Source organism: Malurus melanocephalus, unplaced genomic scaffold, assembly GCF_030028575.1.
Source record: "Malurus melanocephalus ecotype Western Australia unplaced genomic scaffold, MMel_1.1 scaffold_90, whole genome shotgun sequence".
Taxonomy (NCBI): Eukaryota; Metazoa; Chordata; class Aves; order Passeriformes; family Maluridae; genus Malurus; species Malurus melanocephalus.
The window spans coordinates 759,122-831,210 of record NW_026623322.1 but is presented as its reverse complement, the minus strand read 5'-3'; the positions used below and the strand labels follow the sequence as shown (position 1 = coordinate 831,210).

The window sequence follows — 72,089 nt, the reverse complement described above, 5'->3', positions numbered from 1 at the left end:
ACCTTGTTTGCAAAGATGACTGAGAGTGGTCAGCAGAAAAGTAGGTGGATAAGGTAAGTAGGTGGACACAACCGTTTAAAAGAAAACTTCTTGATGAGCTAAGCTCTTTGAATTAACTGTTTGTAGTGAGGAGTTCATAAAATGATAATGTTTAAGAAATTAGTTCTTTCTCTGGCCAGGAAATCTTCACCASTTCCAGATAACAAAACCTTGAGGGGGCTTGTATGGTCATAATATTGAAGAGTGAGCAACTTGTACTATGTTACTGTCTTGGTTTGAAAGACAGGTGTTTTGCCAATAAAGGCAGGGACCCACCTCCCCCCCCCCCTTGAAGTGGTGGATATGACCCCCCTTCCCTCCGACTTATTATAGCTTTGAAAAAAATCACGGGCTTCCAGGCAAGAATATGGGGAAAAGGGAATAACAGTTTATTTAATATGTATAACAAAGTGAAAATAAGTAATAACAACAATAGCAACAACCAGCCCAACCACAAACCCAGTGACAGCCTCACACAGAGATACTCACCTGATTCCCCGGTGACTGCAGGAGCGCTGTGGCGCAGGTCCCGGCTGGTTCAGATCTCCCACGTGGCCAAGGAGGGGCACGAAACGGGCAGAGATGGATGGAAAACAAAAAGTTCCTCTGCAAACTCACAGCGGATATGCCGATCTCAGTGCTCCTTTGACCAACGCAGCACGAATCTCAGGGGTCCCAGGCAAGGCACCGGGGCAGAAGATCACAGTGCAGCAGAACAGGAACCAAAGAGCAGTCGAGCTCTGCTCCACGGGTAGCAGGCCAACTCCCCTCTGAGCCAAGCAGGGCAGTATTTATAGTTACTCGCCACCACCACACCCACACACACCCCCTCCCAGTACTTAGCAAGGTCGTTTGGGTGGGGTGTAGGTCCTATTGTCTTTACTAATCGCCCTGCCATCAGAAGGATGACCTGGCAATCAGTGTATCCCAGCAACAAAATGGGAAAGAAAAATTCCCAAAAAAGGAAACAAAAGAAGATCCCATAAGCCACAACAGTTACTACACTGGAGACCTCTAGAAAAGTTTTAGATGGGAGGCTGCTGTAGTTTTTCTTATTCACAGCATTGGAAGGGAAGGAAAATTAAGGAGTGAGTTGAATTGTGAAAACAGGAAATTCAGWCACAGGTTACTGGATTGCAGTGAATCACTGAGATATGCAGCATCTCTGAATGCTGATTCCATGCACCTTTATATTAAAAAAAAAAAAGTTTGTAGATGTACATATATACTTACGTATAAAACTCCTAAATATACAATAAACTGTTTATTATTAATATGTTATGTACACACATTTCTTATTATGTACACATATTTCTTATATCAAGWTTATCTCATGCTCTGTGTGTCTGTGTATACATCTGTTTTTCTACCTAAATACATGAAAATGTAATTGAAGAATAACCTCCCCAGTTTGTGCAGCCTGAATAAATTTGGGAGGTAAAGCAGGAAAGCTATTGATATTTTTTCTGATGAAGAAACATGATACTCAATAAAAGCAAGGACGGGAGCTAATAATAGTCATACTTCTGTTTATTGCTCACTAACCTCCTGAGTTTATTGCATCCAGAGATATTCTAGGAATAATAGATTCCCTACAGCAGCAAATTCCAGCTGCACCTGGTCTGTGCTGTAGTGTTAGAACAGAAAGTTTTCCTTCCCTGTCCTCTGTCTTGTCTTCTTCCCCTTCCCACTCCCCCAAACCATGACAACAATATTAAAAAACATTAAACAGAGCTATAGCAATAGTCTCTTTAGAATAGTCTCTTTAGCAACAGTCACTTAAAATATAAGTTTTATTTATAGGAAATGTGTACCTTCATCCAGAAAGGTTCCTCTGGAAACCACTAACCCCATCTGGGCCAAAGTATTGATTCACTATATTTGATCCTATTAGAGATAAGGTCTGTTTTGGGAAAATGACTGTCCCTGTTCATGAAACCGTGCTATACAATTCCTTCTTTTATTGCTTTCAATTTCTCTCCCAGAAGTTTCCAGTTCTTACTGAGATGACCATGAGAATGGCACTGATTCTTTACACATTTTTTTTTCTCCCCTGTTGGATCTAATAATGGAATATCTTATTGTTTTTGGTTATTAGCCTGAAGTCAGAAAGMTGCATGTACAGCTGGCCAGTCTGGGAATTAATCCATAGAGAGCAACAATCTCTTTCAGTGCCACTCTCCATTTTTATGTGACCTTATATGTGTAGTCTTGTTCAAGATGGGAAGGAACAGATTTATGATAAARTATGGAAGAAAATGCAAATATTGAGCTCCTTCCAGAAGACGATTGCTATTTAAGAAGCTGGAGAAGACTGCTCAGCCTTCCCTTGAAATCGAGGACCTGCCAGATACAAGAGCAGCTGGTGAGCTGTAAGGAATCAATACAACTCAGAAGGGAACTGTTGACCTTAAATGCCCTTTTTCCAAACTAATGCTAGGTGGGTATGAGGTCTGCTGGAGACTGATGATGACTGGATTAAAAAAAAAAAAAAATCACAAGATAGTTGAGGGAATATTCAACCAGTGATTATCCAGAAAAGCCCAAGTCCTAGTGAGTGGGTCAAGGCTGGGAAGGTTCCTTCWGTCACTCTCCAGCCTGAGCAGGACTCCCCACGTGCTGCCCCRTGGCGCTGGTGATGGCAGGAGAGGTGGTGGCTGTGTACCAACAGGCAGGTTGGCAGGCACACCTGGTGTTTGTGTGGCTGCACGTGCCATTTTTGCTACAGGTCACAGAATTGTTTGTGTGGGAAAACACCTCCCCTTCACCTGCTCCAAACCCTCCTGCTCAKTCTGCCCCTTCATAATCAGGACTCTGAAAAATACACATGTGGGATGAATAATGCATTTATGAAAGGCACTTCCGTTAGGAGACAAGATCACAAATATCAGCACACCCAGGGCAGCTTTAGTGGTGTTTCTTCAGTGTTGGCCCAGTGCTCCTTAGAGAAAAGCTCTGCAGTGCAGAATGGCTTGGAGCTGGGAAAGGACAGGARGACACTTCCACTCTAAGTGGAGGATGAGCAAGAAGTCCATTGCATGGGGGGAAGACTGCAGTAAACTCTGGATTATCTGATATTCAGAATTTGATACTTTGCTTAGTGCAGAACTCAAAGTGCTTTCAAACAGCACTTTGAAACCCATTTGTGCTGAAGCAAATGCTTTTTATTTTTTGGACAGGTTCTATACAAGCTGTCAKTTTTATGGTAACATTGATTTTTCCAGATTGCACCTTAGATTCTCAGATGGAATAAAACACTGTCACTTCTAAGGAGCTACCTCGGCTAAAGATTCACTTGCCTTCAAATGAGCAACTTCAATTTACACTGGCTCTCAAATTGTCCTAAGRAGTTACAATTCTCAGTGATATTAATGTAAATTCAGCTGAATGTTATGCATGCACTTATGAGTGAGGGGGATGGTCTTAATTACCTTATTTCCTTCTTTTCAGCACTCTTCTGACTAGAAGCAAGCAGAAATAGCTCTGCAGAAGTGATAGACCTATGTCTCAAATTGAACGTGGTGTACAGTGATAATAAAGTAAAAATAATAAAGAAAAATGGATTGTAATTAATTCTGCTCTGTGTGAGTGGGTGTGGAATTTTAGAAAGAAACCCTGAGAAACAGATAAAACTCGTATTYGCAAGAGGAATCTGCCTCTTGGGAATTTACAGACCAATGTATTTAATGTTGKGAAGGTTATCCATTATCACATCTGCTTAATTCACTCAAGTGCTGGGTTAAAAAAGAAAAGGGCTTCAGTTGAAACCACTGTGAGATAAGGGAAACTTAAACTTGGTATTGATGTTTGTAGCTCTATTCCAGTTTTGGGGTATCAAGATCTCTCAAGGACTTTAAAATCAGAATACAGTTTTTAGCTTTTCTGACAAAATCCTTTTTTGCTGAGCCTTTCTCCTGCACTTCTGGCTGGGAGGCTCTTCACCTATTAGTTAAAGGCACCTCTGAACTTCTGCAGAAATTCAGCCTTTACAAAAAAGTGGGGGAAAGATTTTGGAACATTTTGTTATTAAGAACCACTTCCATGTGTTCTCTTTATCAGCCAAAGAAATTTGCTGTTACTTAAATTTGGCTCTGTGGCCTAAGAACTTGGACTGAACTCAAGCATGTATTTATATATTTATGTGTRTATTGTGTTTATGTAACTTCTTGAAGCTGTTTCTGTGGGTGAGAAATAAACAATCAACTTGCCACAAATAAACAACACCTTATCAAATATTTGCAATGAATTCTAAGTGACACACTGTGCCTATCAGAATGGGAACGTTTAATTTACATTGACCGAGCTACGGTAATGGAGATACTTATCCAACAGGGAATTAACCCAACTTTCTTCATTTTCCTGAAAGCTATCTGAATAGGCACAGCCCAAAAAGGTACCCCAATAGCCCTGCAGCCTGCCTGACCTGCTGTGAGCCTCTGTGCAGGATGCTGGACCCTGCTGTAAGCCCCTGTGCAGGACATGGAGAATATCAGTTTTCTGTGGTCAACTAAAAGCATTAACTTTATCTGGTTTCTGCAGAGAMGGCAGAAAATGCAGCAAAATTCACMCAAAACATATTCACACTGACACAAGGYCTCAGCACCTGCTTTAAGTAACTGTGAGCTGAGGTGACACAGCTRCAGTGATACCTGTGGTTTATATGACTGTTCCATAGGTTCCAAATAAATTTGGTTCATTTAAAACCCCTTTGTTATATGAACTGAGGCATTAGATATGTTATGGGAATGCTTTACATTCAAGACTTGTGGAAAATGACAGAATGATAGTCCCAGACCTTGGAATCTGCGAGCTTAAAAAAGGTGCAGGAAAAAGCCGGCCAAGTTTCCTTTTTAAAATTTTTATCTATGATGTCTATACGTCTATATCTATATAAACTTATATAGAGCTTAAACACACAGATCTTTGGGAAATATTCTGCTAGCAAAATAGCATCCAAAGGAGTGACARGAGGCAAAAGACATTTCAATCAAAAGAATAACTCAGTGCTACCTAGACAGATTAGAGTTGGAGACAAAATACTTTAAAATTTAAATTGAAAAATGCAAATAGAGGTGGAAGGGAGGTTGGAAAGTTCCATATGAAGCACAAACCTTGAAAAAATATAATGTCAGAAAAATCTGTGTGACAGCGGGCAGCAGTTAAACTATAGATGGTGATATTCTTAACCCTTGATTACTGCAAATCATACAAATGYAGAGGAAAATCAGACAGGTTTCTGCTGGCCTACAGGTACAGAAAATACTATTAGGGGACACAGATGTTTTTTCTGCTTAACAGATCTGCAAATGCAGTACACCTGACAGTTTGAAAATAATATTTTTAGGACAAAGGAATAAAGAAAGGACTAATTTGCAAGTGCAAACCATCTTCATTATTACATATTCAGGTAGGCCAGGAGTTGGACTCAATGATCCTGAGGAGTCCCTTCCAACTCTGTAAATTCTGTGATTCTAGGATTCTAAAACTTTAAGTATCAGCTTTATTTCAGTTAAAATTGGATTGGTTCTTCTGAAGGTAAAAATGCAAATGCCATCTGTAGTTTGACTGCTTATGCACTGCATTATCTGTAATAGCATTTGATGATTATTTTAATTTAGGCTACAGCATATTTTCAGCTTTCCCYGAGTCTCAGATGCTTGTAATGGCAGCACAGATGTACAATTGGAGATATGAAATGCCTGCTTCAGAAAGAATGTCTCCTCTCTTTATAGACATTTTCTCCCGAGTCTTAGCAACCTGTGGTGCCTGGGCAAAGAGCAGTTAATTGATATTTTGGCTCCGGGGAAGCAACATTTTCAGCAAACAGGAATTAGGCCAGAGATGCTGTGCTCATTAATTTGGCTYTTGGGATGGCTTGAGTCTGTGGGAGGAAACTTTTCCAGTCACCAAGGAAAGCCATAGAGCAGTTCCAGACCCCAACCCATTGGTTTCACTATTATATGTGGGTGTAAGTAGGAGTGGTAGGCTGTTTACCACTAAAAGAAAAAAAAAGGTGTGTTTAATATCAAAAGGGCTGCATATGGTGGAAATTGCATTGTTCAGGCTTCTAAAATCAGAGCAATGAAATATTACAGAGAATTATCCTGCCTGAAGAATTTTGCTGTGTGGATGGATTACTGCTTGGTCAATTTTGCAACTAAAAGGACAGTYGTTCAGATTAAATCCAGGTTCAACACTAAAAAGGAAAAGCTTGAGTGGTACTGAAATAAGCCAATCCAAATCAGGAACTACAGAGTTTGATTGYAAGAACAACAGAGCAGGTAATTTGAGATGCTTGGATGTATAAGTTATGTAACAAGTGATGCTGAGTGATGAAAGATGCCACTCTGTTCCAAGGCAGTCATCATACTTATAGCACCTTGATACCAGCTTGCTCTTTCAGCTGAGACAAAAAACCTTGGGATTGGGAATTTAGAATGAGAACTCTGCCTGACATGAAGTTTTGACATACACAGCCAGAGCTACTGATTTATAAAGCCCCAAATTTGGCATACTTGTTGGAAGAGGAATTGAAGCTATGTGTGGWCGTGGGTGTTCATTTCTCTGCTTTACTCCAGGTATCAGTTTTGGCAGGTTCCTTCTGCCCAGGCTGACGGGCACCTTTAAAGGGGGGTTTTGGTGTGGTGCACTATCTTCTGAAGCTTGGGGACTGATAAGGTCATGGAGATAAATGCTTTTTGTGAAGGGAAGGTCTGTACATGAGCAGCAGTATTCTCTCTGGCTGTGGTAGGTTTTAGCTTRGAGGGCTGCAATACCTGATGATACCAAATCACCACTGACACTGAGAAAATCACATTACCAAGTTATGTTTAGAGAGTTTGCACAAATTTATAGAAYGCATAAAATCTTGGTAAGCAATATCGAGGCAGCAGGTCTGCCATCACCATGCAGTCCTTTCAAAATTTATTAGGAGCAGAAAGTAGCTCCTGCTCTGCTGTGAAATCGGGAGGTATTCATGYGTTTYAACAGTAATTGACTGAAACAGTCAYTGACCTCTTTAAAGAGTGGTCTGATGTTTTCTGTGATGAATTCCTTTTGGACAAACATAACTGTTATTGTTGTGGTGCTGTTGTTGATGCTGCTGTCATACTTCACAGGCAGCTGCAACCAAAGCTGTTTTCTTTYTCCTTTAATCTGCTGTGGAAAAATGGTGATGTAAATACTAAAACACCAGCAGTAGTAACAGCCCAACTACTCCATAGGGTTCAAACTGGTATTTCTTTCTATTCTGTCTCTCAGTGGTCTTTTATGATTGCTGATTTACAATACCGGTCTCCCATGGATTATTGGTCACTTGTCTCTCCTTTTTCTCTGAATGTGTATTTTATTGCTTTAGAGATGTGAACACTTACATGGCCTGGCACAATGTAAATAGTCTCATGTGAAAAAAACAAGTCTGTTTAGTTTGATTTTTCTCTTTCTGTGACATCTGGAAGGTGCAGTTACTCAGGCAAGGAAACTCAGTTAGGAAAAATCTTTCCACCAGAAAAGTCSCAGCATGGACAGCAGCAGTGTGCTAATTTGCTGTTTATCAGACAGTTTCCCTGGCACTGCCRAAACCTAGAGATGGGTGGGATGGCTGGGCTCAGGGGTTGGTGGTTAATGGGTTAATTCTACCCAGAGGCTGGTGAGAAGCAGAGCCCCACAGGGTTCTGTCCTGGGGCCTTTGTATCTTTATCAATCCTGGAGGATGCAACACTGCACACTCATCATGAGCACAGGRCACCAAACCCAGGGTGCCAAAGGYTGGGCTGCTTCCTGGGCAACAGRAAAATTAGGAAATTCAGTGAGGACAAGTTACTGACTGTCAAAGTCCAGCCCCTGGGAAGGAGGAATGTGTGTCAGCAGGGCATGATGGAGGTTTGCTGGTTGGGGCTGTGTTGAGGAAGCTCTGGGGGCTGTGGCAGACAGGGAGTGAGTAGCACAGGAATCCAGCATGCCTTGTTGGAAGGAAGGGCCATGGCATCCTGGGTGGTATCAACAGAAACACATCCATGTAACCAGGGAAATGCTGAACCCCTTCCACTCAGCAGTCTTGAGGTCACATCAAAATTCTTCTTTCAATTTCAGGTCAGTCAACCTAAAAAAAAAGAAAAAAAGACATCAGTCAATTTGAGCAAGCTCAACAAAAGGCAGCTGAGGTGGTCAGGGACTGGAGCACTCACCCCAYGAGGAAAGGCTGGGGGATTGGTTCTTTTATGGCCTGGATTGGAGGAAGTTTTGGGGGCACCTAAGAGCAGACCCSAGGTATCTGTGATCACAACAGTGCGTGGTGGGAGGGCAAAGTGCAACAGGCACACACTGAAATAAGGGAGGTTTAGAGTGCATTCAAGGAAAAACATTTTCTCCAAGTGGACAGTCAGTGTCCACAGGCACAGTTGTACTGTTCACATCCTTAGGGCTTTTCAGGACCTGGATTAAGCCCTGAGCAGTCTGGGCTGACCTCATAGCTCAGGCTAGTTGAAACAGATGGCTGCATCCCTGCAGATCCTTCCAATCTGAATCTTCCTGTGGTTTTCTGCTGTCTGTCACACAGCAACCTGCAAACTAAATKGAGACCAAAGATAACTGCAGGGAAACACAAGAAATGCCAAAAAACCATAAAACGCTCTTGATCGGTGGTATCCAGCAGCTTCAGCATCCAGTGGTTATACTGTTTCGGAAATTTAGACTAAATGTGTAGTGTGTCAAAAATTGTGGCCCATAAAGACTGTGAATGGCCTTTTCTTAATAAAATTCTCTCAAGCCAATCCTGTCTGAAGGAGTGTTGACTATAAATACTGGTACCTCCAATATATACGGGTGAGTTCTTATCTGAAAGAGGTCAGTGAGAAAAGTGAGTCACAGCCACTTTCTTGGGAGCTTGCTGCTTTCAGAGACCAGGAGAAAAACCCAGGACAGAATATTTGTATCTATTTCAGTTCATCTTTTCCTTGATTTATTTTATTKTATTTTTTTWAATGCAGACCAAACRGGACTGCTTAGCATAATGATTAGAAATTTGCATTACTTTGTGCATCTGGATTTTTTTTCCCTATGTCTGGGTTTTCTAGTCYAATGGACTCTGATTTAAGTGCTATRTTCAAAATTGTGCTTCCTAGATCAGCAATGACTGCATACAGCCTACAAAGCAAATCTGGCTGCTGTAAACTCTTTATGGGATGCTTTAAAAACAAAAAAAATTTTATTTTTATATATGATATTCATATACACAAGATTTTGATCATCTCTTTAGTCAGAAAGCCWTTTTTGATCGAGGAGGATTTACATTTATGCTCTTTCCATTTCAACTCTCAGTCAACATTTYCCTTTAAAATGATGGGGAAAATTTCTCATTCTTATTGTGTCATTGCTTGTCATCTGTCTCTCTCCAAACATATTTTGCACTTCCTCAAGCAGAAAGTGCAAAAGATGTGCCCAAATTTGTTAACAGCAAACTTACAAGTCTCTTGCTTGTGTGAAATGTATTCGATGTCATAAAGATCAACTGATATGTTTAATTCATGCTGCAAGGTTTTAATCTGCTCATTTGACCTTTCTGATGTACTGTCAATAGCACTGGTGCTTGAATAATGAATTTCATGTGTTCTAAGAACTAAACTGATTTACAGACTTCACAGTGGGTTTTAAAAAGTGTCAAGTCATTCAAGTGGTACTGAAGGAGAACGATAAAGTGTTATGGAGGAAAATKATAAATATTTTCTTTAGCAAATGTCAGAGATACTGAGGCAAATACTTTGCGAAAAGACTGATGAAATATTTCTCTCTTTTCTATAAAGCATGAAATGAATACTTCAGTTCCTTTCYATGACTCTTCAGTTTCTTTTCTCATATTTCTCATGTACGCACTGGAGTCTGAGGTGCCCCAAAGTCTGGCCTAACATGAACTGATATTCAAATAGAAGGACAGATGCAGGGAATTCTGTGGGAGTGTGTTTATGTAGCAGGATTTTGGTATGGGGGGAGGCAACAGGGATGGCCTCTCTGAGAAGAGCTTAGGAGCTGCTCCAACATCAGAAAAAGTTCAGTGAGATTCAGTTCCAGYGAGATCCAACATGGATCCATCCCTGCCTGGAGCTGCACCCATTAGCCGGTGTTGCCTCTGAAAAAGATATTGCAATAAGGATAAAATATGAAGTGAGGCAACTCTGAGAGAGAAGTGAGAATATGTGAGAGATACAGCTGTGCAGACACCGAGGTCGGTGTAGGAGGRGAATAGGAGGTGSTCCAGGTGCTGGAGAAGAGATTCCCCTACAGCCTGTGGGAAAGGCCACGGTGAGGCAGGATGAGCCYCTGCAGCCCATGGAGGAGCACAGAAGAGCAGATATCCTGCAGATATCCTCACTGCAGGCTCTGGAGGATCCTGTCCCCAGCAGGTGGATGTGTTCCCTGCAGACCATGGAGAGCCCATGCAGGAGCTGCTTGTAGGAACAGCAGCCTATRGAGAGGAGCCCACACAGGAGCAAGTTTTCTGCAGGAACTGCARTTTTTCATAAGTGATCTCCTTGTTCTTACCTCAACCCATTAGCTTTTCATCTTATTTTCTCCCCCTGTGCTGCTGAGGATGGGGAGTGAGAGAGCACTGGGTGAGCAGTTGGTGCTTTGCAAAGATCAACCCATCACAGAGATACATGGCATAAAGATGTGGTTTAAGAATCAGTTGGGGTGAAGAAYAGACAAAAATTTAGAAAATAAACCTAATTTCAACAGGGTTCTGAATTGAGGAATTCCTGATCTGAGCAAGGTTAGAAGTGAGTGGATGTTGAATAGATGATGAATGTTTATATGCTTTGTTCACCGTCCTTCCTAACCATGGAGATAGGTGGTAGTGTTGGTTGGTAAATTAAAGGGTCTGCAATGAGAAGCCACAGGCTTTGTAGATTTATAAGTATCCCAAGATCAGAGAGRAGAGAGGTGTTCCCACACAGCCCATGCAACTTCTTTTCACCCACACTGAATTAAGGCTTGAATTTATTTTACAATGTTCCAGTTGTGAGCAAATGTATATTTGTAGCAAGATGCTGTTTAATTCAACCTTAACCTGTGGCTGCAAGGCTGAGGTATATTGCTGCCTCTCTTTTAGCAAATGTGATGCCCAGCAGGACTCACTCAACATTACAAAGAAATTTGTGTCGGGGATTAAATTGGAACCTGAGCTCCTGCAGGATCTCACCGCTGTAATGATGGTGTTGAGGTGCTCTTGGCACCAGCTCACATCAATCATAATGAATAAAGCTATACTGATATTTTCACTACATCTCTCTCCTGAATGTGTTCCCTGCATGAAGTAAAAATCYTGAAGGTAATAACAAAACTGTTCATCTCCTTCAAAATCTCCATGGTAATGCATATTCACARGAGGGAGAGTGGCACAGATAAAGCCAAGTCAAAACCAAGCAATCTCCTTTCTGCTTTTTTGGCTCTTCTGTGCCCAGCCTGGGGAACTTCACACATTGAAATGTTGCATTTAAATAAGTAAATTTCAACCATGGCAATTAAAGATAAATAATATTTCCTCAGTAATCTGAAAAGTGCAGCTGGACCTAAACACAGCACAAAACAGCTTTTAAAAATGGCTTTTAAAAATTTAAACCGATCATTATAGTTTTACATTTGCATATTYATGTTTACATACACACAGACAGGCAAATGTATATACATAGACAATACTATGTGTTTTCAGAAGATATGTGAGACTGTCTCAGATCAAAAATAYCTTATCAAATGTTTGTCCTTCAATAAATGCATTCTACTAATAGTGTCTGTTCACCAATAACATTTAAAATAGCATTTTGATACCAGAATCAAGATTGAAAATGCTATAAAAAATTTCATAATACTATGATGAGAATTAAGGATCTTTGAGATTAAACATATTTTTGTGGTGTTCATTATAAATATGGATGGACATTACAAGGTTTATGATGTCCTTCATGTTCTATAATTTTCTTTTTCTGATATTTGGATTGAATGAGAACCTGGTAAGTTTCTGTGATGAATGTTAAATCAGGCATTTGTTCAAACTTAAATAAATTTATATAGTTTAAAAACTGRAATTTTTTATACATTTTAAAGGACCAGCTATTCTTGAATTTAGGCTTGATTTTTGAAATTTTAAGAATAAACAAAATGTCAGAAAATAGCTTGGCTAGCTTTGGAAACATTTATATAATGATAATAGCACTGCCATAAATGCATTTTTTCCTGAACTGGTACTGGACCAAGGTCTCACCTGTTCTATGTGAGGAAGTTGTGGTTGATGGAGTTCTGGCTTTTAATGTAAACCTGAAGATCATAGCTGGCATCATCGGTGGTAAGGGGTAGAAGCATTTAAAAAACATCCAAACCCCCTTAAAAGTCTTGTTCCCACTCTATGGATTTTCCTTTTTGATACCTGTGAAGCTTTGCAATGTTGGTGGTTTCTGTAGCTTGGTCTCTCATCTTTATGTAGATGTAAATGTGATACTTGTGCTCCCTGAAGTACAGGGAGTAGGACAGTCCTGGACTGTTCTGGCAGGGACCTTGCTGACCACAGTGAGGGAGAATATTCTCCAGAGCATGAAAATTTCAGCACACTAACTGCAGGGGAATGAAAGCTCTTACCCCCATTGCATAGTAAAATGGTCAAGATTTTACAGCCCTTGTTGTCCGAATACATAAATCAATTATTTTTCCAATGCAGGTGCAAAACATTTTTATTTCAAGTCCAGGTGTAAGACCAGCTCAATATTGAAGAACAGTGTGAGGCTTGGTGCTGCAGACATGCTGTTTACAAGGTTAAAAAGCATAGCTGGGGAATATCAAAGAGTAAACCTTTCTGCAGTCTCTCCAAAGAACCCTTCCCTGAAGCTCTTGCGGCTGCTTGAGAAACAGCCTGGCAGCCTGGTTTCCTCACAGCCTTTCATTCTTAATAGGCTGAGGGAGTGGCAGGAGTGACAGAATATGACTGGCAATTTTGGATACAATCAGACTGCATTTCAACTTGAGACCTTYTTACAAGGAAGAAAACATCAGTTAGATAAAACATTTTATTAAAGCTTATTAAAATGTKCCTTGCCTTTGCCCTAGATAATGGCAGTTGTGTGGAAACAAATTAACTGTTGATAATTATCCCTTTTATTTTCCTCAGAAATTCKCTGTGTGAAAACCCAGGAGTACATAGGGGAAACCTTGACTGATGAAATAACCTTTTGATGATGTTTGAAATCATGACTGTTCTCATTCAACACAGCCACAGTTAGAGTCGTGTCAAAGAAATACTGGCTAAACAGAAGAAATTTTATATACCCAGGGCTGATGAATCTCACTGTATAAGGYATGATAGTGTTACAGCTGTCTCCAAAAGCAGGTTGTAAAGACTTCAGAATAACTGAAATATAARCAGGGCTAAGAGTTGGTCTAGAAAGTGTTTATTTCTGATCAGGATGGAATAATAATAATAAAAAAGCATAAATTCTTCCTATTCTTCCATGTGGTGTTGAGTCTTCAAGGTGCAGGTGGTTAGAAARCTGCCTTTTTATTTCTAAATTGATGTCTACTGTATTGAGACACAGTAACCATRAAAATCAATAATGCCACTCTTGCAGTACCCTGTGAACTACAGGAGTATTCCAAATACATTCAAAATACAAAAATATGGAGTTGATTTATATTTTTGATCTCCTAGGAACAAAAATAAATTTAATTTAATTTTTTTTACAGTGATATGTAGCTATGTACTGATACAATGGAAAAATTAAATGTTACATCAATTTCAAAGTAAATTTTGGATATAGAGATGAATTTTCAGGGAAAAAAGAAACAAGAAAGAAAACTCCATGTTGTTGAATAAGAATAAGAGTRGAATTTAACCCAGTAATCCCAGTCATTTTTAGAAGGTCAGGAGACCTTTCTTCATTCTCTCCAGACAGAATATAATCCAACCAGAAGAGGATAAAAAATAGCTGTCTGTGAAACTCCAACAATTTTTTTATATCCCTGTAGGAYTATAATCTCCTTAGAGCAATGAAAATGTTCTGAACCTTTTGTATGTAATACTGGAGTCTAACATAAACTGAACCGATGCTGGRTTTCTCAGGGGGGAAGATTTCAGGTTTCAATAATTTTTCCCTTTGTATCTAAAAATAACTTTAATATGATTCTAAAGAATGGCATTAGGAGAGTCTGTAGCATGAAGTACTTGTCTAATTTAATGGCACAAGCCACTTGAACCACGTGGTTGTTAAAATTGGCTATTCACGTTTTATAGGAAACAAAGGGTAAAGCAAGAGTAAAGTCTGTTTATTTGGCTATAGGTTAATTTATTTATCAAGATCTAATAGCAGTCCCAGAAGTGTTTGATTGACCTCCTAGCTACAGAAGTGTGGTTGTCAAGCATTCTTCAGAGTACACTTTTCTGGGCATTTGGGTTTAGCAACAATACCTTCTTTTATACGAGTTAGCATCACTTACTCTGTTAATAGCCATGAGTGTGATTTGTGCTTTTCTCCAAAGAGATTTAAGGCTCGGACTGAATTAATCTATGAAGTGCATCCTCAAGGTGAACTGTGCATGATTACACATAGTCATAGTTTGCTGTTTYAGATTTAAGCAAAATAACCTCCTGATCTAGTGGCCATCCTCAGCACGAGACCAGCCCAGCCTCGTTGGTGGTGAATCTCTCTCACAGATTACAGGGAGAAGTTGGAGAGCTAACTTTGAGTGGACAGCAAGTACCCAGTGCCCTGGAGGAGCCCCAGCCCTGCAGATGGGCTGTCTGCTCTCTTTAAGGAGAAGAAATTTGCAGCAGACATGGCCTCCCACTGTGTTTAGGAAGGTTGTTATAAAKGATCCTCATTTTGGGTTATGCTGCCAGCAAGCACTGATGGATGCAATGGATATGGAATAGGAACCTGGCAATGTTCAAAATGCTCCTGTGAATGCAACGGGTCAAGCACTCAGTGCAGTGGCTCTCTTGGCTGTGGGTGCTGAAAACAGGAATGACCATGAGTTGCTACCTGCCCTTTGTCTCCTATGGCACTCCTGCCTTTTAGGAGACAGGCATCAGCATTTATAACTCATTTGGAGCTAAAATTTAGAAATTATTTATTTCCCCCATGTCAGGAAAGCATCATCTCCGTGACTTTGTGACTCTGTGCTGTACAGAAGTGGAGCAGAGYATGCTAAGAGAAGATAATGAGTTTCCTTGCTGTTTGTGCAAGGACAGCAGGGTGGACTCTTATGAATATTAAACTCTTCTCATTGCATTTCTCTTTCAATTGAAAATTTACAATATGGAAGACAGGTTAGCACAAAATGATTTTAGATGTTCCTGTCACATAAATGTCAGAGAAATCATCTAAAATATCCGAGAGACCTTGATTAAATAAATAAAAAAATCTGTGGGATGAATTCACTCTAGCTGGAAATGAAACAGGAGATAGGTGGGYTAGACAGAAGGAATGCTCCTCTCATTTATCTGGTTGGCTCTAATGTGTCCCTTACCACTAAGTGCAGCAAAAGGAGTTTGTGGGTAGAGATGGGTATTTTTCATTTTCCTGTTTCCGATCCAGTAATTAGGGCCGTGATGTATCAGATGTCTAAAGGTCACTTCTACCCATAAGATCCCTATAAGGTTCATTCTACCTGCTTTAATCAGCATTATTCCCCATCAGAGTTATCTTTAGGCTGCTGAACTGAACTGAACTGAACTGAACTGAACTGAACTGAACTGAACTGAACTGAACTGAACTTTCCTCCTGCCTGGCTCATGGGCATCTCATGGCGATTGCTGTTTTGAATCTCCTGAGATGTACTCTTGCCCAACTCGTGGGCAAGTGGGTGGGACCCAGTGCTGGCCACAGCAAAGGGGTCTCTCTGRGGTCTTCAGTTTTCTGGGAGCCCCGGGTGACCACATCTGGTAGAGCTGTGAGGAATTTCCAGGCTCTCCAATCCAGCTACTTGGAACCAAGAAGGTTTGTTGTCTCAGGATCAGACGTGTCTGTAATCTACTTTTCAGAATATTTTACGTGTTTTATTACCTCTGTTTTGTTTTAAATACATTACCGTTTGCAAAGAAAAAATTTAGTGCAAGTCAGTTGTCATTCTTGAGGATTTTTCCCTTTCGCCTGTGATTCAAGATTTCTGCTTGCTTTTGAAATATRTTTTTATAAAAACCTTCCAATCTATACTCATTTCCATAACTAGGAAAACTCTCTAGCTAATCTATTATGTTACTAATTACAGTTTTATCAGTGCTGGACAAATTAAAAACAGTAACCTACTTTAGCCAAAATTATTTCTCTGCTWCAAATCCTTGCTTCCTGTTTCCTACTGATCTTGAAACTTAATTTCACAAACAAAGRAAGTATTTATTACAAACAAAGTAAGTATTTATTAATTTTTTATTATTATTTTAGTATTCTTTGAAAGCCTTTCACAAATTTAGTAAATATAATGTATTATAAAGGTAGCTAAAGTTAAAAGTAGGATGTCAGCTTAATTAAGTACTCCCAGTCCTATCAATTGCAGAAAAATAAAGATGCAAAACTAAATAGGAAGGAAAAAAACCATCAACTTGTATTTTAAAAAAACAAACCCATGATGTTGATTCTATTTAGTTTAAAAGAGGAGGTAAATATGAAATAATTGTTGAATTGAAAACAATGAACATCATGCTGGTTTATGAAAATATGGCAAAGGCACAACCTTTCCTTAGGGTCAGTAGTATTTCTCATAGTTTGGTCCTCTTTTCTAAATTTTAGCTTCAACTCAAGGTAAARCAAATGGTCTGATAATTGCATAGTTTTTCACATTGTCAAAATTGGCATTTTAAATGGTCTGTGACTGACCTACTCATAAAATGGGTGCAAATGGAAATGGTCACAGCATGCTAAGCGGGTGCCAAGGACGTCTCATACTTCGATTATGATGTTTAGCTGCTTTCATGGCAGCAGAATGGCCACCAGCTTTAGCCCTTCCTTGTCAACCTTTATTCAGATGAAACAGGTTTGCTCTCTCTGGACTTCCAGTGCAACAGCACGGCCCTCCAACACTGGAGGGAAAAAACTTTATGAAATAATGAATKCGCACTTCTCTCAGTCATATCTGCTCATCCCCAAGGCAGTATCGCACCAGCTGATTCAGAGAGGAAGAAATAAGGTCATGAAGGTGCAGGAGCCTTTTGCTCCTTTTTTGGGCCCAGCACACGTGTGATAGAATTGCAGGAAATTCACACTTCCCAAAGTAGATCCAGGTGAAGAGCAGGAGATACTTCCTCACTCTCCCAGAACTGGGCCTTGTTGGCTAGTTAATGGAAAACCACATTCTCTGCTCCAACAATAAATGGAACAGCATCTCTTAAGGTTTAGCTCTCCATGAGCTGTTGGACATCACAAATGGTGAATGTACCCTTGTGTGTGCCCAGTGAAACATTTKACTCATTTCTCCAGGCTTTGTCCATGCGAGTCATTTTAATCTGTAGCCAAAATAAAAATTTTTAACCTATCTCCTTGGTTCCCACATGAAGGTTTTAAGCAAACCACCAACTTTGTAAGTGTTAATTCAGTAGGTAATTAGCATACAACACACTTCTCAAGGTAAGATAGGCTCTGCAAATTCAAGTTCTTTCAGTGGTTGCTTAAATGTTAGTCCAAATCAAAAAGTGACAGAGAAATGAGTTGGTATATCTAAGAAGATACACACCCCAGTAGCTTGCTTTTACTGAAATGAAAATTTTGTTTCCAGAAATATCTGTGAGGTAATCTTCTGTCTTTAAAATAGAGGAAAGGTTCCTCATTCTGCTTTCTCATCTATTTTGAATCTCTTGGCTATGTGTCATGGACCATCACTTATTTCCCAACCTCAGAGACCAAAAGTACTCTCATTATTGTACTTCCTGCTCCTCTTAACCAATCTTCTTCTGGAAGAAAACAATCCATTTACTTTTAAACCCCTAGTGTTTTCCATACTTAATGCTTGTTTTCTGCCTAATTTTGGTCTTTTGACCCTGAGCCAGCATCTCTGTTTCTTCACTGAATGTGCATTGGTTGTTCTTCAACGCCCCAGCCTTATTTCATTGAAGCTGCAATAGCTCAGGAGAGGATTTCTTTCTTTTGTAACCACAAATGGAGCTTGGGTACAGAAACTTCCTCTTTATCTTCCTGATAAATACTTCAATTTTAATGAAAAATATTTCTGGTTTTCTTCCTTTCTTCTGGAAACTGATTTTTCTAAACAAGTTGTTAAAATCTAAACACTGATATTTCCTGATTATAAGAACAAGTTTTGATCTTATAAACCTTGGGTAATATATTTGATTTATATTGAACAAGTAGGTTTCATTATTAAACTAGACTTAGACAAGATGAGAATTATAGGCTTCTAGTATTACATTACAGAATGGCTTGGGATGGAAGACGTCATTGAAGATCACCAACTCTTGCTGTGTGTGTAAGGGACATTTTTGCTAGTCTAGCAAAGCTAGACTTTGCTCAAAGCCCTGTCCAACATGGCCTTGAGCATTTCCAGCAATGGGTCATCCATAGCTTGTCTGGGCAACCTGTTCCAATGCCTCACTAAGCCCACAATAAGAAATTCCTTCCAGTTTAAACCCGCTGTCAGTTTTAAATTATTTCCCTTTGTACTGTTATTACAGGCCCTGGTGAAACCTTTTCTCTATCTCTCTTATAAATCCCCTCTAAGAATGGAAAGGCTGCAGTGAAGTCTGCTTGKAGCCTTCTCTTCTCCAGRCTGAACAACCCAAACCCTCTCAGACCTTCTTCACAAGACCAATGTTCCAGCCCTCTGATAATTTTCTTGACACTCCTTTGAACCTGTCCTAACAGGTTCATGTCTTGTAAAAAAAAATGCTTTATGGGCTTGTGATCACATATAGTTATTTTTTCTTGACATTTTTTCTTGCAAGGATCTCATCGTCAAAGTTTTTATTCTGGGTGTTTTTTTTTTTTTCCCTTCCTCCTTCCCCCCCAACCCCTTTATCTATAAAAAATAGATTAGACAGTAATTTGTGGAAGATAGTTCCTTCCTTCTGCCGTTGTTACATCCAGATCTACAATGCAATTCCTCTCATTTTTATGGATTACATTTATCCTGAAACAGGAGAAATTTCTTTGCATCTTTAACTTCTCTGAGGCAAGTCCCTACTTATAAAAACCTCAGCTTTATTGGACTGGAGGGTCAGATAACAATGTTTTCAACATCCTATCTTCTTTTAATCCCCAGCCTTAGGAAACTTTGGTCAGTTTTGAAAGTATGCCATATTTGACATGATGATCCTGTGTTACAAAGAGAATGCCTTCAGTTCAGTATCTAATTGCATCACTTATTTTCAGGTAAAACTAAGAAAACTAAATGTCTCCTGTACTTTTCTTTCTGTCTCTTTTAATGAATTTTAAAGTTATTGGGCAATTTTAATMCAGTTTGTCAAAGGAATAATCAAAATTACTGAATTCATGAGATGTGTGTAGTGAAGTGTTTGGATGGCAAAGGGAGCCCCATATGAGGCAGAGTCTAAAGAAGAAAGTTTTAAACAGGACAKGAATTGCTCCAGTACCTCTAGGAGAGCTGATTTGATTTTTTCAGCATTTATGAGTTCTTAAAGGTCTCCATGGTTATCACTGACCTGGCTTGCCTTAGATTAGTTGTCTGGGGCACAGTGCACTATTTTATTATTTATATCAGGAAAGCAGAACCCAACAGAAGCAATGTACACCTAATTCATTCCAAACCAAGTACACTTAAAAATGTACTGTATGATGATCTGTTTTATAAATTTGTGTTTTTCAAATGCCAGTTTGAGCACAATTTATCTGCTGGGAACAGCACATTTTTGACCATCTCTTACTGTCTGTAGGTCTGGAATTGAATGGTTCTCTGGGAATAGCATGTTAATTAACTTCAGGAACAACATGTTCTACATTTTTCTCTAGACAGGAAGCATGTAATCTCTGCAAAACATATATAAACTAGATAGAATGTGTATAAATTAGATGGACTATTGTGCTGGTTTATAGCTTTCCATTCTAGATTAGCCATGGAGATTATGTAACTCATTGCAAAAGCAGTGTTTGTTACTTGTACATTTTTTTCTAATATTAAAAATGCCACTTGATAGYCATCCTTGGGTCCCCTTTCAAATAAAAAATACTTTATTTAATTATGTTCATAATCAAAACAAGTTTGAAAAGAAATGCTTTCATATTAAATTACTTATTTTTCTTAGACACTTATGSAAGGTGAATTTATGTAGATTTAATTAGAAGTACTCAAATGACAGCATAACTGTCCTTTCAAGTAGATTTTTTCTTTTAAATTTAACAGCAAGGAGGTGATTCACCAAATTCTTATGATAACTTATATGCGAGGTTTTCCACATAAGAGCTAGAYAGGAGTCTGTTTAAGGATTTTTAAAGATGGCAGGATATGCATTTAGGAAGAATTCAGTGCAGAAATTTTCCATCTTTTATATACCCAAAATTTGCTTTACTGTGTTTTCTAAACCCCATAAAAACAGTAAATGCCAGATACACTCATAATAATGGTGAAGCAATCAAGGGTTGTTATTCTGTAATTATTCTGGAAAATGCTCAGGATTTCCCCTGTGTTTTCCCTTTAGTTTTTATTACCTCAGATTTATTAATCCTGTTAGCTAGTCCTATGGAAAGTCCCTGGGTGGTTTGTGAAATGGTGCCTGTTTTTGTTCTATAAATACATTCCTTGATCCAAGAACTACAGGGTTTTGAGGGGAGAAAACTAGAAAGGAAAGGCAGAAAAACAGGGAATAAACCTTCAACCCAGGGCAGATTTGCTGCTGTTTTGAGCACATCTTTATTTTTTCCAATTCCAAAAAAGAAGTTAATTTCACAGTGGTGGAGCTGAAGGCAATAGACTTTTATCAGCTGATGGTCCTGCCTGAATCTGCTCTTGTGGCTCTAGAAGGTTCTGCATCTCAGACTACAGAACAGCAGGTAACAAAGGAATCTAATAAAAGGAGCAAAAATATTACCTCACCAGCTGAAGTGCTAGGTACCTGCAGACATCAAGCAGTGAAATCACAAAACTTCAGAGGATCTGTTTCTTTTTTATTTTTTAAAGAAGTCTRGCTTCAATTTATTTGAGTGATTTACTTCAAAGCATTTTTWAAAAAATAAATTTAATAAATGTGATTGTAAAGGAGGTTAATTTTCACATCCACCTTGTTATGAAGTGGAAAATAAGTAATTTTATGGTATTTCCTATCGACTTCTGAGTAAAAAGGCAAAATGGAAGGAAACATGAACATAATGATTGAATGTTTTTTGGAAGTTGTCCTGCTGAACATGGCTTGTAGAAGGAAAGGATGAGCAGTAAAATAAATGGTAAAATAGTAGTAGTAGTAATTCCCTGTACTAGTTACAGTAGTTATTACTAGTACAGTAATTCCCTGTTTGACTTGGAGAGCCTTGAGACTTGTGTTTGCTGCAGGCCAGACAAATCAAAGCTTCTGAAGTTACTGTCCTGTGGCTGGGTTTTGGAAAAGTATGGGGAGATGTCACTCAAATCCTTGCATTTTCAGCTGCCTTTATTCTGTGTCATTCAATGATTTGTGTGCTGAAGGGATATGCTATGGAAGAGATGTGAAAATGGAACAGGTAGAAAATACTATTCAAGTGCTCAGAATTATRTTTACTGTCTCTGTTCTGAAGGTAAAAAATAATCACAGATTATTTTCTTAGTCTGGTCTCTCTCTACAGAGCTTATAATAAAAATATAATTTATTTCCATGTGGTTTCTACAGTTATTATGCCTTAGTCTAAAGGCAGCAGGCAAACAGCCATCTGCTTTTGTTCACCTCCGCCTCTTTCTTTGTCCAGTCTCCCCAGCCTAACAATTCCTCCCTGTCCTTTCCCTTTGTGTATCTTTTTCTTTTTGCTTTTACCAATTTGTCTCAAAATCATTAAACTAAAGGCTGAAAATTAGCATGAAGGAAAAAAATACAAGCACATCCAGTATTAAGAGTTTGTCTAAAAACTGAAAAATAGCGTCTCAGAAAGGACAACATCTGAGCAACTCCTCCTGCTGCAGCAGTAACTTAAAGGATGATTTTTAAACCTTCTGGGGGGGAAGGGGCAGGGGCAGGGGAGACTTTCTTTGCTTGTTGCAGGTGGAGGTCACTCATTTTTCTCCAGGGATTGCTGATGATGCCTTTCTGTTGGCCGCTGTGGGGCAGGGCACTGGGGGCCACAATCTTGTGCCTATTTTGCTGAACTTGGTGATTTGACAAAATGGCTTAATCCCAACAATTACTCATAGCCATGTAAGGCATCAGGAACATTTTTGAAAGGAAGAATATTTTCTTAATGTTTATTCTGTTTTTCCAGTTTTCAGTAGAAATATATTTAGGACAGGGTAGGTTAAGCAAGCTTTTCAAATATTGTTCATTCTGGAAGTGTTTTCCTTGTCAGTCAGGCATAACCTGTCTTTTTTGAGTTTGATGATTCTTAACTACTGACAATTTGACTTTACATGAAAAGGGGAATGATAGTGTTGGTAAAACTATAAAACTCTCAGAAGATGTTCAGTATCACCTACCATTTTCTTTCTTTTTCATATAACTGTCTTTATGCTGCTTAAACGAAATACTTGATAGATGTAGAAATTTTTTTTTTTTCTAATTTAGGAAGTGTCATTAAGCTCATCATGATAAAATAAATTTGGTAATTCASAAGGTAAGAAAATCTAAAGGAACCAGGGAAGTATCCTGTTTTATTTCACATTGCATCTTCTAAACATGGCTATGTCTGTATCTCTGTATGTAATAAAAATTAAGTGTGGATCTCATGGTGAAGACATCAGTATAAGTTCAGAATGTGGCTGCAGCAGATTTGATTGAAAAGGAAATATATCTTTGCTGTTGAGTGAAAAAAATTTGAAAGACAAAAGAGAAAAGTATTGTTAAAAATAATCTTAGGGAAGGTTTAATACCTTAATTTCTTTTCTGGGGGGATGCCCATCTATAGTATTTGAGAACCAAAAATACATGCATTTTCTATGGTGGAAGAATAGTTGTGGAGCCAAGTATTTAATGAAATAAGTTAMTTTGGAGCCATTTCTGAAACCAGTTTTAATACCAAATAGAATTTTAAAGTCACAAAAACAGAATCCTCCCCAAGAGGAGAAAATKATAACTTGGCAGATGTATCTCATATCTATGGTGTTTGCACCTATGGATAAATTTGTGTCAGAATTAAATGAATCATTGGAACAGGCTTCCCAGGAAGTGGTAGAATCATCCCAGGAAGTGTCTAAAAGAWGTGTAGGTGTGSTTCTTAGGGACAGGGTTTAATGATGGATCTGGYAGTGTTAGGTTAGTGGYTGGASCTAAAGATMKCAGAGGTCTTTTCCARCCTTAATGATRCCATGTTCTATKATTKTCTATCCTTTCTTATTTTTTCTTTTTCTTATTTCTTTGTTGTACTGGAAAGATCATAATGCAAAACAACTTTAAAGATCCATGTATCAATTCATACTTCCTAAGGCATCTTTCAAACCTCAAAGATGAACAAAGTTTCACCAAAATTATAAGATCATATGCAATTCATTTGGCTTCTGTATACATAATTATGATTCAAATTGTTTACGTGGAGTGTTCCCCAAACTCTATTTGTGCATTACTCTGGAGCAACATGGAGCAATCACAGAGAGAAAGCAATAGCTGTGAGTATATATGGTACATAAGTTCAAAAATGTTGAACCTGGATCCCTTCTCAGAAGTGCCTTCTCTCCAGGAGGAATTATTAATCTGGAAATGATAAAGTCTTTCTTACCCTTTCAAGTGACAGAATCTGTAAAAGAACAATATTCATTGATACAGTCTGGAAAATAATAAATAAAACTGGTGTTCAATTTGTTGAAATAAGGTGCTGCAGAAATTATGTGTATAGAAAGCTCATATGATATAGATAAGGTTACTATTTCACCTGATTATCACCATTTTATTACCTCAGGAATGCAGAAATAATTGAATTGCAACAGTTTATCATTAAATAGTTAAAAAAAATTAAATCCATTCATGCTGGTTTTCCTGGTCACCTGTTCTTCCCATCCATAGCTGCTTGTTTGCTCCATGGCTTATTACATTTTACCAAACAAATGTATGTTAGGAAAAAAGTAGATTAATTTTAAAAATTAAATTAATTAAAGAAATCACTTAAAGAAATTTAAAAATTAAATCTATTTCTAGGAACTACTGGGAGAATGGGTGACCAGGAAAACCAGCAGCATGAATGGAGGGCTAACAAGTCATGGCAAGCCATAGGCACCGGTGTCAGCTCAAATGCACCACGGGTCTCCAGATTAATCACGGTGCCGAGGGGTGGAGGCTCTCTGAGCAGAACCCCCAGCTGGTAATTGCACAGCAAAGGCTTATCAGAGCCCAGTTACTCAGGAGCTTCCATGGCAACATCCCTGAAAGAGAACCTTCACCTAAAACCTGGCGTGCGTGAAGCACTTCTGAGTGCAGCAGGACTGATCTCGTTGGTGGGGCTTGGCTCAACAGCACGGATGCCCATGAACTCCAAGAGACCTCGTTACTTGGTTGCCATGGACATTCAAAAGAAGAGAAAATCTAATTATAGGAAGAGCTTATCTGCTTTTTCCCTCCATGACACCTATAGAAACCCAGGAATGCAGCTTGTAGCAGCAGCCTTAGGATCATTCAATTTTCATTTTTTTCAGAGGAAGCAAAGGTAAAAGAGCAGGGGCCTCAAATGGTTCATTCTTCTATTGTCACTTCTCCTGTAGAATAGCTCTTGTCTCTTTCATTCCCTGCAGTTCCTCGAAGCTGGTCGTGTTTTTCAGTATTTCTGGTAATAGAGGGAAAGTTAATTGCCAGAGGTGTCCTTCATTGTTATGAAAAATACAAAGAACACCTCATCATGATCCTTTGCACTCAGTGGACCTGTCTATATAAGCCAGAGCCTCATTTTCATGGAATGAGGATTCATCCCTGAAAACGTCTAAGGTGATCTCTGAAACTCTCTTCTGAGCTGACAGGTATGCTGTGGTTTCTGAAACAATGCTGTGTGGGTCACTGATAGGCAGCATGAGAAGGATTCAGGGTTTYCAATTCTGAAATAAATATTTTAATCCTGTTACACTCACATGACTATTCTAGAATGGTAGAACATAATTTTCCTTGAACAAGATTTTCTTTCTGTCTTTTAATCTCCTGTGCAAAAATTTTAACATCATTGTTAGTAAACTTAACTTGCTAGAGGAACCATCATTCTGTCTGGATTTATTGCTGACTAGCTAAAACAATAAATCTTATCTGAATAGTTTTGAYACTTTCCTAACTCTTCCTTAATTGAAGAGGTGGATTAAGCATTTTACAGACTTCATGTGACTTTAAAGTACACAATATCCCATAAACACTTGGTAAAAATCAAGGTAAAAATAAATCAAAATCAGCAGTCAGAAGTTCAGATTTGAATGACCTGAGTGAGTGAGACACTTAGATTCACACCTAAAACCAGTGAGATGATTTTATCACTTACATTGAAGTATGTAAGTTTTATTACTAGAATTTACAGGTTAAATTGCTTTTGGAAATTTAAACATGAATATTCTGGGTGAAATGAAAAATATGACTGGTGAAACAGGCTCACTTGCTCAGCATGTGGGAGATCAGGASAGTTATAGTATCTGGATTGGAGCAAGGAGGTGAGCTTGGTTTTTCCACATGTTCAGAAAGGGTTTTGGTTAACAGATTGGTTAACAAACAAATCTGTCTTTCTCTGAATACTTGTTTATTTCAATGGGCTGGCTCCAAGAGAAAAGGATAAAGCCTAAAAGTGCCTTTTGCCAGCCTCAGCTGCTCGAGCTCCCTCTCTATCAATATCCGTTTAAGTGTTTATGCATCCATTTTCCCTCTTCAGTAGTAAAAAAGTRCCATTGAAATAATGGCCATTTTGTTCAGGAATGAGTTATTTGCAGATCTTAGAACCACAGAATACTTTAATTTTGAAGAGACTTTTAAAGGCAATCAAGTCCAATCCCCCRCAATGAGCAGGGACATTCTGAACTAGATCAGGGTGCTCAGAGCCCTGTCCAACCTGWCCTTGGTTGTTTTCAGGTATGGGGCACTTATCCCCTTTCTGGGCAGCATGTTTTTCTGGCTTGATGAAAACCTGCTATGCAAGACAGTGTCTCTGCCAGCTGATCACAGGACAGTCTCGGGGAATTTATCTGCTTCTTGTGTAAAATTGCATAGTGGTTTGCATAGTTTGCACTTCACGAAAAGATCTGATAAATTCTGATAAATTTTAGAAGTAACATTGGTTTTAATGATGAAGCAGCTTTTCTTAGAAACTGTGTATCTTCATAAGAAACTGACTGCTGGGCTCAGTCCTTCTAATGTGAATATTTTCTAGGAGAGTTTCTGCCTGTGGGATGAAAATGAAACCATGGGTTATGTATCAGGAGCAAGACTGACATGTCTTGTGTTTTCTAAAGATGATCAGTGATATTTCTTTTTTTTGCCGTAGAAATTAAGCATTTTTATACATGTTTAATGCATTGTCCTTCAATAGCCTTCATGGATAAACCCCAGATTATTCAATTTTTTTTTTTAACAGCCACCTGTGTAAGATGCCTGACTGGCTAACTTTCCCTTCTGATAGGAAGCTGCAATTTCTGTCACTTTGTGGGAGAGCAAATACAAAGTCTCAGGCACTCGTGTCTTCACTTAAACCATACTYTAGAAATAATGAAAACAAAGCCATTGGGCAATAAAAGAGTTTCTGTTCTTGAGATTTCAAAGGWTCTTTGCATTTACTAAAAAAGTCCTTTGGTATGTAGAGCAATTACCAACCTGAAGCAATTAGTAAWCATTTTTCACCACAATTGAAAAGTACTTTGGAAAATTAGCTGGTATGGGATTCTAGTTTATTAAATGAAAAGGGACTACCTTGGTGCCATTTACTTTATGAATATGCTGATAATTWATTTTAATAGGCAGTTATAATAACAGTGAAAGAGGTGAAATCAGAAAAAAAGGTCAAGACGACCCAATCATGGGGCATACTTCAGTATAATGACTAAGTCTTTGATGATTTTCTTTGTTCTCCAGCCAAATTGTTATTTCTCACCTGATATTTTTTTATGCCACTTGGTTGCACTGATGCCTAGTCAACACTTCTTCTGGAGGTTTTTTCAGCCTCAGTTGCTCTTGTAATTTTCTCTTAATGCTTCTATTGATTTTCTTTTYCTTCCCCACCTCCTTGTCTTTTAGAAATGAAATTTTTAGCCTGGTATTTTTATTCCATGAGCAGTACCACTGAATTTAGTGGTGCTACACAGAGTAAGCAATGACAATAAAATTGGACTTAGTATTTTATATGTCCCACTAAGCACCTTTCTAAGTGGAGCCTGACTTTTCCATCTTTATACTCAGCTCACCTTTAAGCAATTGACAAATTGATCCCAGGCTAATTTTCTTCTTGCATTACTTATTTAAACAAATGTCTCAAAAGGAKCACTTCCATATGCTGTAAAACATTGGCAAGAGTTTCCAGATTCATTTTCACACTTTGCAATCCATGGTTTAGTAACATCATCAAACAAGGCAGCATGAAATGGCCATTTGTTCTCCTTGTGACATTTAGAAATGAGTGTTCTTATTTTTCTTTCTTTTCCTTYATCAAACATGCTGAAGTAAATGAGGCAAAGGCTTAGGATAAGTACCTTGCTGTTACTTGACACTGCTAAGCTATTGTGAGCGTGGCTGCTCACAGATTGCATGAATTTACTYTTTGCTGAGTAAAATCTGTCTGAGTGGCCAGAYYCAGAGAGTGGCAGTGAATGGAGTCACGTCCAGCYGGTGGAYGGTCACAAGTGGTGTTCCTCRGGGCTCAGTTTTGGGAACATTCCTGTTTAATATCTTCATCAATGATCTGGAAGGAGGGATGGAGTCCACCCTCTGTCAGTTTGTAGCTCACACCAAGGTGGACAGGAGTGTTGATCTGCTGGGGGATAGGAAGGCTCTGCAGAGGGATCAGGACAGGATGGATCCATGGGCTGAGGMMARTTKCCTGAGGTTCAACAAAGGGAMGTGCCGGATTCTGCATTTGGATCACAACAACCCCAGGCAGTGCTGCAGGCTTGGGGACAAATGCCTGGGAAGCTGCCCAGGAGAAAATGACCTGGGCTGCTGGTTGACAGCTGGCTGAACATGAGYCARCATGTGTCCAGRTGGYCAAGAATCCAATGACATCCTGGCTTGGATCAGCAATAGTGTGACCAGCAGGGCCAGGGCAGGGATTGTCCCTCTGTACTTGGTGCTGSTGAGGTCACACCTGGAATCCTGTGTCCAGTTTTAGGCCCCTCACCACAAGAAAGACACTGAGGTGTTGGAGCATGTCCAGAGAAAGGCAGTGGAGGTGGTGAAGTGGCCGAGGGAGCTGGGGTTGTTAAGCCTGGAGAAAAAAAGGCTCAAAGGAAACCTTACCACTCCTTACTACTGCCCGAATTGAGGCTGTAGCCAGGTGGGAATCTACCTCCTCCCTGGTAACAAATGACAGGACCCCAGGAAATKACCTCAAGCTGCTCAAGGGGAGGTTTAGACTGGATATTAGGAAAAATTTCTAAAGGGTTATCAAACATTGCGACAGACTGAACAGAAAAGTGGTGGGGTCACTATTCCTAAAAGTATTTATGASACATGTAGATGTGGCACCTGGGGACATGATTTAATGGTGAGTTTGGCAAAGCTGGGTTAACTATTGGGATCTTACAGGTCTTTCCTGTCCTTTATGAATCCTTTTGTGATTCTATGAAATATAACCAGGAAGAAAATTGAGAATGGCTATATGACTGAGCAGGCAGAATAGAGGGGAGGGGACTGTGAAGGGCTGCCTCAGCCCCACTGCTGGAGCCCCTGCTGGAGCTCATCTCCCCTCACAGACTGTTCTTGACCTGTGTGCTCTGGCTAAATMGGCTTTCTGGGAGTTTGACAACTTTTGGACTTCACCCTGACCCTTGAGTTCAAGTTCAAGCTTTGAAGGTCAGTTCTCAGCCCTTTGTTCAGTGTGACTTAAGTAAACCCACATAATCCCAAGTAACTGAGGGTTTGTTTTGGGAGCATTACTGGTACATATTTAAATAAGGTCACTTCCCTCCTCCTGCACTGAGTAAAACTGTGTCCTCCATGCCTTGTTTCACTTGCTACTCTCCACTCTCAGCATCACTATCTCTGCACTGTTCTGCAGCTCTTGGCTCTCTACAGCATTCACAGACGGACTAATAGGACTTGATTAGCTGGGAAAAGGGAAAGGGGAAGGACTAAGTGGGGTTTATCCTTCCCCACTCCATYCTGGAGTCATCAGCCACTGCTCCAGAGTCAGAAGAGACTGGTTTAGTCAGCTGGAGCAGGCATAACCCTTATTSAGAGTTAATTCACCCTTCTTTCATCACAACACTTGTCTTTAAGCCATTTATTATATATGAATGAAGGTGCCAAATACAGGAGGCAGAGGAGGTGGGAGGGGCAAGATTTATGGGCTGTATGAAAAAATTATTTTTCTTTAGCTTCAGCTACTTCATTTTTCAGTCTTACTTCTGCCAGGCACCAGAATAAATCAACAAGCAATTCTAAGTCTGAAGCAAGAAGATTAAGATTTAGGTATCATTGGCATATGATCAACACAGTTCTTACCTTTCCTGGAAATGATTCATCCTTCTTTTCTTGTTAAAAAGKTAAAGAGAACACTCTGCAGGATCTTGAGCTCTTTGGGGAAAAGTCAGTACTTATCCCACACAATCCGCTGGGATCATACTAAAAAGAAACAACAAAGCTAATCTTAAAGTGGCTTTTATTTATTCTCATGGAACTTATGAATGGCATCAAGATCATCTCCTGTCTCAGAACCAAAGCTGAGTGGAAGTTTGGGTTGTGTTAACTGATCCCCAATCTCTCCCTGGAACACTGTAAGCACTTACAGCAGACCTGTGCTTCCACATTCTGGGAAGCCARCTTGCTGTGAAAGATGATTAACTGATAATGCCCACAGGAGAAATAATTGTAAATAATAATTAGAGAGATGCAGTTGTTTTGTTCTGTCATAGTTTCTTTTTTGTCTGACTGGTTAGTGTGTTTTTTATTTAGTTGTTTGTCTTTGCTAAAAGGATCTGTATTAGATAAGCTCGTGTGTAGATCAACTATCTGTGTCTTTATACAGACATCAGAATACCACAATTTCCCTTTTAAAGAGAAGTCTTAAAAGTTGTTTTGTAGCTCCCATTCAACTGCTTTAGGCTTCCATGTGTTTCCTCTGGAGGCACAGCTCTAGCCTGCCTCAGAAAAGTGAGGAAGTATTAAACTTCCAGCTGAGGATCTTGATGAAGTTAAATGCAGGGAGGATGGCAAAGTGGTGACACATTTTGACAATTCTCCCTCTGCTCCAAGGTCCTGGCATGTGTGCCGTGGGAAGCTGTGATGGAAGTGCTGCTGGGGGGAAGCAGGTGACAGCRCAGCAGAGTGGGTGGCCTCCTGCTGGGACCTTCTGAATTCCTAACCCCAGGCACTGACCCTCCCACTGCCAGTTAGCTCTTCTCTGCACAATTCCCCTCCTTTTCAAAGTCCTAGGGTCGGAAACCTTCCAACACCTGCCCCAGTCCCTCCCTGCAGTTTGAGGGTGGCTGGTCCCTTCATACCTGCCCAGGGCCCTTTCTGTGGAAGCTATCCCAGKGCTCAGCATTTTATTGGGTTGGTTTCTGGAGGTCATGAAAAGGGTCTGTACCCGTAATTTTTTTTTTTTTTTGTTTCAAAAGTAACACGAACTTTTGTTATCTACAATAAAAGCAAAGCACAAGTCTTATGCTGAATATTTAGTCTGCTGTGAACAAGATGTGTATACAAAAACTGTTTAGGTAGCATTACCTGTACTTTCTCATCTCTCTTTCCTSTCCCTTGCAGATCTTTGAAGAGCATTAAACACACCATTTCCCGAGAGCTGTGTTCACACAGAGAGCTAACATTTCTGGATGCAGAGAGACAAGAGAACTTTGTTTCCCTGGCAACTGGAGCCACCACAAAGGGTTTCCAGCATCTCCTACCTTTACACAGGCTCACTATCATCGCAGCCTTTGGTCAAGCACGTAGTAAAAACAAAGATTAGCTGAAAAAGTATCTTGATAGTGTGCTCCACTTAACTCRCGTGGTCTCTCCTCCAGCCTCTAAAATAGAAGGTGATCTATTGCAAACGATCCTGTACCAAAGTATCCAGTGTTACAGTTCAGGCTGAAACTCAAGGTCCTGTCCTGTCCCATACATTTGACTTAAACCCATAAAGTGTCATGGTTCTCTAGGAAACAATGCCAGGAATGAAACAGCTTTCACTCAAAGCCTTTGTGTGCTGGGGTCTCTGCTGCAGCATGGGAGCAGACAGCACTGTGGGGTGCTGCTCAGAGTCGTGCCAGTGATTCAATGTGGCTCATTCTTCCCTCTGAGTCAGGGCTGAATTAATGTCCCACCACATTGCTTTAAAGCACGGTGCTGATGGGGGCAGCTCACAGCTTTTGGTAAGGAAGGAGACGGTGCTGGAGCCCTTCCTACCTGCTATTGTTAAATATCGTATATCTCCCTCCCCCCATGTTTCTTATTCATTCAAAGAATTTCACTGGGATTGCAAAAGAAAACGCTTTACAGATACAAAATTCCCAGTTTGCGGTTGCCCTTCCACCTGTACTGAGCAACATTGTGTGGCTGATTTCTGATTGAGCAGAGAGCCTGGGGAAAATAAGATTTGAGTAAATGCACATGTTGCAGGACACTAGGTTTTGGGCAGCTGCATGTGGTAATTTTTTTCACTTTTGAGGGCTGGAATTTACAACTCAAACAATTTTCTATAGTTATAGAATTTGATATAAAGTTTTGTGTTCTTGATTTAAAAAGTCTGAGTGATTTCTATTGTGCTTTCTCGAGTCCAGTGAGGTGAAAACTATTGGGTCTAAAGTATTATAGCAAAAAAAAAAAAAAAAGGGGGGGGGCATGCAAGCCACAGGTTTGTAAGAAGGAGAATTGCAGCTGAGTGGTGAAACTGTGTTTTTTTTTTAATGCTGTCTTTATTCTGTAGATATTTCCTTTCTTTCCTTTGAAAGCAGAGCCTTCTGTCCCATGGCAGCCCTCAGAGGGAACAGGGATTTCTGGCACTGGTGTGTGGCAGTCTGGGTTAGGTCACCAGCAATCCCTGACTTTCTCTGCTCTTGTGGCTTTAGGAAACTCCTGCTGTTTTCCATAGGGAAGGGCACAGAAGCACTGAGCAGTGAAGGAGGGGAAAATGGTGATGGGCAGTGGTTTCCCCCTTCCCTCAGTTTTTCTTTGGATATCATGGCAATTGTTTCTGATGCCTGCAGGGAGACCAGTTACAGCTGATAATCCAGATATTCAGGTTTTCATTAAGAAAGCAAACACAAGAAATGAAAACATTATTTTTTAACAGTTCATATGATTTTGGTTTGACTTTCAGAAGACAACGCTTTTCCCTAAGCCAAGTACTTTCTATTTTATCGCAAAGTCCTACAGCAACCAAGAGCCAAAGCTGGGCCTCCAACGTGGAACACACAGAGACAAAAAGCATCAGGTGACTTAAACATCACCTCTGGCTCAACCTGTAATTTGTAGAGTTGTGGTCAAACTCCACCTCGTTCCATCTCATGTAGTTACAATGCAAAATCCCTGCAGGGTCAATGACTATAACTGTGAGCACATCTTTCTTTGTGCTGTCTTTGAGATCAGGGGAGAGTTTCAGCACAGAATTTATTTAGAGAATGAGCAGTTTACTGTCCAAACATTGGTGCCTAAAAAAGCTGTGAGTCTGCTACTTATCTTACTTGCATCATCTGTGCTGTGGATTTACTCAGAGCAATTACAGGCTTTTCTTCCCTTTATAGAAGTTTCTGATCCCCCTGTAGCAATTTGCAGAGTCACAAAATGATGGYTCATAAGAGCTGAATTATCAATGAGTGCTAAAGTGTTGCTATCTTAAATCTCTCATGTATATTTTAATTCCAGAATATGGAAAAGTCTGGGCAAGGTGCTAACAAAAAGCTGAAAATGACCATTAAATTTATGTATGAGAAGCTACAGCAACAGTAGTTCCCTTCAGCACATGGGCAGGAGACCACAGATTGCAGAGGAAAAAAACAGAATTGGATTACATTTTATGTTAGGGTTTCACTTCATCTTCAAAAAAAATGATTACTGCTCAGGTCTGTGTCCTTGGCTCAGGGATATTTTTGTCACATGTTTGTTGTTTTGCATTATTATCCATCGTCATTGAATGTGAAACTTTTAGACAGCTCTATAGACGTGGTGGTGAGGAGTTACTGAAGTTCTGGAGAAAACAGTGACCACAGATACAGCCAAGATCACATTGGAATGAGACTATTCCTCTAAGAGAGGGGTTCTATACTTGTTAAGTCTCCTACAAGACTTCTTACTCAGAGCTGACATAATTTATTCTCTTGATTATAGGTTTAGACAAAAAATTGTTTTAGAATAGAGAACCCAGTCTGATCACAGACACTCAACAAGAGGAGCATGAGGTRAAGTTTCAATATAGAAAAGCTTGAAGGAAACTCACAGGCTCTGTCTCTCTCTAGAGACTGGTTTTCCTGCTGCACACTTTGAGATGCAGCTAGTCTGGCTGCTCCCAACCTCTTCCAAAGGAATAGGAATAACTCAGGGTCTCTCCTCTTCTCTTCCAATTTGTCATTTAGAGAGACTCCTGGCGGGTAATTCAAGGTCTGTGTGCAAATTAAGGGATACTTGAACACACATATTTGTGCCTAACCAACTCCTGCTTGAGGAGTATATTAGAGATAAGCTCTGAGGGATGTAATTTCTGCACATACCATCTCCCCATTTCTGGCTGCAGCTGGGAGAATGGAACCCTGAGAGTGCTACATAGAATTCTTGGCTTCTCATATGGTGTGGGACAGCTTGAAAAAACTGTATGGTAATCAGGGTWCCCCTCTTCTTTGGTAGCCTGCTTCTGACTTTCTTTGAAATTGCAGATGCAAAGGAACACGGGCACAGCTACCCACTGAGAAATGTTTAGGACACACAATCGTGAAACTGAGGCAGGAAATATCGACTAGGTAAGGCACCTAAATTTAAAATTCCTCCTTTATTCTGTGACTACTGGTCTGAAATCCTGCGAGATAAGGCAGAGAGGATCATTGCTTGAGGCCTGGGTGTGCAGAGAAATTGACAAAAGAAAACTTGGAAAAGTGTACTAAAATAAGCAKTCATTCGGAGCAGAACTTATTTCCTGCTTTTCTTTCAATTTATCTGCATCTCAGGGTTTAGAAGGAAGTCATGTGAGCTTGTGAGCTGCAGGGACAGAGACAGTGGAGAACGTGTGCATCAGTGCAGAGTGCTGCTGGAGCCCTGGCAGAGCGAGAGGGAGGCAGAGGGAGCCTGAGAGAGGAAGGCGAAGCGGTGGGAGCTGGAACAGCAGCAGCAGCCGCTGCTCCACGGTGCAGCTCATGCCCGGAGCCGGCTCTGCTCCGAGGGAGCGGGTGCCTCGCATCCAAAAGTCCTGGGTGGTCAGTGGCACTGCCAGGAGCCAAGCACAGCTGCTCGATTCTTTTCTTTTCCTGCAAAGAGCACCTGTTTGAGGACTCCGCTTCTTTTCCTGCACTGAAAGAGGTATTTTTTTTTTTTTTTKTTWTTAATGTGTATTTTCTTTGAAAGTAGATGTGGGATCAGGCAAAAATAACTCGGGGCAGGATGTTCAAGCAGGTGTGCAGAGAGGTGGTGGGTTTCTCTGTCTCCTTCCCCTTCATAGCAGGGCTTAGGAAATGAGGAGCCCCTGTTAGGATACAGTTTGACTTAAAATGTGGAAGATGGGAAAGACAGGGTTAAAGTGTGGGGGTGGATCTGAGCTGTTCCCGTCTGCTTTGCTTCACAATGCAACCTTTGAAAGTGGAGGAAAACTTTCCTTGTGCACTTGGASCAGCAGCGTTACATAAAGCAGGATGTAAAACTTGCAATTGTTTAACATGAACGTGGTTTGCTTAAATCTCCGCTTGGCAAATTTCAATTCCCACCACAGCTGAGCTCCCCTTAACACATACAAGTTCCGGAGGTCTGAGTGTGCCCTGTGAGAATACTTSTGTTCCTTTCTGTCTCTTTCCAGCATTCCTGCCTCCTCTCCTCCAGGTACCCCTCCTGCCCGTGGGGATCGTCCCCCTATGGATGTCCCCGTACAGATTTTCCGTGAGGAGCCGGACTCCACGTGTTCCCCACGGCCCTGCCGCCCCCCCAGCACCAGCAGCAGCTGGACCGCGGGCTGGGCAGACTATGACAGCAACGCCACCGGGGCCTTTGGGGACAGCCAGCACAACCACACCAGCATCTCCCCCGCCATCCCCATCATCATCACCGCTGTCTACTCCGCGGTCTTCGTTGTTGGCTTGGTGGGAAACTCCCTGGTGATGTTTGTCATCATAAGGTAAGGGGTTTGGGGTTCTGCTCGGTGGAGGTGCCACAGACCGTCCCTCAGTGTGGCAGGGTGGGGCTGTGGGTGGCTCATGGAACCTCTGCCATGAGGAACTGGAAAAAAGCAGCTGAAATGACCCAAAGCTTGTCAATCACAGTGGTTCGTCTGACTCGTGTTAGAGACAGAAGGAACTGGTTAAATGTGATAAATCCTTCAGCCTGAGGGGGAAGCGCTCTGTGCCTTGAGCTGCGTTCTTCGGCTGCCCTCTAGGGATGAGACGCTGCTGCCATCCGAGGGAAAAAGCTCCGGTGAGAGAGAGAAACTTTTAYGAGGCAGCTTTTTATTTCACCTGTGAGGAGGGCCCGAAGGACAGCTTATGTGTCCAGTCATGTGGACACTGATGCATCGCTGCCTTGGTACCTAATGGTTTGTTTAACAAGGAGGGAAAGCCAGGGAATGATAAAGATGGGAGGAAAGGCTTAATGTAAAGCAAGGGATGCTTTTTTTCCCCTCTGTTTAGCAGTGTTTAACTCGAGTTGTTTGTGTTAGACTGAAGAAAGCAGAGAAGGCACTGAAATATCTTTTCCATTGTTTTTCAGGAAAGAGGAGAAAGCTCTGTGCCTGTGTTAGTGAGTGTTTCAAACTAAACCACTCAGTGAAATGCACTGACAYGTGTGCTTGCACTTCTGCTTGTGTATTGGTGCATATTTTAGCTTCCTCTCTCTTTTTGTCCTKTTCATTTGCAATCTGTAGGCAGTGCAGCTCAACAGGGTGATAATGAGCAGTCCAGGGGACTGAAATAATGCAACTTTTTGGACTCTTTCTCCAGAGCCCATTTGAATTCTCATACAATTTCTGGAAAATAAACCCCTCCAAAACTGTGGAGTATTCATTGCTCCAATGAAATCAGCTTATACATGGGAAAAATGGAGGTAGTGGAAGGGATTCATGTTAGTAAAGCACACCTGATAAGGGTCAGGCAATTGCAGGATGATACAGCAACTGCCAGACTTGTTAAAGGAGGAAGTTATGAGAAGCACTGAAGTTGTTGACAAGGAACTTCAAAAAGATGAGTTAYAATCAGGTAAATACTGTTGAATAAGAAAAATAAAATTYCCTTTAATGCTCAGTGCAATGAAGRAAGATACCTGTGGTCATTTTAGTAAAAAGTGGTTGGCTCCAGTTTTGTGCTGYTCTGAATTTTTATACCCCTGCATACTCATTTGCCCTTCATTCAGGGTAGAGATTTAATTTTCTTTTGTATTTCTCCTGCAAGAAAAGAGACTCCATACTTGAAAGTCATGCAGCTGCAAAGGCAGAGATTTTCTAAGCCATCAGTCAATAACAAATATAGTTGATTAACTGGCCTGGTCAGTGGAAATAAATCCAAATTTAGCCCTAGAAGTTAGCAGGTATGGATTATACTGGTGCATGTGTATTTGCTTTTTTCTCTCCTTCTGTTACCCTCCTAAGACTGTTTTTGTGAGACTTTAGATAACTAAAGTCACTTTCCTACTAGTCCCTACATTAGCCTTTGCTTGAATTTTCTCTTGGTCCATCTCTCAATTACATTATAAAAAATAAATAAATATGACAGAACACCTGTTGGTATTTTTCTTTTTCTTTTTTTTTCTTTTTTCAGTATCCTTCTCTTCTAGGTTTTCTCTGTGGCAAATATTTTAACCACTGTTAGAATCAAGTACAGGTATGCACAAGCGAACAGTTTCAAACATTTCTGAGGATTTTGAGATACTTCAAATGTTCATACAAGAGGTTTATTTTCTTCATTTTTGTACTAACCTCTCATCTCTCTCCATTTTTTCCTCACATRCATTCTTTCCATGGTTGTGTCTCAGGATGGATTTTAATGACCCATGAAGGATGTAATCTGCAGTGAGGAAAACCAAGGTCTAGGGGAAGTTTGTGACAGGTGGGAGAGGCAGATCCTGTCCTCAGCCATCCCACAATATCTCTCTTCCAGCTGCCGCAGCCTTTAAGTGGGATGGGGACATACTGTGGCTCTTCTTTACCCTCCAGCTGAGCACAGGCTTTGTCTGAGGCCCTTTGCTGCCTTTTCTCAACTCTGCATTCCAGATCTGTCCTCATCCTCCTAACCCCTTTTGGACAGGCAGGCAAAGCAGGCATGAGTCCTTCTCTCTTTGCTCATTTAAACATCGTCTAATATTAGAATGGTTCAGTTAGAAGTATTACAATGATCATCTAGTCCTACAATGATCATCTAGTCCAACGGCCTGACACTGAGTCACCTTCTGGGTGACAAAAAAAGACCCTTTGTGTTGTGAAGGAATCAAAATGTTGAAGTTACAATGCTGTGGAAGACTCAGGAGACTCCAGAGTGTTGAGATGCCTCAGGCTCAAATTGAGCCACAGCCCACGGCGTAGGCAGGCCTTGGCCAATTCCTTACTTTAATAGGACTGGTTTTGCTACTTCTGCACAAGGGCTGCTAAAGAAACTGATGGAGTCCAGCGAGTCAGCATTGCAGCATCTTGTGCCTCAAGTGCTGGGTGAACTAAATCTCTTACAGTTCTGGTGGGGTGCTGAGTTTCTGCTGAGAGGGAAAACTCTCTCAGAGTTTCTTAGAGGGAAAATAACGGGAGAATGTCACTTTGATCACTTGTTAAAAGCTCCTGAAAGAAAAGTGGCTGAGTTTGATATGGCTCCTCCAGTGAGGAGAGATTTGTGTTGAAGCCTGATTGGGAACACTATATTAGCTCAATGTTGACAGAATGACCTCTTAAACCATTTATCAGGAGACCTGGATCCTTCTTGTGGTTTTGCTATCAGCCTTCAACACCTTTTCCTGTCCTGACAAGGTCGCTTCATGTTTTCCTCATTTGTAAAATGGAGATGCTGACATTCACTGTCTTTAAACACACAGCAACACTTAGATTTCACAGCCAARGTCTAATCACTAAAGCTTGTAACAGAGCAAGACCAGGCCTATGGTAAACACCCTGGGCTGCTCAGACACACACAAAATGGTCCTTTTTAACATGCAGAAAAAGCTCTGTGTGGAGTATGCAGAGTGGGCTGGCGCTCTGTTCCTGCCCTTGGCAGTGTGGGGGGTTTGTAGGAGCTGTCCCCGTGTTTGGATGAGCTCTGCAGCTCCTGTGCCATCCCCAGGGCTCATCACTGCCACCAGCTCCCACACAGCTGGTRGGAGGACAGTGCCTCAGCCATGGCACGTGGCACGGCACATTCTCCTGGGGCTGCTGCTTGTCCTGGGGAGAGAGGGACAGAGAAAGAGGGCACCACGTTGCCTCTTGCACSGGTGGGAAATACAGGCACCGTGTGGGAAGCACAGTCCTCCCCTGTGGAGGAGGAAGGGAACCATGAAATGGGTTTRCAGACACCAGGTAAAGTCATCTGAGCTCACCTGAGGAAAGTCCCGCWGATGGGTGGTTCTTGGCATGACCAGAACTTACTTCAACTCAAACATTTTCTTTTGAGATTAGCTTTTCCTCTGAGGTGCTAGAAGATATTTCTGAAGGCAAAATAATTGGCTGAAGGTGATTTAAAAAAAACCCCAAACTTGTCCTTGGAAGCAAAAAGGTTTTTTTGACCATTCCCCTTCCTTCATGACCTTTTTTTTCCCTCTAAAATTTAGTGCTAGCTTTAAACAAAATGGTACTTTATTGTGACAGATGGAGGAAAGAATAATTCTCCTGACTAAAGCTACAGTTTTAACTATGGATTTGCACTTATCAAAACCATAAACATAGTCTTGTAAAACTTTGGGATATGCTGTCTCTTACCCACTCCAGATGCAMTTTTTCTGTGTTTTTATTTTACCTTCATTGTTCCTGAAGTAATTTACTGAGACCGACTGATATCAATGGGATCCTAAACACCCAATCCTTATTCATTTTAAAATAATCTTTCAAGCTTCCAGTGAACTGAATAATTTTCAACATTCAAAAATTTTTAAGAAGAGATTCTGTCACAGATATGTAGTTTGATTCCTAAGGGAAAAGAGAAACCTTATAATCCTCTGCTTARTCTAATGTTGCAGAAAAAATTAATCACTAATACATTTGTGCTCTTATATTCATTGAACTGAATGGCATCTTACATAACAGGAAGAGTGTATTAAGAAATACACACAAAGTGAACTCCTTTCCAGATTGTTTTTATAATTTCATCATTCATTCCAAATAAGAATGAAAGTATTTTTTTTAAAGTATGCAATAATGAATACTATTCAGTACATCGGTTTAAATTAATAGTAGATTTTGATAACACCAAAAATTACTTGTTAATTTGCTTTCAGTCATTGTTCTAATTTTATTAAATTATATTTGGAAAGAATATTGTTCTGAAATGAAAAATTAGACTCCAGAAGAGTTGACCTAACTGAATTACCTGTTCTCTATTGCTGGCAGTTTGTATGATTTCATTCTTTTATGAAATCAAGGGTTTGGCTGCTAAAGGCAAAGGCTGAACTGTGCTATATTTTGTGAACTTTATGACTTTTAACCTTTTTCTTGCTAATCAAAAATCTGRCACCTTACTATTACCAGTAGAGAGGCATCAAATGGATTGATAACAATTCATCACAGATTTCAAGGAGCGTTTAGCCTTACCTTGCTGAATKGAGGTAATTTTGACAAGTTTTGCAGCATTAGTTCAAACCTGACATAATTTCCATCACAACTTTGAAGACTGATCATTAGCAAAAGGTTTTACAGATGGCACAAGGAGCRAGGCAACTGGAAGCACGAAAGAGGACAGCCTTGTAAAAGAGTATAATTTGGCAAGTACAGATCATTTACACAAAATGTTAATACTTCTAATACTTTTAAATCCTGCTAGAAAGTGACTAAGTGAGACCTGGGATTTATAACTGACAAGAAACCCAACTCATGGTCATGCTGTGATAAGAAGAACTGATACTGAAAATAGGCAGGGAGAGCAGAGGAAAGGCTTGAAAGGAATATTTACTACAGACAGTATTAAAGAGAGGCTGTAGCTTATAGTGAGTAATGTGTTTGGCTTCTGAAAAGTAATTTGGTATCCATCCAGACATTTCCGCTGGGCTAACAGCCAGGTAATCATTTAGTTCAGAGAAAGGCATAACTGGAATCAGTGTCTGGAAGCAAGATGAATTACAGAGAACATTTTTGAACTTGCAGAAAGTGAAAACTTACAAGAACTTTCCAGTCTGGCTGCTGCCAAAGCAGAAAGCTTGAGTTAACTTGCCTATTGTCAGATGGGAAAGTCACAGGAAGCTCATGATCCTGGATGAAGTGTGGGGAGTGTGCACAGTTCCAAGATGATGTTGGGGAGGGCAGACTGGCTAAGCCCTTCTGGTGAGGAGGATGAAATAAGGAAGAGTGATGATCCTTCATTTAGTTTTTTTTTTCTGAGAGAGGATTTTGAATTTGGTGAAACAGTGTTGCGAAAGGAAGTTCATAGCTGGGTGATTTGGATTGCCTGGGATAAGGGAAGATAATCCTGTCTTGCTCACTCTCACTGTCTGTTCAAAGTGTGATTAATTTGTCCCTTAAGTTAAATTCTCTGCAGCAAATGGGTCCCCAAGGAGAGTTTTGGTTCCAGTTACATCCAGAAAAACTTTGATAAAGTTTACTTCCAGGAAGTATACTCCATGTCTCCATTTTGGTCCTCCCACCTCTAAATATTTGATAATTCTTGCAAASTGTGGAATATGTGCTCTTCTCCTTAAGGAAGACTTTGTACTTTGTTTATTGTTATTTTCTTTTATGAATTTAGAGAGATGTGAGGAAAAGGCAGTAGGAATATGATTTTGTCTACAGGCAGGCATGAATGAACAAACTGGATTAGCTGTGGGGAAGGAGTGTGYACTGGTACAATGAAGATATTGGAASAGGGATGTCTGGCATTCCACAAAATGTAAAAAAAAAATGTGTAAATTAAGAATATGTAAAGGTGCACAGCACTTTTTAAAAAGAAGTACACAAAAATGAAATTGATTTAAGATATTGGTTTAAATTAATACCAGATTTTGATAACATCAAAAGATTACTCGATAGTTTGCTTTAAATTGACATGGTTCTATTGGGAAATTGGCATGCAAGGCTGTGAATTATCTTTGAAATATTTATTTCTCCCAAAGCCAGAGTGTTCAGCTTATTAGACTCACCTTCTAATCCCCATGGAAGTGAAAATTAATTTTAGGCAGTTTGCTATTTTCAGTATTGTCTATAAAATCTCTGTGTTCCCTGCATGAGTATGAGAACACAATTTTCTTCAGCATACAAATTTCTGCAAATAGATGGYAAGAAAGTGAGCAGAACCTTCCTGTTTTCTCAGTTTCTTGCATCAATCTTATATCAATCTTGTAACACGCAGCTGCTCATCTCTCCTCCAAAATTCAGCAATGCATCAAGAGTGAATATCTAGATTCCCAAACTTAGCTGTGCTTCACATGGAACACAGARGATTTTATATTTGCTAAATACACAAACCACTGCATTGTTGGTAGTCTGCTGTGGCTACTGTTGGGCAACTGGCCAAAGCCTCCTTGAGCAGTGACAGATGAGAAGCTGTGGAAGGGAGTGGTTTCTGAGCTTTTTCCTTGTTTCTGTCCTGCAGAAGCATCCAGGGGAAGCAAACATTCCATAACATTTGTCTGCTTCCAACCAACTTCTGCAAATGCAGTTACCTACAGAGATCAGAACCTCTTCAAGGAATAACAAGGAAAGTAAGACCCCGAGAAATCTTTCCCTGGAGCTTTCATGTCTGTTTCCTTGAGCAATGAGATTTGTTCTCTTTGCCAGTCAATCTCTGTCCTATTCAATCCCCTCTCCCATAAACCCATGGGAAACACTTTTTTAAGGGAACTCATGTCCTTTATTCAAAAAAAAAAAAAAAAAAAAAAAAAAAAAAAAAAAAAGAAATTTCTTCCAAGAGAAAAGAACAATGGGAAAGATGGATGCTATAAGAGACAGAGATTCAATATTCAGTAGAGCAATGTACTTGTGACAAGTGAGAAGGATTAGGGTGGTCTGTGAACATTCTGGGAACTCCCCACAGCGTGACTGGTCCCTGGGAAACATCTGCAACAGCATGAAGTTTTTCAAGAGACAGAATAAGTAGCTTGGCAAAGTCAGTGTTCATCTCTACTTACCAAGAGAGGGAAAAAAAATATCAGGTACATAGTCTAAGCTAATTGTCCAGGCCCTTTAATTTTACTATTAGACATAATGGTTTTAGATAAAGTATGGATTTTCTGAAATTCTGCATTCTCTCTGATTCATTTTAAGCCACAGTGAATCACAGCACCTTGACTTGTGAGCTCTCCTACCAAAGTTACGGAAGCAAAAATTTCAGGTTTTTTTTCTCTACGGTTTTGTGGTTTCTTCCAAGAGAGGCTGTTGAGCTCACATAAAAATATTAAAAGCCTTTATCGTAGAAGGAGAAAAATTAGCTCATTTTTGTTAAGTAGTGTGAATTTGTCTTCCCTTTGACCAGGATATATGTAGACTTGAACTAATTCACATCCTGGTTCTCCAGGTCAGGAAATAAAGCTTCCACRTCCAATCTAAATCTGCAAGATCTTCTTCAGTCTCACTTTAAGGCTAGTGCAGAGTAGTAGAGGTAGTGGAAGATTGTAAGGATTTTAATTATACCTTTTGACATTCACATAGATTATGCCCCCATGAGGGGAGAAAAAAAGACAAGATCATGCTTTTCTTTTTTAAGCWGCTTTAAAAAAAGTATCTTTGGATGCTTATTAGTAAAGAAAATTCCACTTAAGAATATAATTTTGTAGACAACAATTTTTTGTCAGGTCCTAAAAGATTTGATATTTAAGACAGGCAACCTTTAAATATRTGCAACAACGTTTTCCTTTAAATAAAGTATTATATGAGGTCCTCTCTACTGTTAAATTCTGGCTGTTCAAAACGTGATAATGTCACAGAACCCAATACAAACACAAAAACCTCAGCATATTCATTTTTACTTTCTTTAAATGACCTTAGACTTCATTTCATATTGGCATAAGACTTTTATATTGGATTATGAATATCCAAGGGATAGCTGAGCCATCCTTTTGACATGGTGTGGATTTGGAATAGATCCTCCTTGATTTTTTTTTTTTCCTTCCTGTTCTGATGCAGTTTCTTACTGAGTGTACTTGGAATATAGCCCTGAGATTTAGAGCTTTCCTGACTAAGCTTTTCAGCTGCTTGATCTCCATATACCTCATTCAGAGGAACCTAGTGGAACAGAGCCTGCATCCTGCTGATAGGTGTTTTTGCAATTTGCTTTAGATGTGCTTTAGCTTTCATTTTCATTCACTTACCCAGCTATCTGTGAAAAATCTGTTTGCTATTCCTCATTGTATTTTATGCTTTTGTGCCTTCCCTCTGCAGCTAGAGAAAGTTGTAGTATATTTGTTAGTTTTGCTCCCTYCCYYATCCCTCATTTCACACTGCAGRGAACACTTCARCACTTCATCCTATTACAGTTACATGAAAAAAGTTTGACCAGAGACTCTTTCTTACCTTTTATCAGCTTTTCTAATGTTATGGTGTACTTTAAAATCACACTCCTTTCCTCTGTTTGAGATAACAACTTTAGGGAGCTCAACTAGCAGATTTTTTCCTGAAAGCATGCCAGATCCTWAGTAACATGCTTCCCTCCTCTGTTACCACAATTTCATTGATAGCATAGGCTGGAGGTGTGGTTTCTTCTTATTGTCTGAAAAGCTGGTGCAAATTGTATTCTACTTCAGAGGGGAAAAAAACAGTAATGATGAGTCGACTGAGAAACGGGTGAAAATTTCTATGGGTCAGTCTAAAGTCAGTCTCAAAGAGGTTTCTGTTTTTGGAAAGTGAACTATGCCTAAATTGTAATAGTTTYGAGAATTTTACTTTTGAGATGTAAGTAGACATAATTTGAAACTTGTTCCTTAAAATTTTCGTCATATACCCATCAACAAACCCCATCCTAATGAAGGTGTTGTGTTTCATTCTGAGTATTTTTCCTGCAGTTTTGATATATCTTCCAGCTGTTTAATCTACAGAGGCTTGATGTCAGCTTATATCTTAACAAGCAATCTTGAGATCCACCAGCTTAAATGATCAGAGTTTTTTCTGCCACTTGAAATGAGATTCTAGCACCTGGTTTGAAAGAGGGATTTTCTATTCCTCTGTATTTTTAGAAAAGTTGCCATTCTGACATTCATAAATCCCAGTATTTAACCAACCATTTTCTAGACACGGGATTTCCCAAGAGCAGCTTATACAGCCATGGTTTATAAAAATTATAATAGTCTTTGAAACTCGTATCTCAGACACTAAGAAAATGTTTGTCATTAATTGCCACTGGGCCATCTGTGTTGTAATTAKGTCCAGGTTTCCCTTATCTGTCCTGCTAAACTAATTAAAGCAGCTAGAAGTATTTTTAACTTAAATGAATTTGGGTATTAAATCAAGATTTTTAGTTTTGCAGAGGAAGATGAGGTTCCTTACACAATCACCATTTTAGCCTTGTTCAAATGAATGGAGAATGTGGTGGAAAAAACCCCAAACCAGGCAAAATGTTTCCATCTATATTTTAGTGCAATAGAATGAGTTGTAGRAAAGCAGGCAAATCCCTCATGTTGTGGTCTCTCTCAGGGTGCACTTCAAAGGGTCTGACAGCAASAGCAGTCACTCCATTACTTTATCTGGACTTTTGATTAAGTCCGTATCTTCAGAAGCATGTAGGCATTTAATAATTTTTAGGTGTTTAATTAAAAACATTCAAAGGAGTTTGGATGATTGAGTCCAGATTCTCAAAGGCATTTCTGAATTTTATGAACTTTCAAATGAATGTATGATTTAATCTATACTGCCTAATGACTTTAAAGGCCAATACCACATTTATACAGAGGCCAATGTTTCCAGGCAAAAAATAATCAAGCTYTTTATATATTACTCTGTATTTCTTCCTACCTGYGARTACTAAGACATCCTTCCTGTTGGAKCAAAAGGAATGGTAAAACTRATTTTCTTTTATGCRCATGTGTTGCATAGTCAAAAAAATCAGATTTGCTCAATTTATGTGCAGAACATAAGCACTGCATACACAGAGAGCATGCTTTATATGGCAGCTTCGAAATTTTGGATTTTGAAGATGCTTAAAAAATTAGCCCAACTCTGCAGCAGCTCTTTCCTATTCTTCCTTTGGAAGGCTAGGRAGGAAGAAAAGGGAAAGGGGTACTGGGAAAACATGGTATATGTGGTTGTAATGGCACACACATAAAAGATCAAATTAAGGGAGCAAGGAATGGGAAATGTGAGATATAAAGACCTTCAGATATTTGCCTTTTCAAAGCTAATAAAACTTTCTCAGATATTTTTCCCCAGTTTTATGATTTTCTGAAAGGAAAAAAGGTCACACTCATTCTTCTGTATTTTGAAAGTAAACTTTCCCTATCCAAACCCTTGGTGAAGTTTTTAAAAATCTACAGAAATAATGTTTCAGAAGAACGAATAATTGTGTCACCTCTGCATATCAAAGGTAATTTCATCTGATGTTCCTGTGTTGAGTCTAGTAACTTGTATTTGACTGAAGCAGACCCTTAGCAAAGCAGCAGATCTCGATTTGAAGTCATCAACAGATGGAAAAATTACCCCTTTCTTTTTCCCAGTAATAAACACCTTGGTTGTTAGGAAAAAGCTGTCGCTGTTTCTAAGCTGAGTTTGTCTGTCTTAAGAGTTTTATGTATTTGCTTCTTCTTATGCTTTTCTTCGTACTCTGAAAAAAAAGTCTTTGGTACCTGCTATTTTCTCTCTGTGAAGGCCTTCAGGCACTGTAATCAAATCATTTCTTGGTGTTCTTTTTGACAGACTAAATGTGCTGACATCTTTAAGGATGTCACAGAAAGATTTCTCTCCAGTCCCTTCACTTGTTTTTTGGTGCTTTTTATGTAACCATTCCAACTTTCCGTAGTCTTTTTTTTTTTTTTTTCAATATGATCAAGACAGGAATTCCAAATATCATCAGTGATGTCCATAGAAGTAAAATCATCTTTCAACTATTCTATGTCATTTAATGGAAATTAGTCCATTTTAGCAGACATTTTGAGTGTTTAGTGAATTATTGTGATACACTTGGAGATAATTTTTTTTTTTTTTAACCAGGAGGAAAACTTGTCTATCTTTATCTTATATTTGATTTTTCTTGCCATAAGAGCTCATCATTGTGTTTCAACAGTGTCCTAAGGGACAGGACAGACTGCCTCCTCTGCTGGAGGGTGTGTTGAGGAGATTGATCTAGTGGRGAGCAGAAACTCAGCTCTGACTGATGGTATGTGGCTGAGAAGGACTTACTCTCTCTTCCCTTGCAGATTTTTCCCTCTGCTTCAAACTACCACTTGRCTTTATTTCCTCAATAAGTCTTTAATTTGAGTATTTTAGAAAAACCAATGCTATTTTTAACATTTCATATTGGTCATAATGTGAAAATTCTGCCCATATTTTATTTAATAGCAAATTTACATATTGGGAACATTTTGACAGCATGGTTCAATTTCTTTTTAAGATTTTTTTTATTCTACACATCAAAGTTTTAAAGGCAAATAGACACATCTCCCTATGTGTTCATTGACTGAACTGTTTGAATCTTATATTTCTGCTGTAAATTATTAGTGACATACAGCAAAATGTAGCCACCTGTGTTTCTGTGTGTGTTATGTGTGCACCTTCTAGTTTGGACACACACTCAAAATACGAGGTTGAAGCAGTTTTGAGAAAAAAAAATCTTATTAAATCCAATGATAAATTAAAAGCAGTTAATAAACACAAGTATTTGAGGGGAAGCATTCCAGAAAGGAGTGTTAGGTATATTCCCATGTTAGCAGGCTCTTTGTCATCCCTTGTGTCCATCACAGACACAGAGGCAGTCCGCCACAGGCTGTCTCACTGGGGCCAAACAAAAAAGGGTGTCATCTCAAAAACCAGATCCTATTTTTCTGTGTAGGCTGAGACTCCTACCAGCTGGACAAAACAAGGGCTAACTTTTGATGAAAATAAGGGATGCAGAAAAAAATGCTGCTATGACAATTTTTTTGCCTACTGTGGTATCTTACTTAATAGTCATCTTTTACATCATCAGTCATAAAAGAGAGGATTGGAAAAAGCTGATGATAAGAAAGGAGAAAAAATTGGTAAGRAATTAACAAGGAAGGGAAATGACTRAAACTTGTATCAGCTGTGTTGTAGTGAGTCCAAGGAAGGCAAACTATCATATAGAAAGCAACCTAGCCCAGCAGACACAGCAACTGGAATCTTAATGGAGAATGGGATAACTCTTTCTTCCACAAAGCAAACCCAGAAACCTCACAGTCACTGACAGACAGCTATAAGAACAGGAAACGAAAAGCATTTTGATCACTTCCAAGTTTAACAATGATATTTTCTTGCAGAGGACTTGAGAATATAGAATTGAATTCAGCATTTGTCTGATTTAATTAAATGCATTTATACACTTGTTTTTCCTGTGGTAAGTAGCTTTAACTGCTAACGTAAGTGCTGAGAGACTGAATAAAGTGTGTTCATTTTTATCCCAAGGGTCTTGCGTTTGTGTACATTTCTATCATGGATGAGAGAGAAGACATAAAAAGCCTGACTATGTCAAAGCCTGACTGATAAACTGCTGCATATCTGAATGGGCATAATAGTATTTTGTAATAATGAAACCTCCTTTTTTTGTTCTGCAGGTACACAAAGATGAAGACAGCCACCAACATCTACATCTTCAACCTGGCCATGGCAGACGCGCTCGTTACCACAACCATGCCCTTCCAAAGCACCGAGTACCTGATGAACTCCTGGCCCTTCGGTGATGTGCTGTGCAAAATTGTGATTTCTATTGACTATTACAACATGTTCACCAGCATTTTCACGCTGACCATGATGAGTGTTGATCGATACATYGCCGTGTGTCACCCTGTGAAGGCTCTGGACTTCCGTACTCCTCTCAAAGCAAAGATAATCAACATCTGTATCTGGCTGCTGTCCTCATCCGTCGGAATATCAGCAATTGTTCTYGGAGGCACCAAAGTCAGGGAAGGTGAGTGTGAGCATTCAAAATTCAGTCTTTTTTTTCTCAGCTGACAATAGAACACAGGTTCAAATATTGATCAAACCTTATGTATTCCTTCTTCAAAAGCATATCTGAATTCTTGACATTTTGAAGTATGTTGTGGAACATCACAGTACAATGTGTAAATCATCTAAGTTCAGATGCCTTGGCCAAATGAAAGAACAAAATGCACTTTGGAGCACTGTCTGTGCTAGAATGTGGCCATCAAAAACTACTAGCTGACAGCAGGGGAAAATTATCAGGATTTATCACAGTGGACAAATCTAGGGTCAATTTAGGCTGAAATTTGAAATGCGGGCTTAAGGTTCTTTTTGTTCGTGGTGTGAGAGTAATTCTGACAAAATCCCAAGATCAGAAACTAGAATTCTTGGGAATTTATTATCATGAGTCATTTCACAGAACTATAAGGCATGGTGAAGAAAGGAAAAGTCAGTAACTGAAGAGAGAAAACTGAGATAAATCATACATGACAGTATCTCAAGATGTTGTTTTAAAAAAGATGTGAATGTAAATGGAAACCTGGAAAAGCAGAGAATAAAGATTGGTAGAGGAAATGGAAATTCAGGCCCTGGCAGGGAAACAGCTACAAGAACACAAAGTCAATGAAAACTGTAGGCAGACCCTGTGTAGGCTTTGCTTGAAATTTATATTCCATGCAGGATTGTGGATTTAACCCCTATAGCTCCTGAGTCATTACCCTGCTGTGGGGTTAATCCGATTTTGAGATCTTCCTTGAGAAGGAAGGGGGAGAAGCATTTTCACACACATACCCATACCCATCCCCATCCCCACACCTACTTCATACCCACAGGCATGAGTGCAGTCCAGGGGCATCTTCAGTGTCCTCAAAAGGCTGGAGGCTTCTAATGATGTCCTTGGGTTGGGATCATCCCATTAATGGATGGCTTGAATATATACACGTCATTTATTTGGTAGGAGTCTTGTTTGAGATGTAAACAACTTTTTGAAAAATTATTCGCCATTTCCTGCACTAACAACCTTTTCTATTTGGAATGGTTTCACTCTTCCCAAGACAAATGTTTATCTAAAGACACAGTTTTTTTCTGGTAGAGACAATAAATGCTGCATGTTAAGCTGTTTGACATAGATCAATGTGAGAAATCATTTTAGTAATGGCTGCTCAGTAAGGTCTGATAGATTTGGTTGAAGATATATAGATTTTGTTCTTGCTATTGGTCTTCTGTTATGTAGCTGACAGAAAAGTCCTCTGGAAACTCTTCTGCCAGCGCTTTGGGGGATCACGTGTCCTGCTCTGCAGTGCTGTAACTCTTCTCCCAGTAAAGTTTTGACAGGCTCTATAAAACAATGTCTAGCTGGGGAAACTTTAACTTCAGGCGTATTTGGGAAGAATCTCTTGCTGCGTATGAGATCTTTAAGGCCATGGGACATTGGCTCAGCCAGGTGTTTTGTGGAAGCGTGCTCAGCTAACAGAATTTTCCTGTCATTCACTGTCAGCAGCACATTCAGATCAAGGGCTTCTCTGAGGCCAGCAATGATTAAATGCCTTTTCCACGCCGTGTAGCAGGCAGCTCTTTATTCACTTATGAAACAGAAACCAGTAATATGGAACACAGCTGGGCCAAATGGTGCTGGAAATACTGGCAACTGCACATCAGCTGCTGCTGTTCCTCCCTGCTTGGCTGATCTAAGGTCTCTCCTGGGCATTTAGTGTCAATTACCTTGTCTGGTGTGTTCATGAGTTGTGCTGATAAAATGCTCAAGGGGAAAGGGGAGGATGCTCCCTTTGGAGCAGCTGGAGCTCAGGCCTGAAACTTTATGTTGTGTTGGTCAAAAACAGTTGTTGTTTATATGCTTCAGGGCCTCTGTTGGATTCACATTTGAGAAACAACTGAAATGGAAAGTAATTTTATTTTAAGTTCCTTCACCGTGCTCAGTTAATCCATTTTGTTATCGCAGTTCAGAGTCATTCCCAGGTGTGTCCTTTTGGATACATTTTCCCTGCAGAATAAATTTTACATCTGTGTAAATTTTCCTGCTCTGGCCTTAATGGAGCTTTCCTTGCTGAAGAATTGTTCAGCTACCAAAAAAAATAAAGGTATAAAATGAACTATTCATATTGCCAGTAGGGTATGAAAGGTATGAAAATGACACAATCAATATTGTTTATCTAATGTATATATTTTCTATGTGAAGATTAAGATTAATCTTAAAGGGTAGTTTATCAAACACATTATAAAATRTATTTATACCAAAATACCATATAGAATGCAGTGTTTTTTCTTAAATATATAAATATATTTGGAATATTTGGCRTTCAAAGTGGAAAACCATAGTATGAAATCTGAAGTTTATGACACTATACAAAGTTCTGCATCTTTTCAGGTAGTAAAAAAAAAAAAAAAAATTGGATTTTATTCTGTTCCACTTCTGAAGTTCCAGAAAATTATTATAGTATTGTGCATTATGACCAGAATTTCTAATGATTGTTTCCTAGTTGTAAAGTGGGAAAATGTAAATGGATTCCATAAAGTATTATGGTATGGCATTGCATATATCAAGTAATATGAATATGAATACAAATGAATTTAGAATAAGATTTTCCACAGAAAGTAAACTGCAATGAGATGTAAGAGAATAACTAAATTTGTTTTCATAATTTGGAWTTTTAAAATATTGCTGCCAGCAACAAATTATAGCAAAATATAACCAGGATGACCTAACAATTTTGATAAAAATGTGAAATTATGTCACTCGGTCTGAAGAGTCCATTTCCTCTGGGAGTGGGTTTCAATGATTTGCTGAATGTGGTCGGAGCAGCCACCCATGATCATACTTCATTTTTATCCCACACATCTGGAGGCAACTTTACTAGTTTAGGTAATACAGCTGCACCCTGACTTTAATGTTGCTGCAAAGCCATGACCTACCAAAAATAAAATAATAATTGACATGAAAACTTTGAAGATGATTTCTAGAATGAAATTAAGTAATAGCAAGTATGCTTATGAAAGCCTACATCACAAAGGATTTAGATAATTTCACTGAGTGTTGAGACCTGTCAAGTTATACTTGTGCTGTCATCTAAGTATCCTGCATCAGCCTTGAAAAATATGTCTTTTCAAGTTTCAGCTTTCACAATCATATATATTATTTAAAATAAAACCTCAAAATATTTAGCATTTTTAGCTGCAAACATTTCCCATGCTAATATTTCAGTATTCTCTATTGCCCCTTAACAGCTTTCTGATATCTAACTATGGAAATGCTGTATGATACCACAAGGATAACTTCTTCCCCTAATTGTTTTTCAAAACAAATTCTCTACAATATCTTTTTGATTTGTGAAGCATTTTTACAGCAAGGAAACATGGCCTGATTTTTTTTCTGGCTTGTCCTGACGGAGACAGATATGAAAAAGTGATGTGCAGGAGTATATTGAATCATTCTGCTTTTAGATCTGAATCAATGAAAGGCCATACCTAATAATTTATAGAGGAATGACAAATTCAGTAGGAAAAATGATAAAAAGACCATGGAACAATGCAGAACTTTACAGGATAAAATCTAAGCTATGATTCRGAGTGAAAAATCCTTGTGTTACCCTCTCTTCAGTAGAGTTGAACTGCTGATAGTAGTTGTAAATTTATCCCTTCTCTTCCCTTTTCATTTATCTTTTTACTTGTTTTTCCATATGTTTTACATGCTCCAATGAGGTCAGCAAATTATACCTGGGACATTTCACTCCTTAGCACCTTCTGTCAGATGAAATCCTTCTATAACATACATTCAGGTGGCAGCCTGTGGCTCTGAACCCTGGCTTGGGCAATGGGAAAGGGAGTGGGTGATCTCCGTGGCCCAGATCCTGCAGTCTCTGCAAAGGCTGCATTTTCAATGGTGTGATCTGCAAAAAAAGTAGCTTCCATCTGATTCCATGCACACATGAATTTTATTTGCTTCTATTTAACAGAAAAGAAGATGTTAGGAGTTTTTCTGAATGTAAGCATTTATGCGCATTCTGTTTGTACAATAAGAGGCACATGTGAAAAGATGATTACACAATTATCATCTACAGGCAAAATTTTCCTACTATCAAAACCTCCTTCAGCTTCTGCCATTCATGTTATCAAAAATCTTTCTCCTCCCACAGACCAAAACATATGTAGTTKGATTACAATGATGAGATTTCTACTTCACTGAACATGGTACTCAAACTGGTTTTAAATCTCAGTGCRATTCAAATGGAAACAACTTTGCAGATTCTGTTTTTGTGCTCTGCTTTTTTAGATCCTCCCATGGGAAAGAAATTTAATACAATATTTTGCATTTTAAAAAGCCCAAAACTCAGTAATTTCTAGAGRCGGCTGCATAAAAGCAATTTCAATGGTAACTGAAAGCTTCCTTGGAGTGATTTAAAGATAACTCAATTTATTAATATTGCACTACATGATAATCACTTTTCCTAGCTTATGCTATGATAATTATGTTGTTTAGAAAATCTAATAATAAAGCACTTTTCTTCTTTCTTCTTTCAATCCTAGACACAGCTAGCACTGAATGCTCTTTGCAGTTTCCAGACAGAGATTACGTCTGGTGGGACATCTTCATGAAAATCTGCGTCTTTGTCTTTGCGTTCGTTATTCCGGTTCTCATTATAATTGTTTGCTACACTCTGATGATCCTGCGCCTGAAAAGCGTGCGGCTTCTCTCAGGCTCTCGAGAGAAAGATCGAAACCTGCGTCGCATCACCAGGTTGGTTCTGGTGGTTGTGGCRGTTTTTATCATCTGCTGGACTCCCATTCACATTTTCGTGCTGGTTGAAGCCTTAGGGGACGTGTCCCACAGTACTGCTGCCATCTCCAGCTACTACTTCTGCATTGCTTTGGGCTACACCAACAGCAGCCTCAATCCAATCCTCTACGCGTTTTTGGATGAAAACTTCAAGAGATGCTTCAAGGACTTCTGCTTCCCCTTCAAGATGAGGATGGACAGGCARAGCACCAGCAGAGTCAGAAATACTGTGCAAGACCCAGCTTACATGAGGGAAGCAGGTGGGGCAAACAAACCTGTATGACTAGTCGTGGAAATGTCATCTTACTGTCCTCAAGAGAGAGAGGAGTCCAACGACCTGGGACTGACGCAGATTACTACTGCAGTTTGAACTCAACTCACCCAGAGAGACATTTCAGGAATATTTCAGAAATCCCAGCAGTTTGAACTAAATCAAATTTGTTATTGATAAACAAGAATATCCTGAAAACAAGCTCGAATGAAAAGGACCTGGCTGATGGTCAGGTTTTGGCACTGTGTTTGTTGTACTTGAGGCAGCACTAAAACACGCTTTTGCAGCACGAAGAGAYGGTGTTGCACCAGGAGACTCTGATAAGAAGAGTTCTGGCTCTTCTCTTTACAATACGTAACAGTATATTAAGCAACATTTGGTCATAAAACTGAGTTATACCAGAAACTTCTGCCCCAAGAGTGATTACTTCTAAAGGGTAGAGCTTGACAACTTGATCCTCTTTGACAGTGAAGAGTGYTAGGTTTCTCTGAACAATGCCAGAGCTATAATCAATATTGTCCTCAATTAATATATCTGTAACCCTTGTCTGTGCTGTGARAATCCAATTTAAGCATGATCTACCTGCATACCAAAGTGATTTYATTGTGTCTGTATATGGTAAAGCCTTTTGGCCTTCAAAAGTATTGGAAWATAAGGAGAATTGTTAGCACATGTTAAATCATCTGTGTGTAATGTTTTGTATGCGTAATTTTCCGAGGTGATTGTTTCTTTTTGAGTCTGAATAATTTAATATGCATTTTCAGAGTATATATTGARTAAGGGGCTAGAAAACTTCAAATGTTTCACTTGTCACAAAATTGATGCAAAGCCCTGTTACATTCATTATATGGAGGAAACTCTGGTCTATCTTGTTTTCCTGGACAATTTGTAAGCAGACTGGAATAAATATTTGACAAACTAGTAAAGTAGCACATGAACGAACTGGATTGATACAAATGAAATTAAATATTACTGAATGTTTTAAATGGCATTTGACTGAAAAAGTCCTTGTTTTATTGATGCCGATACAGTCCCATGAATTCAGTAATTTTCTCTGTTTTCCTGTGAAGATGGAGATGTCAAGGAACAGCTAAACAAGTTACTGTCTTGCTGAAGGTAGGTCTATGGTAAAACTAAACCTAACTTCCAGTCTATAGTCTTATATCTTYCTGATGTTAGATATTATAACTCCCACTTCTGCTGTTGCTAAAATTCAGAGGAATGCTCTCATTATCTTCACCCTGAACAGATACACCATAAATCTTGTTAATTTTGTTCTTTATACAAAATGATGAATAAGGTGGATGCCTTCATAGCATSGCAAATTCTCTCAGAAACACAATCTGATTTAGTCTCATCAGATCCAAAAGTTCTTCACACACACCAGTATAAATGAAGAGATTTTTTCTTGTTGCTGGCAGTTGAGCTCCTATGGAAGTGCTGTAGGTATTCAGCCTTCTGCGGGATTCCACATACTTGATTTTTAAAACAGTCATGTATGTCAAATAYTTTTGATATCATATTGATAAATGCAATTGTTGTTGAAACCTTCAGGATRACTTTCTGGACAAATCTAGCATTTTCTGATTGTTTTTGTATGAAGAATGAATAGCTGACTTCAGGATGTTTGCTTTACCCGGGGAAATGAATGATGCTCACACAACTGATTAATGAGTCTCACCTCCTATTCTTTCCCWCATTAATTAATTTTTTAAACATGTATCCACCTTTCTAAATTAAGTCCTGACCTTTAAATGGCCACAGAAAGAGAATGTTTAAGATAAAATTTGAAAATCCAAGGTATTAATCAAATTAGGAGCATGTGAAATGGGAAGGAACTAGACTCTAATAAACTATTTTAATTCAAAATAACCTGTATTCTCATTCATGACTTACATTTGCATATGTATATCTGGGCTTGAATAGAGTTATTGTTCTGTGAATTATATGCAATGCTCTGCATTGTAATGAAAAATCAATGCTCTCAATTTGCTAAAAGAGGTTTCTAATAATATATATATATATATTTTTTTTTTTTGCTTTTATGTTTTTAGTAAGGAAATCATTGTCTCTGTCACAGTGGGAGAAAAGTATAACATCCTAACAATTAAGCTTGCAAAGTGGTATAAGAATGTGTCCTAAAGATTTATTTCTATCATGGAACACTAACAGCCAAATTAGTCTGGACGCACTGGAAAGGTGTCTCAGAAGTTTTCTTGTCAAATTGAGCAGCTTACCACACTTCACTGACCAACAGAAGAAAACTGGCCAAGATATTTTTAACACATGAGAAAGTACATTAAAAATAATATTGTGGTTTTACTGGTGGAATCTGCTTCTAGATGATTAAAGTCCCTCACTTGCTATGTAACTCCAGGTGAATGATTTGCCTTCACTCTTATGTAGGTTCTGGGAGCAGTGAGAGGTGAAGGCAGGGTGGGAGCTGGGTAATTAATGTCACCTTCTGCTTCTTTTAACTGAGAAATCTTTCCTGCTTCTTTTAACTGAGAAATCTTTTATTTGGAAAATATACCTGGTGTTTTGGTCCAGTGCAGACCAACAGACATCAGAGAAATTATGCTCAAAATGTTGAGGAACTCCAAGTTTAGTTAATGAGCAACATTTCAACATGCTGAAAAATTTGAGGAAAATTGAGAATGAAATTTTTTTCCTGTGAAAGTCAAAGGCAAAACTCTCTGATTTGAGACAGAATTTCTCTTGGTGCTGGTAAATTAACGTAGCCCTTGCAAAGAAGTAAGGGAGATTGTGCTGGGATATTTTTTTCCCCTAATTGCTAATCAGTTCTTAATCAAATATAAACGTTGGCTGTTTTCTTCCCACTGAGGCTTTTTCTTCAGGAAAAATATGGAGATTCAGCAAAATTGATTGAATTTGGGATAACTTATGCAATCTGTCAAATAATAAAATAATTTTGCCTGGATAACTTTCAACTGTATCTTGCAGGTGTGTAGTACAATCCAGTGAGCACATCTATCCATTGCCAGAGTGAAAGACTGAAAGATATTTTAACTGACTGAATCACAGTATTTTGGTTTGAACATTTTTTTTTCTCAGACTGCATGTGGCTTGAGAACTGTTGCTGCATAAAGCACTGACATGCAAGGTGGAATGACCTGAGACTGTAGATTTTGATCACTTAGTGAAAAGTGTTTTGATGTCCAGTAGYRTGGCTAAWGCAAGAGGGAGAGCGTGCAAGCCCTGGGAGCTGCTTCTCCTGCTGCTTTGAGTAAAACCTGTCACACACTGTGTGCAAGGACTGCTCRGCTTTAGGCTACACCACTGTGRTTCAACCCCAGCTGGCAACCAAAAACCATGGTTTCTCACTGCCCAATCCCACCCCTCCAAAAAACTTGTGGATTGAGATAACAACAGGTTAAAAATGGAAACAAAAGGGAAATATACTAATACTAATGATAATATTATTAGTAATAAAAAGGAGACTGAAAAATAAAACCCCAGACAGAACAGATGCCCACAATATAATCTCTTGCCACCCACTGACCAATGCCCAGCCCATCCCACAKAGTGCCTGGCTCCTCCTGCCAACTCCCCCCAGTTTATACACTGAGCATGGCATCCTATGGTATGGAACTTCTCTTTGGCAAGACTGGGTCCTGGCTGTGCTTCCTCCTGGCTTCTCATGCACCTGCTTGCGGGCAGAGCATGGAAAATTGGAAAGTTCTTAACTCAGGGTAAGCTCTGCTTGGAAACAACTGAGCCATCTGTGTCTTAACAACATATTCTTTTGCTAAATCCAAACCACAGCACTGTACCTGCTGCTAGGAAGAAAATTAATGGTAACCCAGCTAAACCCAGGATAACTATTTATGGAAAATGATAATGTTCAGTCTGCTTTCCCTTCAATGCTGATTTTTAGTTGGCAGCAAATACAAGCTCTTTTATTCAGTTTCCAAGTTGATTTATACCAATGACAACATCTCAGATGGGCTTCATAATGGAAATACCCATCTTCTTCGTAAGTAAACAAGCCCTGGGGCAGACTGATGSCTGTGGAAATCTAGATTGCTACTTCCCTGCTAAAAGGAATACCAAAAATTCCTGTTGTTTTGTACTCCACTGCAAAGTTGCAGCAAACCCTGCAGTCAACATCCTGGAGGTGTTGGTGTCTATTAGTGATTTAATGGTGTAAAGACTTGATAGTGGGTACACAGCATGAGGAAACTGTGTTGACAGTGACAGCAGTAGCTTAGGAAAAGGGTGTTAAAGCTTTAGGAGACATGAAAAATAGGGACTGTGAACACCTGTGCCTATGTATGGGTGTAAAAATAATTTTTTGCTTTTAATTTATAAATCCTGATTTTATATATTTGTACACATATATATTATAAAGCAAACAGTCTCTCTTCAAATTAGTTGAAGTGTGCTCTAAAAGGTTTGAAAAGACCAACAGACAAAATTTAGAGGGCCTCAGTGTATGGGGATAAAGTAGACAAGATGGGTACTAAGCACAAAAGATTTGGCACAGTGGGAAACAGGTGTAAGATAAAAGGAGAGGTTGTAAACTACTCTGAAACACTGCAGACTTTCTTGGTAGAGGCCATCAAGTTCTGGAAGATAAGTACTTATTACTGCTGATGCATTTTCTTCCAGACTGACTCTCATTAAAGAGAATACTTAGCTGTCTGCCTTGAAAACAGCCACTATCATTTCAAAAATGCTTTTCTGTACAAGAAGGTTTTCAGAAAGCAACACCAGGAAGCAGTCATGAAGGCAGTCTGATGACAGACCTGCAACTAAAACTTGCTCTTTAGTTAATGCTTAGTATGGGAAAAAAATCTGTTGACTGTATTTTTCTTCTATTTCTAGAAATCTGAAAAACAGCTTTGAAAGTCTGCATCTGTTGGACAAATATTTGACTGATCAGTGAAAATATCCTTGTTCTGTGAAGTTCTGTGAGGTGGTTGGCAAAACCCCTGTTAATTAGCCCCTGGAATGGTAGAATGCACTTTAGGGATATCTATCTCCTTCTGTCTTCCCTGAAGAAGATTTTCCCATGGCCAAAAATGCCCTAATTGAAAAATGGCTTTATTCAGCTGAAAACCAGCATTAAAATGCTGCCATTTGTAGCAGGTAAGGTGTATTTTGTGCTTTTTTCCTCAGTCTGATGATATTTCTTATCTCTGTTTTGTGTCATGCTGCAAGAAATGTCTGGGGTGGACAGCTCCAGCATAGAAATTAGGCTTGTCTAGTGTATCATTCCCCCTTTTCTTTCAGCTCCTGCTCGAGTTCCAGTGTTCTTCTTCATTAATTATKTAGGCATAAAGCTGTTACCTGTAAATGCACACAATTTTTCTTTTTTTCCCCTTCCATCTTAGCAATCCTATATGTGCCTAAAACCCAGAGATTACTTCCAGCCGTATGAATCACATTAAAATACAGTGCTTTTGCCTTATGGGAGCTGTCAGGTGTTACAGTTCTGCCCCATGAGTAAGAATGGTATGAAGTTTCTTTTTTCTTTTCKGACAGGATAAAGTGACATTTAGCTGCTCTACTGAACCATGTAGTTCTAAATTGTGTTTGTGCTTTTTAAAAGTGTTTTGTTGCTGATTGTGCCATAAGCCAGATGTACATACAAATTGATTCCTCAGAGTGGCAACCATAAAAGTGAGAAGTAATAATAGTAATAGGATCACATAGAACCTTATGAAAATAATATTTTTCTTCACAAAATGAGACATTAGAGTTATTTAATTCACTTAATGAAAATAAAAGCCTGTACTGTCTCAGATCAGGGGAGAACAGAAGTCTTCCCATACCAGGAGAACACTTCAGGTATGGCCTTGGGCTTTATTTGGTTTTCTAGAGTGGAAAATAAAAGTTTTTCCAAATAAAACTGAAATTTCCATGTTCAACAAACCTTCTGCAACACAGAGAAGTTTCCATGTGCATTTTCAGAGTGTTTTCATCTGAGCAATTGATACAGATTTGAACCTTGTGTAGTAAAACTCAGATCACAACTCCAGCCTGGTGTATGGGGAGGGCTCTGTCCCCAAGTTAAGGCTTTCACTACAGAGTTGTTTGCACCTGCTTGAGCACCAAATGGAAACAGCTGTGACTGCACTTGATGCTGAATCCCAAGAAACTTGTGGGAGAGGTTTCCAGGCCACAACTGTCCAAAAGAATGAGCTAAGCAAGGATTTGCTTGAGTTTGGCACAGGCTTGGTATAAACAAAGCAAAGATTTGGATGTGTATAGGCTTATAGGTTTCTGTRGTACTAAATGGCAGCCAAGCAAAACAAAGTGTGGCACTGCTGCAAAAACTTCTGTTAAATTCTACCTAATCTTTAAAGAACAGCAGACCTTTCTCTCCAGAGGCTTTGTACTGAGAGGAATTGCGCTGTGTGTGACAGAAATCACATTTCTGATTTCACTCCAATAGATGAATTTTAAACAGAAAACAAAATACAMTTAAGTCACACAGACCTAATGATAACCCCATGAAGATCACAGCTGCAACTCAAATCCCATTAGCATGAGATGAGTGATACAGAGCTCCTTTTATGAACTTACATGTTTAAATCTTCATGCCAGTTTTGGACAGAAGCAAAAAAATCTGGAATCCTACATATGACATGTATGCAATGTTCCCTCATACAGACTAGGTTTCCTCATGCAACCACTGTACAATAATTATAACATATTTGTTTGTTTCTTAATTGGTATAGAAAAAGGTAGAAAGGTCTAACAGAGTRATATTTCTCATTTATGTGGCTTAAAATAATTAGACAAGCATTATGTTCTTCTGTAGAAAGCGTTTTGTCTCACTAAACAGCACAGAGCTTACAAATAAATTAAAAAATCAAAACAGTATCTTTTTGTAACCCTTTTCCTTTGGAGGGATCCCAAGGTATTTTATACAAAATACATATGATGAGTAAAAATATTTTTCCTCTGAAAATGCAGAAAACTATTTGATTATTGAGAGGAGTGAATAGATCTCTTCGTTTAAGTGTAAAGACAGAATATTTAACGAAGATGTATTTTAAGAGATTTTAGGTCCTTCCACACAAACCACTGATATTGTTGGGGATATGTATTAGTGTTTGCATGGCCAGGTTTTCTTAGCGAAGGTCTATAGGGATGACTTTCTTGAGAAGCTGCCAGAAGCTTCCCCCGTGTCCGGCAGAGCCAATGCCAACTGGCTCCAGGATGGAYCCACTGCTGGCAAGGGCTGAGCYCACCAGAGRTGGTGGAAGTGCCTSTGGGACAACATATTCAAGAAMGGRAAAAAGAAAACTGTGCAGCTGCAGCCAGAGAGAGGAGTGAGAATATGTGAGAGGAACAGCTCAGCCAGCAAACACCCACGTGAGTGGCAAAGGAGGGGCAGGAGGTGTTTCAGGGGCTGCTGCTGAGATTCCCCTGCAGCCCTGGTGGCAGACCATGGTGAGGAAGCTGCACCCCTGAAGCCTGTGGAGGAGCACAGGGATGCAGAGATCCGTCTGCAACCCCTGGAGGAGCACAGGGATCCAGAAATCCACCTGCAACCCCTGGAGGAGCACAGGGATGCAGAGATCCACCTGAAACCCCTGGAGGAGCACAGGGATGCAGAGATCCACCTGAAACCCCTGGAGGAGCAGAGGGATGCAGAGATCCACCTGCAGCCTGTGGAGGACACCCACACTGGAACTGGCAGATGCTTGAAAGGAGGCTGTGACCCTGTGGGAAGATCAGATTGGAAGAGTTTATGAAAAACAGCACTTTGTGGGAAGGACTCATGGCAAAAGTTCATGAAGGATTGTYTGCTCTGGGAAGAATCCCCCACTGGAGCAGGGGGGAGTGTGAGGAGTCCTCCCCCAGAGGAGGAAGGAGTCACAGAGACAGCATGGGATGAGCTGACCTCAGCCCCCATTCTCTGTCCCAYTGTGTCATTGCAGGGTGGATGAGGTAATTGAGAGTGAAGTTAAGCCCTGGAAGAAGARAAGGGTGATAAAATGTGTTCTAAGRTTGGGGTTTATTTCTCATWACCTTGCTATGATTTGATTGGTGATATAATTAATTCTCCTGACTCMAGTCTGCTTTGCCTGTGACAGTGATTGCTGAGTGATCTCTCCYTGTCCTTATCTTGACMCACAAACCTTTTGTTATCATTTATCTGCCCTGCCCAGCAGAGGAGGAGAGTGACAGAGCAGCTTTGGGGGGCTCATAGTGTCCAGCCAGGGTGAATCCACCACAGGACACTTGGCTGTTTGCCAGTCAAGCACTGTGTGTTTGGGAGCATATGCCATGCCAGAAGAAGATCAAGACAGGCCACGGACTTTGCATATCTGATGTGTTGATGTATATCCACTATTTGCTATACCTTTTTTTTCCTATGGAAGAAAACACAAAATCTGCTTTATTTTAGCTCTAACACCTACTTTTATTGTTCTCAAAGGCTTAGAAAATATTCAGGCAGGGCCTAAAGAGTAATTTTTTTAAAAGTGGTTGCTTGGTGAAAGAGGTCTTAATGAAATGAGCATTCTGGAATCAGTTTCCTTCCCCCTACAAACAGAAACGGGGCAAAATCTGGCACTGAGAAAAGATTTATGGGTTACTATGATATTAGCAGCTTTTTATGAATTTRTGAGCTGACTTCTGTCTTGATTTGAACATTTCACACATCCTGGGTGTTTCAGCCTTGCAAGAACCCTCTGAGTCATTGCTTTAACAAATGGAGGAAAGGAATGGAAATTTGCAACTTGCATGGAAGGAGTTGGGAGCTGGGGAAAGTTGCCTTGTTTGTTAATAGAGCTGATCTGAATATGGATTCTCTTGCYGAAAAACATTATCATGGAGGGTGAAAAAAGAGGATAGGAAAACATTTTTCCTATTTTCTGGGGGAAAATGGCATCTTGCTGGTGGCCTGACATACTGGTAGCTAACCTCTGCAAAGAGGAATCCAGCCCTGATGTGCCTTTGGAAATCTCARTATTACCTCTCTTAAAAGATAAATCTGAAAACCATTCAGTCCAGCCTCTGAGGAATCACAGCATTACTTGCAAGGAACAGAGAAGAGCACATACATTAGCAGGGTGAGATAACCAGTCTTTTCCCTGTTGATGTTTTCCACAAATAACACCCAAACTGCAAAGTAAATGCACTATTTAGGAAATTTCTCATTTATGGTGTTAGTCTGGTATGAATTTGCCAGATGGTTCCCTCCTTACCTTCTGGCTGCACTTACAGCCCAGAAAGACAACTGAATCCAGGGCTGCATCAGAAGGAGTGTGATCAGCAGGCTGAGGGAGGTGATTCTCCCCCTTGGAGAGTGATTCTTCCCTTTCCCCCCGCTGGAGCACTGCTCTGGGGTGCCCAGCATAAGAAAGATGTGGACTTGTTGGAGAGAACCCAGAGGAGCGTCATGACAAGGACCAGAGGGCTGGAGCAGCTCTCCATGAGGACAGGCTGAGAGTTGGGGCTGTTCAGCCTGGAGAAGAGATGGCTCTGGAGCAACGTACCCAAAGGGAGCCTGAGAGAGAGCTGAGGAAGGACTTATAACAGGGACATGGGGAATGGCARCTGRAAGAGAGTMGGTTTGTATTAGGAACTKGGAAGAAGTTCTCTRTGGGGGTRGTGAGGCATTGGAACACAATGTCCAGAGAAACTGTGGATGCCCCGTCCCTGGAAGTGTTCAAGGCCAGGTTGGATGGGGATTTGAGAARCCTGGTCTASTGGAAGGTGTCCCTGCCCATGGCAGATGATCTTTAAGGTTCCTTCYAACCCAAACCATTCTATTGAGTCTGTTTTTCTACAACATTGAAGAAGCTTTCATATTCCCATTCACATTCCCATTCATATGGGAATAAAGGAATTTTTCTTTAAGTGGTCCTAGATTGCTTTCATCTGGGTTGTTCTTTGTAAACCTTGCATATATTCCTAACATGTCCCACTCTCTTAGGGTGAAGGCTCTTTGTATCTGTTTTCCTCAGTACGTGTTCTTGCTGTAGTTACCAATTCTAGAAAACTCTAAACTGATATCATGCTTCAAAATGCACCTAAAAAAAGAGAAATTAGGAGGTTAAATGAGATGCTTGATATGTATGACGGGTTCAGAAGTTGATTTTCCCTCTGCGGAGTCATTTGTCGCTGCCTCCGTGGTAGAAAGATGCTGATCTTGCTAGAGCAATGCTCCAATTTGACTTGGTGAATCCTACAAACTTTTGCTCATTTTTTTCCAGTYCAGCATTCTCMATTTCTCTCAGTGGAGRCAAATACACTTGTGTAYCAAGTGTAAGGTGAATTTCCTTGTACATATGCAAAAAAGGACAGACAAAAAAGGGCTTMAACTGGGAGCTATAGCTGGAGTTTTCCAGCTTAATAAACAAGTTAAACTGGATGCTTCAGACCTTCCTGAAAATTCCTAAATCAATTTTCTGCTTGTCATCCAATCTCTTCCCTTYCTTCTCTCTCAACAGATACACATTTCTGTTTGTTTCCACTCTACACAGATGAGCTGTATGCAGTGAAGCCTAGCCTTGCATTAAGTGTGCTTAAATTGTACGCTTGTTTTTCACGTTTGATAAATGTTCTCTCTCTGATTTTCAATTTTCTGGCTGACAGGTTGCCAGAAACTTTCTTCACTGAAAACTAGCTTATTGCTAATTTTGACAGCTGGCAGAAAAAGTTCCTGCCTAAGCTTTTATTTTTGTAAACAGCAAAGAGAGCTCACCACATCCCAATAATTAGCATACAATGAGGCCCTAGGATGCAACTGTGACAGTTGTACTCATGACTGGGAAGCATTTTTTTTGTCAAAACTGAAATTCTTTGTCAATGGCTTTGCTCTAATAAAACTTTTCCAGGGAAGGTTTCTTAGGGTGAATTTTTAGTGAAAACAAACACAACAGCCTCCAGAAAAGCTGCAGTTCAGGTTCTTTGTGCTTACTGGGAATGAGTAAGGGGAGGAGAGAGAGTTTAATAAAGCTGAAAAAGGTTATTCAGGGATTGTAATGTGGATGTCCCATGTCCTAGATAGCTTCATCTCTGGTTGAAACAAAACATTTTAGCACTCACTTTTTAGTTTTACAGACCACATTTCTTGATAGATGTGAGACCCAGGAATGGCTCACACCAYGGTGAAGATGATCTGCATGGATGGCTTGAGGCAAGATATGTTATTGCCAGAGGCTGTGAAGGCAGCACATGGCCTTTCAGCCACATTCCTCAGGAAGTGGGACCTGCCCAGGCTGCGTCAGACCCAAGGCCACAAATGGCACAAAGGAGAGAGCCCATGACACAACACTGAAAAAAAAGCGGGCTCGAGCTCTGCTGGAGAGGGAACTCAAGTAGGGAGCCAGCTGGATGAGAGTCTCTCCAAGCRTGGGAGGCCTTTCAGGTTTATGTTCGAAGATTTTTCTGTATCTCCCTGAGCATTTWCAAGTGGTGTCACTTTTGTTGCCGCAAATTGAATTCTTGTTTTTCAGGCAGCCTGAGCAGCTGCTTTCAGTAGAAGAGAATTATYCTCTTTTTACAGTTCTTTACTTCTTTACTCTCTGCTTTGTTAATAAGAGTTCATGAAAGAAATATTTGGATCGATCTGAGGCTTGATGGTGTAAGAACTCATACTTCAACGTATCATATGCCAAAGCTCAKGATGTTGGGCATAAGTGAATGTGAAGATAAGATGTTAGCTCTGTTTCACATCATATTGTTAAATTGCTTTGAACAAGTGAAGATAAATAGTATCCATGGGGAAATGTGCCCTGGTGGAACTGGCAGTGAATTCCAGATTTCATTTCAGCAGCAGTTATTAGTATACTTGTGGCACTTACAGAAAAAAAGAAAGAATTAACAGCTGGTAATGTTTTCTGCCTTACAAAGCTTACAGTCTAACTCTTCAACAACAGCTCCAAGAGCAGAAAGATGGCCCTGCAGGTACACTAAACCAATATTTGAAAAACTGGAATTTGATCCCAGACACTGTCCCAGTTATTTGCTGTGAGATCAAAGAAATCAGGTGGGCAAAATTTGCAAGGTAGTTTCAAGCAARGTTAATTTGGAGCTAACTCCCTGAAGGAGTTGGGTGCCAGTATGTTTTAAAAGCAGCACTGGAGGCGTATTTGTTTTTTCAGATTCCTTTACAAAGATGGTCTATAGGATTTAAGTAATTTCACAGCTGTAATGGTACCACCTCCTGCTGGTTGAAGAAACTGTCTTGGTGTAGGTCTGGCCATGATGGGCAAGCTGGAACACAAGTTCTCTATTTGGGGTATGTGGTGACTAGTTGGAAATGTGAAACAAGACCTAATATGAGAGACATGCAGATAAAATGCATGCAAAAGCCCATTTCTACACATGAAAATCATGTGTGTCTCTGGTACTGCAGTGATGGGATGGAGGTAAGCAGGTTCCTAGAAAACAGATTTGATAATTTAAAATCTGGTTGGCTTTTTGTAAGTAATCCAGTTATTACTAGAAGCGAATGTAAGAATATATCTACTATATGAAGGGAGAAAATATGGTGAATTATGTATTTGAATGACCTTAATTCTTCTCAGAAAACTTATGAAGAATAAATTCTGTGTGTTGCATTGTGGTACAAAACCATTTGAAATACAGTTGAAATCATCTTCTGTAATTCATGTTTGAGACTGAAATGATGCTTGAAAATAACATGGCAACTTATGCAGTTTTGTTAATTGAGATAAACAAACAYGGTTTTGTTAATTTAGTAAATTACTGAAATCAAATTGTATTTGTCATGCAAGTTACCTACCTTGATATTTGCTTAAAATGCAGTAAGATACTTCTCCTTCAGGGCTCCTTCTGGTGTTTATGCCTCCAAATGCTGATGAGTTATTTACTTTGCCATACTCTTTTTTTTTTTTTTTTTTTTTTTTTTTTTTTTACTTTGCCATGCTCTTATTTTTTTTTTTTTTTTTTTTTTTTGAAAGAGCTTCAAATCCGCATAATTTTGTTGAAAATTTTGTCTCTTCTGCAGGCTTTTCTGCCATACACTGCAGGTGCATGCAACAGTTCAGAAGGGCTGTATGTGTGACCTTTGACCTTTCTGAGCATTGAGGTGGCTGGAGAAATATGTTGGGTAGCCCTGAAGTCTTCTGTTAGCRTGCTGTGGACCTTCATGGTTCAGTTTGGTATCATCTCTCACATGTGGCTTACCCTTCATATGGTATATGAGAATTCTGAGGTAAGAATTAGAATTTAACCATTAGAAATTGGTCAGTTTTTGGACAAAATGCCCTTAAGTATGCAGGATTTAAAAGACATCTTGTATTCCCTTCCTCACTGTCAGATAGGCAGATATCGGTTAGGTGATGGAAATCATATGGTTTTAATGTATTGCAGATAATTGAAAATCATAGAAACACCTATTTTTACACCTATTTTTATAGCTTAACTTTCCTTAAAAGAAATCTTTCTTTAAAAGAATATTCTCTGTAAGCTCTGCAAACTCTACTGAATTTTTACTAAGAAGATAGGGACGAATTCTTTTTAAAAATGGGAAATGATTTGAACAAGAATACTGAGATATGTTGAGAATACTGAGATTTATAATGAGCAGTTCCAAGTATCTCATACAGAATCTACTCTGCAATCACTTTTATTGATCTCTTCACTCTTGTGACCAGGACTCAAGGAAATGGCATGAATTTGAGTCAGGGGAGGTTTAGGTCAGATATCAGGGAAAGTTCTACACCCAGAAGGTGTTTGGGCACTGGAAAAGGCTCCCCAGGGAAGGGGTCACAGCACCAGCTTGACAGAGCTCAGGAAGTTTTTGGACAATGCTCTCAGGTACATGATGTGACTCTTGGGGACATCCTGTGCAAGGCCAGGAGYTGGACTCAATGACCCGATGGGTCCTTTCCAACGCAGCATATTCTGTAATTCTATGATTCTATGATTATTTGCTCTGAAAAATTTACCTGATTGGGGACCAAAAGATGATCAATGACTGGCAAACTCTCAGGAGCTGAACATAGCAAAGACAAAAGCTAGTAAGAAACAGCTGCTAGGAAACACCTTAAACACAAACCTGTAATTCAGTACCAAAACAGAGATATTGAGACTGAGTATCTTCAAATTTTTCTGTATCAACCTCAACCATCATAAGTCTCCAGTCATGAAACTGATATTAAAGTAGTACCTGACACATTAATGAACTAATTGAAAGCCACTTTTAACCTGCTTGGCTCTTTTTGTGCTGGTTTTCATGGATTTCTGAGACATATCAAAGTTAGAGGCACGTCAAAAGTGACCTCCAGAAGCTGATATTAAGTGATAAAATGATTGTTTATTGTTTTTGGCAAGTTTTGCCACCCACATTTTACAATTACCAATAACTTATTCAAAACACTAGAAAAAAAATTATCCTGGTAATTTTTTTTTAGTCTTACGTCTTTTAAATGATATTTCATACTGAATTATAGGTATTTTAACTGTAATGACATTGACTCATTTCTTTATTCAGCTTCTGTGCCAGAATTTTTTTTTCATTTTTATCCATTATGGTAATTTCTATCTCCTGACAAATACTTCTTGCTCAAACATTTATTTATACCTTGATGCAGGTCTTTTTTTTTCTGCTAAAGTTTGGTACTGTTGGCTACAACCTTTTCTGCCAATTTCTTTTTACTTTCTTGGGGACTTTCATCCATGATCTAAACCATCAATATTCATGGGATGCTGATTTGATGGGGACAATAGGGAAGGGAATGTTTCTCTTAACCTTTTCATGCTTTTTAATTATAAATTTCCTACTGTTCTCAAAGACAAATGCAAAACCTCACCAAAGCCAAAATGAGGTCTCCAAATAGATAGAAGGAGAGGAACATGAGAGAGCAATATGATTAACACATTTCAAAGTCCTGGGCTGAACAGCAAATTAATTCACAGACTTGCAAGAACATTTCCAGTATAATTCAACCTCTATTTTTTTCCCCCAGGATTTGAAAACTTCACTAATTTTTTTTTTTTTCCTCAATGAAATATAGACTCTAGATGAATTTCTGATCTCTCAAGAATAGTTGAATTTGATATCTGTTCTACAGGGTAGCTAATCGTAGATTTCTGGAAGTCAGGACTGTAAATTGTTAAATTTGATTTATGTTGAATTTATCTTGACTGTGGGTCATGAATGCTAACACAACCCCTTATAGCTGGAGTTTGTTTTCCATACTTACCTCTTGCTTTTGTTAATATAACACTGAAAATATGAGGATGCCACTTCTTCTGGAAAAGATTCCAAATACATTAATGTGCCACATCCCTATTGAAAAAATGATTATAACTCTGAGATTAAGAGACTTTGTAAGTCARTGCCACACCGAAGACCAAGATGTTTTGTGGTTAAAATTGGTACCAGGGTGTGATAAATTAGCCACTGCTCAAATCTGCCCCCACCTGACAAGAGAGTTGTGGTCTTTAACTTGACTCAGCTGGCTTGGGTGGCTATTTGTTTTTGTCACCCTCATGTTTATTGGGTGGATTTACTTTTGGAGTAGAATTTAAAATTCTCTTAAAAATTAGATGAAAAGAAATCCATATGATTTGTTGGTGCTTATATATAGGGCTAAAATTCAGAGGAACATTACTTGTCAACTAAGCTCATCAATATGAAAATTTTTGCATTGTAGTGCTTTCAGTTTTCAGAAAGAAACCTGTAATTTAAGGTTATATTTACAAACTTACAACTTAGTTTTCTCATCAGCAGTTGCCCCCAGAATGGACCTGGGGAAGGGCTTAATCTGGAAAGGAAAACTTTAAAATAATTCCCCCATATTTACAAGCCACTGAAGTAAGAGACATTTATGATGGGTTGATTATAATTTTGTCTGAGTGGAAGCTGGGACATATTCAGTCTTTTGGGGTTCTCTGGCTCGGGTTTCCTGAGGGGACAACAGGGGCAGAGTCACCCTCACCCACTGTGGGAGGAACCCATCCCCTCCTTTGTCTGCCAGAGCAATCCAAAGAGACACAGCCCCAGCATCATCCTTGGCTGCCTGGTGCACACGAGGTGAAGYGAGGGCATTGCATCTCACAGATACAAGACTCTCATGCTTAAAGAAGAAAGAGATTATGTGAAAACTGCCAGAGCCAGAGGACTTCTCATATCTTGTGTAGTTCTGCAGGTTGCCTAGGCAATTTGCAATTATTATATGTCTAAGAACAGCTGGCACTTCAACGAAATAAAATGTTCCGGTTTAAATTATGTGGTTCCTTTCATTAATACCAAGAAATCTTGATATTAATACCAAGAAAGCATGCATTTATCAAGGTCTAGGTAAAAGTATGATTTTATGAAAAAAATAAAAGTGGGAGGAAGAAATCTGAGCATACCTTTCTCAGCCAAATGGTTTAGCAATATGTTTTTGTGGGTTTTGTAATGAAGCGCTAGCAAGAGGAGAGCATGGCAAAGTAAAAAGCTTTCCTCTCTTAAGATAAGGCAGACCTGAGAACCAGATAATTATGAAAACTTCCAGCTGCCAGCTTGTTAAAATACGATGGCTTCACTTCTAGGGTTGATACATTCTACTGCAGGTATGTCAAGAGTGGGACATGATTAAAAGGCCTGTAGTAAAAKTGCTAAAGATTTCTTGATCCCTCTCACAGCAGCAGTGATGATATCGATGTCTCTGTGACTGGATTGCTAAAGAAACACTTTGCTCCTCATAATACAGTGCAGTGAAACCTGGAAAGTTCGACTTTAATGTTAGAAATCTATCAAAATCCAATAGATATGAATGCAGTACATTTTGCTGTGAGGAAATGCTAGATGTTTCAATTTTCCAGTTGTCTCCTGTGGAGACAGGCTGAGAGAGTTGGGCTTGTTGAGTCTGGAGAGCAGAAAGGGGACTTACAGGAGAGCTGAGAGAAGATTTTTGACAAGGGCATATAATGATAGAACAAGGGGGAATGGCTTTAAAGAGTGGAGGTTTAGATAAGACGTTAGGAAGAGATTCTTTGCTGTGAGAGTGGTGAGGCACTGGAACAGCTCGCCCAGAGAAGCTGTGGAGCCTCAGCCCTGGAAGAGTTCAAGGCCAAAATTGAAGGGGCTTTGAGTAACTTGTAGTGGAAGATGCCCCTTCCTGTGACAGGAACTAGATGGTCTTGAAGATCCCTTTCAACCCAAAATATTCTATGATTTTATGTTTCTATGATATCTGTCTTTTCTGTTTTCTATGATACCTGCCTTTTCTGTTGTATTAGATTTTTTTTTTCACATGGCAGTGAGGATATAAATAAGCTTGTATTTATCCTGCAGGAAAACCCACTATTTTTTCAGAGACATTGAAATTTTATTCACAAGATATTAAAATATTAAGAGAATTTACATAAGGAAAAAAGGACATACTTTTAACAGAATTTTTTTGAGCTTGTGTGCTGAAATGAAACACTTACATACACAAGCATTTTCTATATACAAGTACACATCATTAATGAAATGTAGACTGCAAAACAATTCCCTAAGCAATTATTCAGAAGAAAATTCTAGAGTTTTAAAAAAGCACTCACTACATTTTATTGAGTGATGTGATGTGAGAAAAAAACAGGGAACATTTATAAGCAGAAGTTCTGCAAAATAAAATTATTGAATTAATTGGTTTTTCTCACCTTAGAGAAGAAACATTGAGAAATGTAGAAGTCATTATTTGTGTGAGTGCACTTCAAAAAGAAAATGAAAAATGGTATGTGCATTTTATAACTGTAAAGAGAGTGTACAAGCTGCTGTGGGATGCCTTGGGGGGACATGGTAGAATTTTTAAACTATTTTTCTTCACAGTGAATTTATTGAAAGGATGGCAGAATCTGTAGCTTTTAAAAATGGTGTACATAAGAGTTGTATAGAATTCCATGAGGAAATTACCTGAAGAATTTTGCTTTAAAAATATAAATTACTATTTAATATAATTATTTTTATAAGAAACTGATTAAGCAGTGTGAGATTAAATTAGAATCTGAATTTGCAATATTTGGCTGAGAGTGATGCACTCCTCTCTTCACTATTTATTTGTGACACACAAAGGAAATTTAACTGATGTTAAATTTATTTACAAGTTAAGTTTGAAAATTTTCTCTCAAGCCCCATTTGAGGGACGCATTTGTGAGTACATTTGTTATTCATTCAGACCTTTTGACTTGCAACAACACTGTTTCCTACTTAATTTACAAGTCAGTCTGATTCTGATCTCACATAAAGTGCTGTAAACTGGCATTTTAGTTGTGCAATAATGTTAGAGAAATAAAAATCAATCTTCCTTAAAGAGTCAGTTGGATAGTTTTGTGCATTAGATGACCCTATTAAAGTGTTCTTATTTAAAGAAAGCAGTAAATAAAAGGAAGGTAAAGTTCTCTGGGGAAAGAAGTTAATGTGGTTTTTTACAAGGAATTGCAAAGAAATAAATGAGTAGCTGATATTGAAGCAAAA

At 39.3% G+C, this 72,089-nt stretch overlaps 1 protein-coding gene across 1 annotated transcript; it reads left to right on the top strand.

The window, feature by feature from the left end:
- Positions 1-35,258: 35,258 nt before the first annotated feature.
- OPRK1 (opioid receptor kappa 1) lies at positions 35,259-54,637 on the top strand. Its single transcript, XM_057368318.1, has 3 exons — positions 35,259-35,555; positions 48,257-48,609; positions 53,163-54,637. Exons 1-3 carry the CDS (start codon positions 35,296-35,298, stop codon positions 53,693-53,695), a joined length of 1,146 nt encoding a protein of 381 aa, XP_057224301.1. The 5' UTR covers positions 35,259-35,295; the 3' UTR covers positions 53,696-54,637.
- The last annotated feature ends 17,452 nt before the right edge of the window (positions 54,638-72,089 follow it).